The following is a 60,948-nucleotide window of genomic DNA, read 5'->3' as shown; positions in this document are numbered from 1 at the left end:
AAAAAAAAAAGACAATTTCAGATATAATATTGCAACTAAAAATTAACGACATGACATGACATTAAAATTAAACTCAAACGTTATTCCTGAATTTAGCTGATTTCTTTTTTCGGGCTATATTTTGAGATTCTAGTGCGTCCATTAAAATCAGTTTCCGAACTCTGACGTGTTGAAATCAATTTGGCTTTACTATAGCAATTCCCGATAGTTAATGAATCTTCAAAATTTTGTCAAATTTAATGCTCTATCGTTTGCGAGTCTTTAAAAGGAAAATATGTATATACATATATATTGGTTTCAAGGGCTCATCACGACCGTCTTGGAAATTGAGCCTGCGAGGTCTGATGGATCAATCAGATTTGTGGAGTTGAGCTGCTCACGTTTATACAAAGGGCCGAAATAGTTCTTTTTTAGTCTTGAATAACTGTACTTAAGCATAAACGGTTAGGCTTAACTTTCATTCGGTTAACAGTAAGGGTTACACACACACACATGTTCGGTCTGGTGAGTGCATATGTATATGTAGATATGTATGTCAGTTGCAAGTTGCAACTAATTTGTAAGTATTTGGCGCATTAACTTGCTGACCTGGCAGAAGAGAAGAGAAAGAAGAAGAATGCAAAAATGCAGCCAACTGCAGTTTCCGCATTGCAGACAGGTGAAACTTGTCTCGTCTTGATTGACACAGGTGGCAGCGGCTTTAACGGGCTACTCAAAAAACATATGTATGTATGTATTAATTTAGCACAGGGCTGCGACTGCGTGATGCAATAATATGTGGACTGAATATTACGAAAATATACGCGTGTGTGTATCTGTGTGTGGTCAATTGTCGCCCGCATTAGCAATTGAAATTGAACAATGTTTGCTTTGCCCTCATGCTGAATTATTTGAAAGGGTCCCCCCTTGAAAGGGTCGTGTCTACGCCCCTAAAGCTTTGCTCTCACTCCCGCTCACACACACTCCCGATGCCGTTGTTCTCTTAATTGGACTGTTGCTTCCTCTAGCGCTCTCTTTGGTTTTTGGGTGCGGGACATGCGTTTTTTTCGGTTTTTTTTTCTTCGTTAATTAAAACCATTTTGGGACAATGCGAAAGTATGGGGGCAATGACTAATTTTCTTCCACATCCCAGGAACCACATCCACCTTACCAAGAGATACGAGAGTCACCAACAAGTGGGCAGAAGACTTACCGCCAAATATTTTTGATAAGAGGTCCACCGGCGAAACGGGCAGGGGGCAGTTGAAGAATTTTATTTTGCTTAATTTTAAACCACGCACTTACACACTAGACATTTAATTTATTTCTATCTACATAAACGAACAGCACCGGCGTTAAATTTCCGCTACGCCCACAATCCGAACAGTCAAATCAAATGTGTCTTTTTGTGTTTCTTTTCCGTCACCTTGGTTACTCTTTCTTTTATTTTCCACCAATTATTTCTTCTCTTTTTCCTTCACTCAATTTACACAGCAACGTCCAATTTCTCCCACGCTTCATATTATTATTGTTTATTGTTGCTTCATACCAGCGATGCCAACATCGCACAAAGAGTGCCAACTCGAACCGTTGATGCCAACACAAAATAGTGCGAGCCGAAAAAAAGTGAATCGAAATAGGGGGCACATTAGCGCGTATTGGTCAATTCGCTCGACTAAATTGAATTCGCTCAGCCCATCTCAGACACATTGAAAATTTTCGCCGCATCACGGCGAAAGTTCGAGTTGCTCTTACCAGGTTCGAGTTGCACTCATTTTTATGGGTCAGCTCCCTTAAAAGTACCGTCGCTCTCTTAAAATTTAGGACCATCTCTTGAAAGCGTGAAAATAACATACCTAGTGTGACCAACGAAAACCAAAAAACTTGCTATTGTCAACGCGAAAGCGGTAATTTTAAGGAGGAGAACAGTAAGGAGCTATTACATTTTCTTTTCAATGTAACGGTAAACGACAAGAATTGAAATCCTCTCGCTTTGCAAGGGTACATATTCTGTGGTATTTTTTATTTGATGTTCAGCTTTTTAGATTTATTAAAAAAAAATAGAGCTGAAGGTGGATGACATATTGCAGTTTGCTAAATGTAACACTTAGAATAGATAATATTCTAACTATAAGTAGCTTAAAGTTAATAGATTTACACCATATTTCAAATATCAAGTATTGAAATTGATGGAAGTACAGTTTTCAAATTCCAAAAAGTAAAAAAACGAAAATCTCTTCCTATTATTGTCACAATCCAGTGAAGGCATTTGTAAAAAAACAATCGGAGGTTGAACAAGAAATGGATATTAGATAAATGCAATTTAAATATTAGGCAACTCAACTTCAGATCTTCGAGATCAGCGGGCGGACGATTGTTGATGAAGAATATAAATACTTAGCGGAGTCGGAATGCCTGTTATGTACATCTTGGCGATTTTAAAATCTCAAACCAATAAAAAGAATACATATATTTCCCATTACTACTCCTTGCAATCAACTCTTACTATAAATTAGAGACGAATCCTGGCCTGTTTTTTGACGTCCAGCTACTTCTCGATGTTATGTAAATGGAAAACCAGTTGCATTGTCAACTGCTACTGCCTTAATTTTATCAACATGCCTTTTTTTCTCAAGCAATCAAATCACTGACCGTTAAATTTGTTCAAATATCGATTTCACAATATAGTAGTAGCTATTAGCTACCGCATTTGCACAGTGGCTCCGCTAGATAGATGGCGCGATATTTAAAATCAAAATTCCTTAATTTTATATGTAATTTGTATGGCAGAAAGTGATCTAAATATCCATTAATTTTCGTCGATAAAGTGAACATGCCAATGTCAATTTCTTAGTGGCAATAAAAACTATTTTAAAGTTTGCCTTTTAAATCTTTGCTCGAAGAAACAACCAATGTTGTCGACCAAGTCGGCAATATTTCATTGACGCCCCTTAATTCAAGTAAATGTGGGTCGATGAGTGTGAGTTCACTAGACGAAAATGCATTTGGCATGTCCGGTAAAATTGGCCAAAACGAAGGAAAGCAGCTTTGTTGCTGCAATTTTCTTTCAGTTTTTCGCATTTCTTTTTCTTCCTTCTATTTTCATTTTTTTTTTTTGTTTGCTAAAGTTGAATGAAGTTGCTGGTAAAGCTCATTTCGGACGTATGTCTTCTGGCTTGGCGTTGTCACATTCCGATTGTTGTTCCTTCACTTGCCATTTCTATTTCTATTTCAGCTTAGCCATGGCCAAATGCGTGAGTGGCATGCAATTTGCTGGACGTGGATGTGGTTATTGTTGTTGTTCCAAGAGCAATCATGACCAACAAATCCAACAAATCTCTTGACCTCGGGAGGGGCATTGAACCTCCACCTCCCAGCAGAACTTCCGTTCATATCCACGCTGATAAGAGCCGCAGCACTTGACTGACCGGGCCACTTGAAGTAACTATAAAAGTCTTTGGAGTTGCGTCTAGATAGTCATAGCTTGTCCATCGTCCAAACCATGCAACAGCAAGGTAGGTTTGCCAGTTAATTCAATGCTTGCATTACCTATTACCTGGTCATCTAGTTCTCGTTAGGCTTCTTCTCTACTGCCTATGCCTTTGGTTGCCGAATGTCCGTGGGCAATGTATAGACACCTACGAGCCGGGCTGTCAGCAAAATGTGGAATTGGGATTTCCACAGCGTCACTGCATCGATCCGACGAAGTACTGGATATGTCACAGCCTAGGCAACCAAGCAAAGGCCGATCTGAAGTCCTGCGCTCCGAATACGGGATTTGATCAAGATATAAACACTTGCATTCCATGGATTATTTGGCGCTGGCAGCCATGCGTTGAACCACCTAGTCGCCCAATAGGCTGGCACGGCTGTGATTGATAATATCTTCTGGAACTCTGCACTTAAAGCATTAAACAATAAAGACAAAAGTCACCAAAACGTTCATATGTAATCATTAAATCCTCTACTAAAACTTATATGGAGCTCAAACCTAAATATTGAGACACCAATTTGGAAAAGAAAGAGGCAGAGTTTTGAATTGATTTAAAAAGGCGTGTGCATTGTCTTAAGGGGTTACGCCACCCCTGAGGTCCAAAAAACAGGTGAAAAAAAGAATTATTGCTGTGCGGCCAGTATACAATTTAGAAAAAAACTGTTATTATATACAGATACACAGTACCCTTACTCTAAAGAATATTTTTTGAAAAAAAAAATAAATTTTTAAAACAAAATGGCGGAGATATGGGCCGTCAAGTGCCACCATGATTTCTAAATCCTTGCAGGTGGGGTGTCAAATTTCTCGGCTAGACATCACCCGAAAAATTAAAAAAAAAATCTTGTTATTCAGGAAGGCTATGGCTATCCGCCCACGTAGGATTTTTTTTAAAAAATTTTTTTTGGCAAAATGGCGGCTGTTTGAAAAAAAAACGCCCTTTTTTGAAAAACATTTTTGGCTAAAAAAATTCATAACTTCCAAACAGGACCTTAAATACGTGGGCGGATACCCAACACTGTAAAGAATAGGCGGTAAAAATTTGAGCCAAATCGGTTCAGTAGATTCGGAGATATTTGACACCTCGGTTCAAAAAAAGTAGTTTCGAGAAAAACGCAAAAGAAAAAAATGTAACGCGTCGGGGCCGACTCGGCCGCGCTCACTTCTAAACTCTATAACTTCGGAACTAATTCGAATACCGATATGATGTAAAGCGTAAAAGATTCTTAAAACTATAGAGGATTTTTAGAGCCAAAAAAAAAAAAAATTGTACCCTTGCAGAGGGTATTATGAAATTGGTCATAAAGGATATATATTCTTGATCAGCATGAGAAGCTGAGTCGATATAGCCATGTCCGTCTGACCGTCTGTTGGTGTGTATGCGTTTTACTCAGCCTCAACTTGGTATTTGAGCTACTTACAGGCCGGTTAGAATAAAGTATGAAAATCATCACGATCGTACCAATATATCATGTAGTTCTAGCAGAGACATAGTTGAAAAAATTGGAGTATCCCAATGAAATTTACTAATATGATAGTATTGGATATAAAACCTCAGATCCCAAAGTTTTAATTTGATACTAACAGAACACAAGTTACAGTCAATATAAATCGTTTCAACCGATGCCGGCATCGCTGCTTGCTGCCTACTACGTCATCATGAAATCAACAGAGCACATGCATACACACACAGACGCAACTCTACATGAACTGTATGTATAAAGAAGAAGACAAAATTGTAGTAAAAAGAGTAATAATGTTTTGTTTGTGTATTGATGAATTGAGTTGCAGGGAAAGAAATTTCAAAATGTAAAGTTATTATTGCCAAGGACTGCAAGGGTTATTAACTTCGGCATAGCCGAAGTTAGCTTCTTTGATATTTTAACTTTTAACTTTACAAAGTTTGTATACCCTTTCAAGCTGATTGTTACTCTTTTCTTACCTATAGCCGTCAAAGTAGAAAAACGTTTTATCTAAAAAGTCTAATGTTTGCGAAAGAACGGCCTACAATCTTAGCATAGCAAATAACGAAATTATTGATGAAAGTCACTGTTTACCACCGATTGTTCCTATGGGAGCTATATAATTTAGTCACCCGATCATGATCAAATTTGGCACAGTCAAACAGATAACAGTCAAACAGATATATAAAACTAACGTTTAATTTGAAAGCAATCGCTTCAAAAGTAACGAAGTTATTCATTAAAGTCACTGTTTTTGACCGACCGTTGCTATGGAAGCTTTATATACGGACGGATATGTCTCGTCATGCTGATCTGCAATATACATATATACTTTATATGGTCGGAGATGCTTCCTTCTATGCGTTGCACACTTCTGACCAAAATTAAAATACCTCTTTTGCAAGGGTATGAAAAATAGTGTTTTCGTTCACTTATTTATTTGTAGAAAGCAGGGAAAGGTAAGAAAGCCAGATGTACCTATTTTAAATATTATTGCTCTAGAATCTGAGTCATTTATTTTTCAAACATATTTCTTTTCTAAGCAAACATATTATTTAGCTCCGAATGAAAAGCAATCGCACTTACGAAAGGACATACCACAATACTTTTACCAACTCATCATCGGCCAACTCTGTTCTTTTGGTTTTACCTTATTGCCCTATACAAGACTTAGATAGGATGCGTTAGTGGAATAAATTGGATTGGAAAATTCTTTAAACATTGATTACACTTGATCTGCACGTATTAAATGCAAGACAAGATACTAAATAGCGTACAGTTTTAAATTCATTTTGCAAATTTGTATTTCTCCACTAAAAATTGTCTCAATGTTCATAAGGACGGTTGGGATTTTTCTTACACTTTACTAGTAAGAAGCAATAAATTTGAATTCAATCAAGATTGGGCGAAGCAAACATATAGATTTTTTTTAAAGCGACTCGAAATTAATTAATTAGAGAAACTCGTAAACGGGATGCTGAAAGTTTTGCCGGTTTTGTAAGTTTACTTTGAGTTGTGTTCGACATTTTCAAAATCTTCTTTTTGTGGGTAATAGTTAGTTGGAGGAAATTCGTTCGATCTGGAAGGGAAAGTTAACTTTCCGTGTAGCTTATACCAGAATTGTTTATATTGTCTTATCAGCAGTTTACATCAGCTTATCTGTTATGTCTTAACTAAACAAAGTCAAGAGAAAAATATAGACAGATGTATATAGGGAGTATTTAGTAGCTAAAGATAAGTTATGTGTATCTGTTGTTAAGTGGAAACAGATAAGTGCGGATGTGAATCATGCTAATGACTTGAAACAATTCGCACTTCACACCTGCCTTTACACAGTGTCAAGGTAATGAAACAATTATCAAAAGGTCTAATTTGTTTTTTTTTCTGGCTTTTATTTGAACTTTAGATGCTCTTCATTTACGATTGCCGATTTGAGCTGCCAGCGGCAATTATGATTTCAATTGGTGATTCAGACACGTGCCACGCCCTTCACGCCCCCACGCACCGTCTAGAGCGAGAGAGAGAGAGAGGCAGAGAGAAAGTGTTGGTGGAGTATTTCAAAAGAGTTTAACAAGTTTTTTTAAGGCCATTTTTGTTTTTTGCCAAAGTATTTGCAATAAATCAATATGGCACGATTGGCCCACTGTCAGTAGCATATTGTATATATGCACCCTGTTAACACCCCCATTCCATACATAAGTACAGTGGTATGCAATAGGTTGCACCACTTTCATTTTGATTCATTCTCTCAAACACATTTGCAGGAAGCATTTTATTTCATTTTACAGTTGTCAGTCAAACGCTTTGTCAGTCCAACGAGCACATCAATAAACCGACCCAGAGCCAGAAACATAAAGAGAAGCAGACCCAGACCCATCCTCATCGAGTGGCATCAACAACGAGAACAAGAAAAAAAACATTTCAATCGAAATTTTATTTGCCACTGCCGTTGCGTGTGTGAGCGGTTCGCAAAACGAAAAAATTTGCATGTAAAAGAATTTTTCATTCTGACTGCTAGACAAAATATTAACAACCAGGAACAAAAACAACGGCAAAAAAAACCAAATAAACCAACCCTAAAGAAGTGAGCATAAAAAAATAAGTGTTCGAAATTTCGAAATGAAATTTTACCATACGTGACGTATACGCAATATATTTAATTACATTGAGAAATCGGTGTCATATATTTTTTTCGGTTCTTTTTTCTCAATGTTTTGCATTATTCTGTTTTCTTTTTTTTAAAGTTAAAGTTATCAAAGTCAGGAGATGGCATGAATCAAGAGTAAACAATTTGCCTTAAAAATACAAATGGAAAAAAACGAGTGAAAAAAGACGAAAATTGTAAAAGTTATTCGTTTTTTCTATAATTATATATACATATATGTACATATGTATGTATGTATTTTTGATTAACATAAATTTGATATTTATATGGTTTTGTTTGGTTCTCATCCAAGTTCAATTGCTTCAAGATCAAGTTTACGATACCTTTAGCCAAATCATTCTCAAACTTTTAGAGGGTATCTTGAATTATAAAGACAAAATATATATATATTTCAGATCAGAATTAGTACAAAAGTCTACATGTTCCTATCAGTTTGTATCTATATAAAATTGGATTAAAATCAGGGTCTTGTGTCTAATTTTAAAGACATTTAGGCCCATATTCATGACTAAAATCCGTACCAAAGTCATTCATCTGTCTGTGTCTATATAGAATTTGATTAAAATCAAGGCCTTGAGTTCATCAAATAGTACTTTTAAAAGTTTTCATGATCTTTAAGAACTTCTGTTAATATCACCTTATGTCATTTTTGAAGGGTATCTGTGAATGGAATTCGGTTGTCTTTGCAAAGTAATATAAAGCATTTTTTCTTTTATGTGGTAATGAATGGGTTTATAAATATATTTCTGTGAAAAATCTTGATTGTGATGTTCAATGTCGCATGGTCGCTCACATATTTTCATATAATATTTATAGATATACATACATGTCTCTCGATATATTTCTCTCACGCTATATTTCTCTTCCTCTCTGCCTCAAGTTTTTTAGCTGGGCCAAAAGAGAAAGCAAACGGAAGAGACAAAATGCATACAACAAATTTTGCTGTAGTCATCTGAAAATCTGAAAATACTTAGGAAATGCTACAAATGCCGCATGAATTAACATAAATCACTCGAACAGAGTGCCAGCGAGTGAGTAGACCAAGGAGAAGGATGTTGAATAGAACTGGGGATTTGACTGCCATTGTGTTGCCTGTAGCTTCATTTAATGGCAGACATTAATAACCTGATTTAATTTATGGCCCAAAAACTAACAAAAGCCCACTCTCAGTTTTGCTCCCCATTCTTGGTCTCGTACTCGGTCTCGGTCTCAGTCTCAGCAAAGTGTGCAACAAAAGGCAATGCAGCGCCAATGCAAGGGCAATTACTCAAGTGTGCCAGGACCTAATATGGCTTAAAGCAGTCCAAAAGTCAGCCACGCCCCCACAACGCAATTGAGAACCGTCCCCGGTCTTAAGTCGAGTCCGAGTCAGGTAAAATTTGTTGGCGCAGTCCCAAAAATGCCTTTGAGGCAGTGTTTTGAATTAATTAGCAACGTTGGGCTCGGTTTGTTTGCGGCTTGCCCGGGCTATCTCTGAAAATAATTTACAGCTGCCGTTGTTGATGTCATGAATATGCAAGCAAAACAGCTGATGTGTGTGTGTGTGTGTATGTGTGGGGGCAGCTAACTGTTCCAACGAAGCGTTGGCATAGCCAAACAAACAGGGCCATAAAATGTTTTGCCAAATGGCAAGTACTACAAATGAGACCCGTAAAGCTATACGGAACTTATCTATCTTCATGTTGCCCGAACATCTCAGCTAAGTTCCGCTTGATAAGATTAAGTCGAGTTACTCTCCTCGGACCCCCAGATTTCGCTATAAAAAGAGGAGCACTCGAACCAAAGGTATCAAATCGCAAATTGGAACAACATGAGACATCTGCAACTCTTCGTGCTCGCTCTTCTCCTGGCCCTGTTCAGCCAATCTAGTGCTGCCTCCACAGGAGTGAGCAAACCCACTGGACAGCCAGGTTGTCAGACAGAGGACGAAATCTCCGTGGCCTTCTACCGCCACTTTTACCTCAAGAACTATTATTGGGTATGCGAGACTCAGGGAGTTCCCGCCACACTGGCCGTCTGTCCTGTCCCAAGTGCTTGGTTGGATGATTTGAAGGCCTGTGTGCCGTGGGCTCAATGGTACTGGTCACCCACCGAGCTGCCCCCAAGTGAACCAAACCCTGCGGTAGCCTAAGGGCCTCAAAATAACCTGTTGCTGTAACAATAAAACGACCAAATCGCATAAACTTAATTGGTAACGATAACCCGAAAAGTGAAACATTTTGTGAAGTTCCATTCTGAAATATATGATGGAAATAAGTATATGTATGTGTACGACAATTTTTGGAAAATAAATATATTTCAAATGAGAAAAAAATAACTTTTTTGTAGCTTTTAAATCTAATTAAAAGAAACCAAAAAACAATAACACAAATTCATTCATAAAAATATGGAAAGAAAAAAAATTCTTTATAAGAACAAATATATGTGCGTATTTCATTTTTGGCGAAATTCTAGCCGATATCAATGATTTCAACTAATCTATTTTTGTTTAGTAATTAATATATTGGTGTTTTACTTGAATAACCTTGTTTAGGCGACGGTGTATTGAGTCTACCAATTTCTCCAGAGTGGATTTGCTAATTTTTTCCCACTCAGCGACCCCAGCTTCTTTGAGGTACACTATAGACTCAAATTGACGTCCATTTTGTAAACCTTGGCCAAATGTCTTCAATTAAATTAAGGTCTAGGCTTAAAAACAGCCAATCAAAAAAATGCAATACTATGTGAGGAAAGAAACTCTTTTGTAAATTTTGCCGTGTATGTTGGAGAATACTCCTGTTGAAAAATTTGCAATTTCCGCATTTGTTTTTGTTGGAATAAAGCATATTCGGTACTTTCCGTCATATCCAAAGGGACCCGTCTCCAAAATTGCGTCTGTGACGTGTCTTGACCGTCTAAATTAAATTTTTTCTCATCTGAAAAAGTTACATTTTGGAATTCGTGAGTCCAAACGTCAAACGGGCCTTAAGGTGGCGTGGTAGCAGCTTTGGTACAGGCTCTCGCAAAGCATATGAAATTTCTTTTCAGAAATTATTTGGTTGACCCGTCTCCTAGACACGTTGAGATTCAGATGACTGCAAATTTCGCTGCAGGACATCTCCTTTTTGGCAGCACGACTCCGAAATTCCCGTTTACAGTGTTCTTGCATTTCCGTCGGTTGGCCGGTTTGCTTGATTTTACCATAATTGGTAAAATTTTTGATATGGTGTTGATATGACGATTCAATCAGGAAGCAATTTCTGCAATTGTTTTCCCACTTTCTTTCATGCCAAGAATCAAGCCACGCTTGCCCACGTGTTTTTTGATTACTTACGTTTTTAATTTTAAAATATCAAAGAAGCTAACTTCGGCATAGCCAAATATATATACCCTTGCAGTCCTTGGCAAAAATATTTTTACTTTTTGGAATTTCTTTTCCTGCAACTCAATTCATCAATACACAAACAAAACATTATTACTCTTTTGATGACTGGTAGGCAGCAAGCAGCGCTGCCGTTTCAACCGATTTATATTGACTGTAACTTGTGTTGGAAATTTTGAAATTTTGGGATCTGAGCTTTTATATCCATATTGGTAAATTTCATGGCGATACTCCAATTTCTGCAAAAATTTTTTTTCTAGAACTATATGATATAGTAGTCCGATCCTGATGATTTTCATACCGGGTACTAAAAAGCCCCAAAAAATATTTCATCACGATAGCTCTTAAGATGGCTGAGTAAAACGCATACGCACAGACTGACAGGCGGTCAGACGGACATGGCTATATCGACTTAGCTTCTCATGCTGATCAAGAATATATATACTTTATGGGGTCGGAAACGTCTCGTTCTGTGCGTTACAAACATCTGATTAATTTTATAATACCCTCTGCAAGGGTATAAAAAAAGGTCTGCCAAAGCTTATTTATGTGACCGCAATCGCTGCCAAATACCCACTTATGTCATATGGCACATATGTATGTATATGTATGTACTTCTTTCCTAAGAAAAGTGGTATGATGTCATACAAAACGGTGGTAACGGTACCGCGAATGGTGACGAAAGAAAAATTTGGCAAGAACATTCTTGCAGTAGGCCCAAATACAAAAATTGTATGTACCAAAAAGAATTGTTTGATTAGTTTTAATAGAGATAGAGACAAAAAACTTTGTGCATATACATATGTACATACATATGCCTTTTTCCATGACGTATGTTAAAATTTGTATATAGCCACCGCAGTATGTCTGTCTCTTTCTTATTATTCTCCAATGATCCGATCTGTGAATTGTAACGGACATTCTTTCATTTCTGCTTTACATTCATTTTCTTGCCGCCTGCGCTGCAGCGAATATTCTTATGCATAAGTTTAGTATCTAATAAACCTCTACTTGAATAAGGAATTTACATTCAAGATTACACTTTCGCGGCTATAGGTAAAGCTTCGGCGTGGTGGAGGTCAGCCCCGCCCCTCTGGTTTTTAATCGTCTATATATCCTGATTGAGATTCAGAGTGTTTATTTCAAAAATCGCTGGGCAATGGTGAGCACTTAGGGTTTTAACTGCTTTTAGTACAATCAAGAAAGTTATGTTAGCAAAATCAAATAGAAAACAAAGTTTTTTTTATTTATTTATTTTTGCTTTTTGTTGGATTTGGATTCTTTTTGTCAACTAAAAAAAGCGCAGTTCATAGAAATAACTAAAAATAAAAAATTCGAAAATTTTATCAACGGCTGAATTACGCACGATGAGTTAATTTATATCGAAGCCTATTTCAATTAACTTCGATCAAAATTGCAAATCGGAACAATGGTTTTGACACCTTTTCTTCACGAGTAAAATCTAACAAATAAAAGGAGAATGGTTCGAGTCTGAAGCTAGCTAGCATTGACCAAAGCCCGTATATATTAAGTCTTCTCTACATACATATGTAAATTTATATACATAAATATATCGAATAACGTTCTTTGTCCACTTTATGTCATTTAAGCACTCCACCCATGTCGAGGCCACAACAATTGCGGGACTATAATGGTGAACCTGGCTGCCGCTCGGCCAGCGAACTCAATCAGAGCTATCGCCATTTTTGGGATCCCACAGCTTACTGGCAATGCGGCGCTGACCAAGATCAGCGGGCACAACTCAAACGTTGTCCAGCCAATGAACTGTATTACGATAAGGCCCAACGTTGTGTGAAATGGAAGGATTGGCAATGGACTGAACCACAGGAGCCGCCCACAAAACCGGATAAATAATACGAATTGTCGAAAATTTAATTAAAATGGAATTTCCACTTAGTGTGAGAGTCGCCTAATTTATGCACAGTTCGGGAGCAGCTTGGGGTAGGGGTAGGGGATTGAGGGGGCACATCGCTCGAAACACCAACAAAAATGACATAAGCCGCTTTGAACGAAGCCCTTCAGGGTGGTCTGAGTGTAGGTAGGCAGACAACTGGATGCACTCCATGTTGATGGTGGCAAGGATTTGCCTTTGTTGTTTAATGTCCAGCCAACAGCCGCGACCAGCATATGTGCGACAATTACGGAAAGTGCGTGGGCCGTCATGCCAGTTCCCTCTCATCCCAGCCATTGGTTGGGCAACTTCAGCTCGCTTTTCTGTTTGTTTGGGCAATTTGGAATATTGTGATTATGCAAAAATTTCCCTGCGCTTATAAGATTTAACTTTGTTGTCTGTATTCATAATTTTTAATTACCTCATGCTTTGTGTATAAATTAACAAAAAAGCAAGAATACTATGTACCCTGAATTCGCTTGCTAATATCGAGGCTTACTTTTTTGGTAAGAATTCATAATAAGGTGCTAATAGCCCTAAAATCAATGCCAAATTTAAGCCAGAGCTCTCGTTTTTAGTAACGGACGACTGGTGAAACCACAAACCGCGATTATAAGAATTAACTCGATTTTGGTATGTGTCAAGAAAATTCAAACTTAATAACAAAAACATATTTTCTTGACAAGCACGACATGACGAGTTCATATAGCCATGTCCGTCTGTTCCAATCACTCTCACAACCTCAATTTTGGACTTGCTTGAAAAAAATTTGATTTTTAGGCTATTTACTGCCATCGAATGATAAAGTATGAAAATTATTGGGTTCGGACCAAAAGTCTCAAGGAGAAAGACACAGACAAGTCTTAATGATACAACGACACCAAAAACATATTGGAAGAAAATGTTTTTTTTTTTTTGTTTGTTCGACTATCTCTACCAAAAGCGATTTAGATAGTATAGCATGTTATGCACCAATCCCATGATTAAATCTGATCGGCTGCACACAAGCTGCAAAAAATATTCATATGTGCAGGCCGATCATTGTTTTTCAAGTTGATAGAGAGAGGGTCAGAGACTTGAAGAGAAGTTTTTACGTAGCAAAGTTCGAAGCTGAAACAAAGGTTATGACTTTTCACCAAAATTTCATTAAAACCAGAGGGCCGGGGCTAACTTCGACCGCGTCAAAGTTTGTATACCCTTGCAACTTTTTTGGTAACTTTACCCTTACTTATAGCCATCAAAGTGGAAAAACGTTTTATCTAAAAAGGCTAAAGTTTGCGAAAGAACGGCCAACAATCTTTGCATAGGAAATAACGAAGATATTGATCAAAGTCACTGTTTTCCACCGATCGATCCTATGGGAGCTATATGATATAGTAACCCGATATTTATCAAATTCGGCACAGTCATTAACAGATATACTAAACTAACAAATATTTAATTTAAAAGCAATCGCGTCAAAAGTAACGAAGTTATTGAAGAAAGTCACTGTTTTCGACAGATCGTTCCTATGGGAGCTATATGATATAGTCACCTGATCTTGATCAAATTCGGCAAAGTCGTTTATATGTATAACAAACTCACCAATATTAAATTTCACGACAATAGCTCAGAAAATAAGGAAGTTATTGAGAAAAGTCACTGTTCGTGACTTTGTCGTTTGTATGGGAGCTATATGATATAGTGATCCGATCCGGCTGAATCCGAGATAAGCAACGCCTGCAGTATATACAAGCCTACATGCAATTTCAGCTCTGTAGCTCCAACGGTCTAGGAGGAGTTTGCGTTGATCCAGACGGACGGACCGACATGGCTATTTGAACTCGTCTCGTCGTGCTGATCAAAAATATATATACTTTATATGGTCGGAAATGCTTCCTTCTATGCGTTGCACACTTCTGACCAAAATTAATATACCCTTTTTGCAAGGGTATAAAAACAAAATTTATTTTTTAGTCTTACAAACCTGCGAGCGTAATTTCAATACGCCAACATTAAAATTGTAGTATATGCCAACATTTTCGACATCTGGACCAGTGTGCATCGGCTCTGTAAGCATGGGTGAAAGTCCCCCTTCAGTATAAGGTTGTACAAGTGTTAAGCAAAGTGTCCCTTCTCTACCGTCCGTTTCCTTAGAACAGATAAAAATCCTCCAGCTTTTTCGACAGTTTTGTAACAACTGATGAAAATATAACTGACTTACCGTCAACATAGTAACGCATAGGCGGATTGTAAGGAAACATATTTCATCTACCAGAAGTCTTGAGTTAAGTCTGGTTTTCAATCGGGTAATTTTGAAGCCCATGCTTGCAAGAAATTACTATTTTGCTTTTGAGCAGTAGTAATTAGGTTAGTTAGTGGCAAAATTTTTGTCTGATTACTGTTTTAGCAGTAATTGTTTACATTATAGCTTACTTTTCCAACTTGTAAACGATTGCTTTGTGGCTTCCTACTTCAGATACAATACTCACGGTGTGTAATTACACTTTTATCTACTGTAATCTAAGATTTAAGTAAACTCTCTGTGAAAAGCATTCACGAGCGGACAAAAGTAAAATATGTAAGTTTTAATCAACAAATGTTTGGGACTGGAAACGACAATGTGTACCAAGTAAGTAACTTCATCACGAAATTGCGGCTGGGGTTTATGAGTAATTTATTTGAAGAAATGTGTGATTCGTCCTTCCTGCTAAATGGAGGAAATGGAGCTGGAAATGTATTTTCCCATTGTAAACTACATTTGCTTGAGCCTCAATTACCCCATTGACAATATTATCGAATAATGCTTTTCCACACTGTCATTCACGGATTAAATTGTAAGTGTGTTCTGTGTACGGAAAACTGTTTTTCTAGGCCAATTTTCTAAGGTGATTCCTTGAAGCAGCTGCACCAAAGTATCGAAATATTTAGTTTCTCTTTTATATATATTTTTTTTTGGGTGGGTTCGAGTCCCACAATTTGATATACACAAATCGATTTACTTGCGCATGCAAATAACTTTATTTGTTTAGTGGGTGGCACACAAAAGACATGGCCAAAGTAGACTGAGAGATGCGGAAGGAGACGCCGAAGACGCCAAAGCAAAAGCAAGAGGAGCACAAAAAAGGGAAGAATAAAAAAATGTTAACAAAAAGTCGACAGACGGAGAGAGAGAGGCGGACGTTTGGTTGGGTGTTGGCTTGACTGAGCAGCTCAGCAGCAAACAAATTTGCATAAATCGCAGTTGGTAGCACACAACACAGTCTCGCACACACATACATGTCCTTATTCACACCCATGCATCGACAACGCCATCGACACGAAGTGAAAGGCGCAAAGACTAAGTGCATGCTTAAGTGTTTTCTTTTCTATTTACGTGCGACGTTGGACTGAGCAGCCAAGTGTCGTTTGTTTGCTCTGTTGCGGCTTGTTCTCAACCTTCTCATCAGACCCACTACTACACCCACTACTAGCAATACTCCCTCTGGCAACACCATTCGCCCTCTTTCTCTCGTGCATATGTATGGAAATCAAGGTAAACAGAAATCTGTTACAGCATGATACCATTACAATGACATGCGATGGGCGACTGACGACTGGCGGAGACGGCGAGGACACGCCCACAAGAAAACAGAACTAGATACTTATACACGTGTCCCATATTGACTGCTATATGTTATACAAATGAGATATAGATATTGGATGCCACACCATTGCAACAACAACATCAGCCACAACAACAACAAGAACAATGTCCTGGAGTGATGGCGGCTAAACGAAGCAAACGAGTTGAGTAGAAAAGCAGAAAGGACGCATCTAACGAGGGCTGTCGCACAAACTTTTAGAAAAGATTTGTCCCCAAATATAAGTTCTACTGTCACCTGATTTCGTTTTATAAAGCTAAAGGACATTCCCCAATCCAGAATTTCACTGTCAGTAATTAAAAAGGTTATAATTGTATTTAGATTTAAAATCTAAAGAATTCACATAAAAGATATTTGGAACTAACTTTTCATTTAACTACTTCAAAATAAAATTGGAATATGTCGAAATTCCGAGTATAATTCTGGTTGAGTTTTTTTCTTTTTAACAAGAATTTTTATTTTTCGGATCCGTTATTAGACCTTCTTACTTCAGGCAGACAACTCCTTGAAAAACTAATTCCATGAAAATTTAAATTTTCGTTTGTTGTTGTTTTTCAACCGAATTGAAGACGTGTCTAGAATAATCGGAAGGCGGGAAATTTACCTTTTTCTTTTTTACTCACCGTTTTCCATATGTTCGCGGAGGGCTGGTTTTAAGCACTTGGTTTAAATATACCTAAAATCGTATTATCCAGACAAAGTCGAAAAAATTGGTGTGTCCGTTTCAGTGAATTCAGTGAAATAAATGTCCATAATCAGTCTGAAGCATTGTTACAAAATATAAATATTGTTACAAAAATTGTAGCACAGATCATCAATATCGAATGTTATGAAATGAAATGATGTCTAAAATGAAAAAATTAAAACATTAAAAAGAAGTTTGCATATGTTGTCAGTTTTCACTACCATATCTTAAATTAATTGATTTTGTATTTTTTTACATTTTAATGGTTTTTTATCGTAGTTTCAGAGCACATCGTAATAGGACAGAGCTGTTTAGGAACATAAATTGACCATATAAGCGGATCGACACAATTTACCTAAATTCGATATGGCATTCGGTACTTCTCCAGGCTAGAAACCCAAAATAATTGTCTGGCCGTCAAACTGCTGGACAACAGGACGCAAATTAGACATCTGAACAGACGTCACCCACTAGACCTGCCATTTAGACCAAAAACGCACTGACGATTCCACCCCCATTTCATGACTACTTTTCACAATATTAGCTTATTGACCATTTAATATGGAAAGCAAATAAAAACCAGAGGGCCGGGGCTAACGTTGACCGCGTCATATTTTCCATACCCTTGCAAGTATTTTGTGTAAAAAAATTTTGCGAAAAAACGGCTTAGGAAATAAGGAAGATATTGATCAAAGTCACTGTTTACCACTGATTGTTCCTATGGGAGCTATTTGATATAGTCGCCCGATCTTAATCAAATTTGGCACAGTTGGTTGTTAGTTAATTCATAAGTATTTAATTTCACGACAATAGCTCAGAACACAACGAAGTTATTGAGAAAAGTCAATGTTCGTGACTTTGACGTTTGTATGGGAGCTATATGATATAGTGATCCGATCCGGCTGAATCCAAGATATACAAACTGTGCAGTATATACAAGCATACATGCAAAACTTCAGCTCTTTCGCTCTTACGGTCTAGGAGGAGATCGCGTCGATCCAGACGGACGGACGGACGGACGGATTTGCAAAAAAGGATTCACTCTACAATTGGCAGATAAGATAGAAACATAATTATGATCTGGCATTACGACTCAACTTTTAATGCCAAATTTTCTTAAAAACCTTTTCAAGTCATATTCAAAAATTCATCTTTTAAGTGTATATCCCGTTTCATTAGATTTTATCCGATGCACTGTCAAAAGTTTCGGACATTTTGGATACAAACTCGTGCCCAAGTCAACAATTCAGCTAACTGCCAACATTATTTTTTTAACAACTTAGTCAACAGGTTGGCTGTGAGGATAACTGGAGTTTATTGAATATGCCTTCTCTTTGCTGGTTCTACGCTTTGAGTAAAACTTTAGTGCCAGCCCTTCTATGAACAGATGCATAGATATGTATGTATCAATAGTAACTGGCATCTATAGGCATGGTCATGGACATGGGCACGGATACGGATTGTTTGACATGCGGCAAGCATTGGCAAGATGGAGTGAGGTTGGACTGGATAGGTCTGCCTTTTACGTAACTAAATGCCAATGGCCCAAAGGGGTAAACTGTGAAAGGTAGAGGCGGCAAAAGAGACATATATGTGAGTGTCCATTCTGAAGCCTATCGAATGACCTGGATGGAGTAACAGAATGTGAGTGATGACTAACAACGAATTCAAACAATACAAAAGAGAAAATAAACTGAAGAAAATCTAAAATAGAAGAGCACGACTCAATGAAAAGACAAAGATAGACTATTAAATGATGAAAACAATTTTCAAAAAAGTATTCTTTAAGAATGTTCCGCAAAAAGAAGAAACACTTTGTCGATGCTTGAAACTGAAAAGTCATTGGCCATACTGAATACACCTTCAAAACAGCCTTAACCGCAGCAGAAATAGCAACAATTAAGGGGCGAAGGCAACAACAACAACAACAACCACAAACAACAACAAAATAACAACAACAACGAAATGCAATAACTGAACTCAAATTCTCGAAATGTGGCGGAAATTGAAATCGAAGGCGTTGAAGTGATTTCGTCTCGCAAAAATTCAATTGAAATGGCAAGACCCACAGTAAATTGTCAGACGATTGGAGAAAGGGCGCGTTTTGCTCACGTTACCCCGCATCGCCCGCTAACTCAGAATTGAATTCGCTTTGCTTTTCCCTTGAACTCCTTATTGTGGTAAGGCTTTGGGTTATGTGGCTTGGCTAGATGATGGTTGCACAATTTTTCCGCTGCATGCAATTTTAATGCGATTTTGGATTTGATTTGTAACCAAAAAATAATCCAAACAAACTTTTTCCCAGCACAAAGTGGTGCTGCTGTTGTTGTACTTGTTGTTGTCGCTTGTTAAGTGCAAATATAAATTCAACGGCGCCATAAACTACAACTGGGAAGCCGTGATGGTGGCAGCAGTAGCTGCCTGATGGGGGTATGGGTTTAGAGAAAGGGGAGCAAATATTTATTTGTTGGAGCACAGAAATTTTATGCTGCATGCTTTCATGCCCCGTTGCAACACAATGTAGCGCCAACCCAATGGAGTGGCGGGGGACTGTGGCGCATAAAACCTTCCGTTGCCATTCGAGTGGAAAAGTTTAAGCCAACTTTGTGCCACCCCAGACACCCCAGCACCCACCAGTCGCTTTGCCATCATTCGAGTCGTTGCTTCACAAACAATTCAAGCGAAAAAATGCGCGCTCTGAAAAATCATTTAACAGCAAACAAAATCCTGCGAATGGGTAAGTGTGGGCGATGGGAAAGGCGCCCGGGTCTGGTCACCGTTTGTGTAGCAGTTGTCACCACTCGAGCGGTGGCAGTTTCCTTGGCATTTGATGTCTAAGAATGCCAATTATGGCCGCTCGAGCGGTAGCAGTAATAATAAAAGAACCAAATATTGTTGCATACTTTTATGCGCATTGCGTATGCGCCCTAATGTACAAGGCAGAAGCACACGAAACTTAATTAAAGTAACAACCGGATGTCAACGACTTGGCCAAAAAAAAGGAAACTGCAATGGTTCAAAGTTCACAGCACTTGAAATAACTTTGGGCGAAACTTGAAGAGCAGACCAGAAGCCAAAGTCAGTCGAGGCAGGCCGCAAAGCAATTGTAAACTCAATTAAATCTAAGCACCGCTGTGACAGCGCTCTGTCCCTGTTTTGCTCTTCTTTGGTGTACTATTTCTTTCTCGCTCTCTCTCTCTTTCTCTTGTTATTTTTGGCTTCTTCTTTTTTGTCGGGTTTTGCTGTGTTGATAACATACGAGACAATTGTGACTTTAAAAATCCCTTTTCCGCAATTTTTGCACACAGAAACTTGTGCAGGATTAATGGTCCGAAAGGCTCAGCTAGCCAAGCAATTAAAATGCAACAACAACTGGGAACAGAAGCACCATCAGACGCAGCAGCTGCATGGCTCCATCGCACCGAGGTGGCCTGAAGTGGGCGGAAATGGAGCAGAAAGATTGCCATGACTTTGGAGCGTTTGAAAATTCGCATGTGTGACGGAACCGAGCCAGATATAGCCACGCCACTATTAAAGAGGCTGCCACAGCAGGAGGCAACAGCATCAGCATCAGTTAGTCGCCTCATGGGAGGTCAGACCTAGTACACAACCACAGTCTCCCTATCTCTCTCTCGCACCTATACACACACACACACACACACACACATACATACATTCGCTCCTTGTTGTATTGTACAGTTTTTGTCCGCAATAGCCAAAGACAAATAATGCAATTTCCTGACTAACTCATTTGGCTGGACTCGCTGGAGATCGAGTTGCAGTTTGAGGCAGGGCCCTCCTGCCGTCTCGTGTCACTGACACTTTGCCCCGCCATGCATGTGTGTATTTGGGTGTGTTTTGTGAGTGTGTGTGTGTGTCTGTGATGTGATTTTCTACTCGGACATTTATTACCTTGGCCAAAAGGGAAAAGCAGGATGCTTGCAAACCGGTCGTGACTATAGTTAGTATTGCTAAAAAGAAAGAAAGTACAAAATACACATGCCAAATCTAATGGAGTGGAAAAAATGGAGGAACGAATTAACTGTGATAATCGAGGCAGAAAAAAAAACTGATAACTGTGGCGATTCGCAAAAGAAGAGAAGTTAGGAAAGAAGAAGCATACCAAAGCTGCTAACTAATTGTTTTTATTACCCATATATACTTATATACCTATATACTTATAAACATACATACATATGTGTAGCTTATCAATGTCTCAATGCGGATCGTATATTTAAAGAATAAGTTGGTAATGAAAAAGAGGAATATATTTGTATCAGAAATGGTAATTTGCAGAGAATAAACCTTTTAATGATGGTAGCTTCAATAGCCTAGGACACAATTACAAATCAAGCTCTTGAATCACATACAATTGTTTGCTTTATTTAAAAGAATTCCCTTTCTCCACCAACCTTTCTATTGAAAGAGTCAACTGACTTCATGACCTAAATATGCACATAGAAGCTACATGGAAAGCTAATGCGGTTTTAGTATCAAACTTTAAACTCATTTTTCACTCGGATAGAGCTCAAAGCAGGTAGTTGTTGACAGTCACGCAGTCACAATACAGTCGAAAACAGGGCAGGAAGTAAGTAAGGCACTCAATACCCTTTCAAATGGTGTCCATGTTCGGTTGCTGAGAGTCAGATGGCTCGCATCTTGCCTTTCACCTCGGTGCCTGGCCCTGTAATTTGTCCAATTCGTGTTGCTTGCAGTTTGCTTTGCGCAAAACTTTGTGGTGACAATTGTTTTGCGGTGTTGTTGTGCAAACTCACATACCCATATGATAAAATACATATACGTAACATTCATTGTGCTATGTGCTATATCCTGTGCTCTGCAATGTATTCTTGAAAAATATCTTGCTGCAATGTAGTTTTGGTTTTTGTCCACATGAAAGGGACCTAAAAAAGATTTATGTACATTTTATTGGGATCTTGTTTTCAGTTATAGTTTATGAAAATGGTCGGACAATCGGTGCTCCTTATCTTATCAGCATGGATCAATTATTTTTCAATCAATCAATTTGAATCTTGATAAGGTGTAACTGGTGGAAAAAATGATTATAATTAAAACGCACAGTTGGGCTATGGACATAATTATTTAAAAGATAACGGCCACTTTACTGGGGACAATCACGCACTTTGCGCCATTCGGCCCATGTGAAACATCCGAGATAACCGTCCTGGTTGGCGAATGCCTTGTCTTCAGTGCAGGTTAACTCCGTGGCACTGGCACCCTCCTTGGGGCATAGGTAGAAATTGGTCAGGGTTTCGCAGACTTGCGGTTGCTTCAGGTTTTCACCCTCGCATTCTGGAGCAGTTGCATCCAAGTTCACACAATTTGGGTTCATATCGGCACCGGGAATGCATCCGGAAACAGTTGCATTATTCACATAGTAGTAGCCCTTGTCGCATTCATCTTCAAGTACTTCATTGTCCTCACAAAAATAGAAATAGCGTATATCTTCATCGCCCCACATTTCGGAATCAGATAGACAGACAGCCTTGCTAGTGGTAGTGCTGACCGTCGATGCCTCAGTGGATGCTTTAGTGGATGCTTCGGTGGATGCTTCAGAGGATGCTTCGGAGGATGCTAAGGTTGATGCTTCAGAGGATGCAGCTGAAGATGATTCAGTGGGTGCGTCCGTAGATGAGGAATCTTCTGTGGAGCCGACACTTACAGAGCTCGTCGATTCATCGGAATTGGTTGAACCACTGCCTTCGGTGGTTGCTTCACTCTCCGCTTTGGTTGTTCCACTACTGGCGGTACTTGTCACATCGGCCAAAGTAGAAGACGATTCTTCACTACTTGCAAGGGTACTAGCCACGGTGCTGGACGACACTGCTTCGGAGGTTTCATCTTGGGCATATACATTGGGAGCATTACCCAAAACCAACAGGCCAAGACATAACAGCAATGCTACAAAATCAAAAACATATTACAAATGTTATTCTTGGTAAAAGTTTCCAATTTAAATTTTACAATTATTTCAGTTCATGACGGAAGATAAGCAATAAAAAGATTGGTCTACTAACTTACACTTAAACACTTAAACCGAGTTTCTAAGAAAACCAAGGGAAGAACTTTGATAGGTTAAGTGCTTAAACGTCAAGGATTTGGAAAATTTTTGTTTGCTTTATATAACTATATATGTAGTTCTTCACGTCTGATAAGTTAGTTTTCTAAATTTCCACTTTTCACAATCTAAAATTATTCCTTATGAAAGGATTGATTATCCTTATAAAATCCAGAAGGTATTGCCATTTTATTTATTGTATTTATACCTATTTTCATGATGAATTCTTCAACTTTTATTATTGAATTTCACTCTTTTTACAATCGAAAAATCGACAATTGACTAAATTGTCTTGCGTCAAGCGCCATGGTTTTTATTACATTTTTTCCCCATACTATAATCTTGAGCACTTATCATTGCCGATTAATTGTCATTGGCTTGTTGACTAGCGACTCATGGTTTATGATGAGCCGCAAATGATGTATACGCAGAGTTGGTCAGTTATCGGTTAAATTCCTGACTCAATTTCCCCATTGATTCGTTGTCTGTCCCTCTGTTATCTGTCCCTCTCAAGTGGCCAGAATAATTGTATTTAATGAGCATTTTCCAAGAATCAAGACTGAAATCTATCGACGAAAAACATTAAAGAGTGCTATCTATGTATGCAGGAGAGATTGTGCTTGTATAATATTTCAGTTATTTCAGTTAGAGCATTTGTCTTGGCTGCAAAAAGTTTTAATTGAATTCCAATGCCAACCGCATGCATTGATGGCAAGCCTATTGGAATTTATGTCGATTATGTTGTCAACTTTTGCTGCGCTTCTCACGAAGTTTGCCTATTTAAACTTGGCGCTCGCGTAAATAGACTGCGAATATTGCGTGGCAGCCATCTTGCACCAAAGTAAGAAAGTTCAATTGACAACGTGACTTAACAACAAAGAGCCATCCAGCCAGCCAGCCATCTGCTGACGAAGTTTTTTCAGCTTACCGGGCAGGGGTCGCGGACCCAAAAGTGACTACTGCTTCTTTCTGTTAGACACAGCAGATGAGGTCTCTCTCCCCTTTAAGCCATATCAATTAGAAGTTTTGAGAGCTGTTGTGCCTGTACCTTATTGCACAGGTGTAGAGTGTGGAGTTCGGAGTTTCCGTGTGCTTTATGTAATTAAATTTTGTCTGATTAGAATATCAACGAATATCAATCAGCCACCGTTTCAAAAGTCAATTAATTTTGATACTCTTGCTCAGATAGGACAAAGCTGCACAAATAGTTATTCCAAGTTCGTCTGAATCATCAACGTTTACTAGTCTTACAATAAAGCTAGAAAAGCTTTTTTCGATAAACATCTTTCATTGATTTTTAGCCAACAGCCAATAGCTTTTGTACTTAGTAACTTTTATACCGTTACCGTTATTTTAAATGTTTTTTGTTTTTTGGGTATTGGTACATATGTACATACATATTGCAAATTTTACACCTGCAAAAAGCAATAGATTCTTAGATGAGCATCAATACATGACTTGTTTTCCTTTTTGTCAAATTAAAATAACTGATTAACTTAAAAAAGTTACTACAATGCCAAAAGCGGAGAATGAGGGGAAGAAGTATATATAGTCTAGTGAAAAAGAAAAATTTATGGTAAGGCATTCAGTCTCCTTAACAAATGTTCCTCGAATACGACTGCCTGAAGAAGTACATACTACCCACACGAAGAAGGAGAGTAAGAATATGGTGGCAATACATTTGTGAAACATTGTTAAACTAAATTGGTTATTTAATATTCGTTTAATTTGAAATATTTAAAAGCTTGCCTTAATGGGCAGTACAAACGGGTAATCAGGCTGTTTCTAAAACTTTTTCATGGACTACCAAATTCCAACTTCAGTGGACTTGAAAAGTAAAAGTTTATATTCTTCACATAGTCAATTCGGCATCCTATACGTTCATGAAAATGTCACGATTGCTATTATGATAAGTTGGAGATTCAGACTATAAATACGAATTGAAGTCGTTGGGAGAATTCGAATAAACTGTTCAGAACAATATAGACTTTCATTTAAATCAAAATTTACTACTTTTAATGAATACGTCGAATTTCAGGAAGATCGGATGATTAAATCATATACATAGGTGTCATAATTTTGGACACACAAATCTTTTGTCTCTAACACGATTATCACTGAAAAACAAGACAAGGCTATTCGAACTTTAACATTGCCGAAGGTAGCCAGGAATTCTTGTTAGAAATAAACATTATCACATTACAGGAGATTGTTACAAAAGATCAGTATGACTTGGTCCAGTACTCGACTAAAATATAATTTTTGAAGGCGACTAAAAATGGCTTTCGTTTGGCAAACCTCAAAATGCAGAATACTCCCAAATTTAATTGAGGAAATAATAAGGTCTGAGTTTAAAGAAAATATTAATAGCGGACGTTGACGATACTATGCGCAGTACGTTCAAGTGGCCCCTACCACACCAGGACAAAGCCTGTTACGCGCGAGCCCAAGCAGATAACTGCCCACCTCCCACCCGACCGACTGAGGGGTGCAGCCGTATAACGCACGGCACGAATCGCGTGGACAAAATACACAGTAGAAAAGACAGACAAACAAATAATACTATAGCTATCTATTAACTAAATGGGATAGGATAGATGTTTTAAGCATATTAATAGAAAACTCTGAGCCGATTACAGGGGATAGAAGATTGTAATCAGAGCAGAGGACCCTAAAAGGTTCATGCATAGCATAGTTAGAAGAACAACGACTAAGGGTTAAAGGTATTAAAGGATGTCTACTCCGTCTACATGGTACCGACAGATTCACCTGAGCTAATAACCCAGGCGAGTTGATATCACCAATTAGGAGCTTGTGAATAAAAATGACACCAAGCATAATTCTACGGTTAGCTAGGGACGGAAGGTTAATCAAGAGAAGTCTACTAGAATACGAAGGCAAATTGACATTGCGATCCCAGCTTAAGCCACGAAGAGCAAATAGCAAGAACTGCTTTTGAACGGATTCTAGTCTAATCTGGTGCGACTCATATTGAGGTGACCAAATGCAAGATCCATACTCTAAAATAGGACGGACAAGCGAAGTAAAAAGAACTTTAGTTGTATAGGGGTCATCAAATTCTTTTGACCATCTTTTAATGAAACCCAGGACACTCATGGCCTTTGCGACCGTGGTGGAAATATGGGTGTTAAAATTTAATTTATGGTCCAAAGGTACGCCCAAATCATTCATATTATTTAGACGTTCTAAAGGGCTGTTGTTTAGAAAATAAGTGACCAGTTGAGGAGAGTTACGAAAAAAAGTCATTACCTTACATTTGGTAGTGTTAAGATTTAGTAGATTAAAGTGGCACCAGGATTGAAAGTTTTTAAGATCAGCTTGTAGCCGACTAAATGAATCTGTATCTTTATAAGTAAGAAAAAATATATGAGGTATTACAGGTGATTGGCGATTAAACTTTTAGTACCTTATACCAGCCTAGTAAACATTTCAACAGAAATTCGAATCTAAATATACATATGCCATTATTGTTATCATTTAAAAATCTTCATTTTAAAACTAAGGTTTAAAATTGTCTTAAATTTTGTAATTCTGAAAAAGTAGAACTTGTAGAACTTGATTTTGTGTTGTATTTTTTTTAAATTCCAATTTGATTTCCTTTCGGAAAAGAGACTTGCTCAGCTATTTTGAATAAACATTGATACACACATGTCACGTACCTTGGACGTATACACAGATAGAATAAAAGTGTAAAAGTCGTTGCGTATCTAATCAACTGGTGCACTATGTATTGTATGGGTGAGGGACTACGTCATGAGTTTATTTCAAGCCCAAAATTGCCCAATCCCCCAATGAAAAATGACAGTAAAAATAGCATTGATAACGCTGTTCAGACAACATCGGGCAACATCGACAACATGGAAATGGACTAGTCATTACAAACGAACATGGGTATAAAAACGGAAGACAACGCCACCGACATCAATCAGTTGATTTTTGGTGTTGGTTGATGCACAAACAAATAAACTCAAAGACAGAGACAAAGAGCATATAAATTTATTAACGTTCGCAGCTTTTGGCCAAATGATGAAAACATTGCAAAAGGCATAAAAATAATAACAATAACCTGAATGTGTTGTGCGTTGTGTGTGTAAACGAGACAGAAATAAAGAAAGAGAGACAAAGAGAGAGAGAGAGAGAGAGACAGTTTCGTGATGAAATTATTTATGAAAAATAAATGCAATATATTGCTGTTGATGTGGCTGTGGGAGGTCCAAGTTCCGTTGCTGGTCCTGGGCCAAGCATCCGTTATGGACACGGCCACGAATGCAACATGCAAACATGCCACGGACATGTGGGGAGATCCAAATCCCAACATATTCTACGTCTGTGCTGTGGTAGACGAAAAGCAAACGCCACTGCAGCTGCACTGCCCGCAGGGACGTGGATTTTTCAATGGCCTCGGCTATTTGGGTTGCCTGCCCTATGACCACTGGCCAGCCTGTCGTCCAACTGTGGAACAGACAAACGTTCAGCTGGCGGCTGGCTGTGATAACCAGTCCCAGGCCGAGACCCAGCCGTGGCCCACACAGGATCCCAATCAATTCTACATGTGCCCGGGCATTGCGGCCGTACCGTTGTTACTCAGCTGTGCGCCAGGAAAGGGTTTTGTGGCCACAATGGCAACTGTGGGCTGTGCGGATTGGTCAGTTTGGCGACGTCAGATGCAATGCGAGGAGTTCTACTGAGAGGCATTAACTCAAAATGTTGAATAATAATAACCATGGCGACATTGGCATTCACCCACAGTGTGTGTACATGGGCATTTTCATTGGATTTTTTCATCTTGTTTCATTTAATTAGAATTAATCTATGTCAGACAATAAGATGGGTGATATAATCTCATTGATTAGTAAGTGTCGTATTAAACTAATTTTAGTAAACAGAACTAACAAATTTACAATTATATCTACAAACAAAAATTTTTCAATTTAAAAGTTAATTAATTTGTTCCCAACTGATTAGAGTGTGTTTACGAATAAACAGTTGAGTCATTGATTATCAGAATTGAAATACTAATTGTCTTAGGATCGATAACTCATACAATGATCGTATTCAAGCATCGAGGATAGGTTGTTAAATAATACGAAGAAAATTGAAAACAGTCTGACTATTTCATATTTTCTATTTTGCTAAACATATAAATTGGACCATACAATTTGAGAATGCAATTTTTGGCTATTTGGCTAATAACCATCCATAGGGATCTACTTTGTGTAATCTTAGGGTTTTGTTTGTTGACTTTTTATGTGTGTGAGAATTTAAGTCTCTTTGACTGAACTGTCTGTTATTTACCTTTTTAATACTTTGTCCCTTCATATGATGAACCATAAAAGTTGATAGCAGGTACGAGTGTGAAGATGTCTGTGCATCCACCTGCAGATGGCATAAAAAAGTAGAGGAAAAAGAACAAACAAAAGCACAAATACGGCGAATTTGATCGGAAATTACATTTTGCTTTGACCGTGTCCAGCAGCAGGAAATTACTGTCATTGGTCCCCGTTGAAGCTTTAATAAATCTTCAATTTGCGCATTTCGCAGTTTTTCGTTCTCTTCTTTCCTTACTTTTTTTGCCAGGCCATTAATCAATGGCCCAAAGGCAAAGGTAAGGCAACAACATCACGTATACGTTCTCGTATAATTTTAATTGCAACTGAAATACTCGTGAACTGTTTAGGATTTGTTTCAAGAGCAGGGGATGGGAGCGAGAGTTTTAATTAAATGTTTTTCCGCTGCTCTCAGCAGAAATCAATGGAGCCAACTTCTTATTTATTACGTATCGTATGACCCGTATCCTCGCCAGAAGTTTTATCAATGTTTGCAATCAGCGTAAAATTAATTAACATTAACCAATTGGTAACTGAGCAGCAAAAGCTGAAAATGAAAACGCTGGTGGCACAAGCTTGAGTAGAGTTCAGTCAAGTTGACGCATTGCTCCTTGGCAATTAGATTTTTTTTTCAACCTGAGCCTCTACCCAATGACTATTTTTGGAACTTTTCTCGCACATTCATAGACTCTATGGAGTGTTAAAGGACATGAGCCAATGTTTTTGACCCATCTGTAATAACTATTAGACTGCTTTATTTGTAGAATTGATTTTCATACATCAGGCATTAAAATATCGATCGACTTTGTATATTAAATGGTGTACAGTTGGCCTTCAATCGAACCGCAGCGAGTTATTTGCGATTTCGCGTATTGACAGTTCAGGGTTGGTAAGAACTATATTTTCACCCGTCAGGCCCAAAGCAAACATCGCAGGTTTAAATTCAATTGAAATTGCAGGCAACATTTTTAAGGGTCATTGAAAAATATGGTAGAGGTAGAGAGGTACAAGTTATTGTAATAGGTCGATAGCAGTTCGGGGTTTCATTTCGTTTTCACCTTACCTACGTCGGATCTTTTCAGTTAAAACATTTAGTAGCACCAAAACTATCCTTTATTATTTATTCAATACTGAGTTTAGAATCAGTAGCAGGAATAGTGGCACTGGTTAATCTGTTGTCAGTGTCACGAGCAAAAGGTTAAACTGTTCCGGAATTCTCGAAGTATCATTGGACCTTCTATGGCATTTGTCTGTAAGAGATCTTATGGTAGGCCGATAATTGAAATTCAATTCAGTAGGTGAAACGTCTCTTAGGCTTGCAAGGCTTTCCAAATGTATCTCAGATCGCCATGAGGCGCTTATTTAATCAATTAATCGAGTTACTGGTTAGGATAAGACTTATATGAAATTTATGTCAAACCGAGGTCAATCTTTAAAAGATTCTTTCAACTGCAACACAAAAAGGGGAGCAAGTTGTGTGTATAGGCATTTCAAGATCCAGTAAGTTCTATAATCAACAGACTTGCTAAAGATCTTCAGAAGTGCAATGGTCATCATGCCTTTAATGCTAAAACTAGTTGGGATCGATTAACGGTTCAATTAATCGAAAGACATTTTCGACACAACTCAATTGTAAGCTTGAGTATGTGTCTAATCGTTCCAATCACATTCTATATGTAGACTTCTTTAAAAATGTACGACGCCTACATTTATATTCATTAAAAAGTAAATAAATTTACTTGACACAATTAGTCGCTCGAAATTAATTCAGTGACATTTCTGAATAACTTCGTTGTTTTCTGAGCTATAGTCGTGAAATTTATTTAATATTTAGCTATTGTTTGCGAACACCTATTACAATAATTTTGTTATTTCCTATGCTAAGATTTTAGGCTGTTGTTCTTCCACCTTCTCGGCTATAGGTTAGGAAAGAGTAACAAAAAACTTGCAAGGGTATACAAACTGTGGCGCGGTAGAAGTTAGCCGGCGCTCTGGATTTTTATAAAAATGAAGTAAGTCGTCTCGCCGACTTGGGTATACCATACACCAGGTGAAACAAATATTTAAAATTTCGAGAACCAAATGTATGTATGTATATTAAATTGTTTTAACATACCTCATACTATATGCTATCTCGCTCACTCTACAAACACACGAGCACTCTAGCGCCGCCACTAGCCAACGGCCAATTCTGCCCTTATGGATCGCGTAGCAAAATACGTTCATACGTATATTTTGTATGTTTCTAGTCCGATTTCAATCAAATTTGGTAGTTTGATAGAAATTGATAAGATTTATTAGTAAATTTGATCGCGATGGTCAAAAAATTGCAGGAGCCAATCGGTTTTTTTTAAATTATGGAGGCGGAAGTGGGCGTGGCAACATATTAAAATATATGTATTCTGCGCGCATACTAAGCCTATATAGCTGTCATAGTTTTTAAGAAAATCAAATACCACACGAGACTGCATACCAAATTTGGTGGCTCTAGCTCTTATAGTCTCCGAGATCTAGGTGTTCATACGGACGGATGGACGGACGGACGGACAGACGGACATGGCCAGATCGACTCGGTTGTTCACCCTGATCAAGAATATATATACTTTGTGGGGTTGGAGATGCTTCCTTCTGCCTGTTACATACATTTTGGCGACTTTAATATACCATTTCACCCTATGGGTGTATGGTATAATTACTAATCCAATAAATACAAAAGAAGATTTTTGGTTTCGTGTTGTCCACAAAATAGTTTAGACTTCGAGACAATTTACGGTGTTGCTTAAATAATTTGTTATTAAATTTTGAAATTGTCTTAAATATTTATTTTTGATTCCACTCCTGTCTTGCCGGGCAGTCGTGGTTTCAATGCGTCCGGTCTACAGGTGCTTGTCCACCGTCAATACAAGTGCAGTCAATCGTAAAACATTTGTCACATTTACATTAAATGCAGCAGGGCAGCAGTGGCTGCATTCTGCATCACACGAGTAACCTGTATCGTGTGCCTAGTGTAGGTTTACTGGGCCCCCGCCCCCACTCTTTGGCTATGCAATTTATTTGCACACTGCACTTGCCAATTAATTCTTATCTCAGCAGCCATGCGGGTCCCATTCCCGGCGACTGAATAAATCAATTTTGCCTGAATTGATAACTCATACACGAAGGAACACAAATCGTACTCCGGATGGAAGGAGGCTTCCTGCTGCCAGTTACTTCGATTGAAAATGCAGACGGAGGGCCTAAAGACGGGCCGTTAAGGGGATGGTATCAACTAGGTGGCTTGTATGTATGTATGTATGTGCAGTGCCGCTCACTCAATTTCATGGTGTCAAATGTGCTGGAAAGATTCTTGCACACACACACACTCCCACACGCATATGGTACATAGAGGCAAGGCAGGCTGTTGCAGTTCATCTTCAACTTGCCACTCCCCTTTTAGATATCGGACCCCAGCGGCATCTAATTGAATTGCACTGCGATAATGGTTCGCTTCGATTTGGTGGCACCACATGAGGAGGATGGTGGTCACGGGAAAGGGGAGTCGCCGGTGAGTGTGCTACTAATTGAAAAGTGCTGTTAGTACAATGCCAAACTATATTGTGGTGTCAACTTTAAGATAAAACTGCAATCAGTTGAATTTGCTCTGCCTTTTGGTTTATTTTCGAAATTGCCCATTATATTGATTTTAAGGCATTTTCTTGATATATCCAATATATGTAGAGCAAGTTTTTCATAGCTTTTTATTTGTGTTAAAATATTAAAAATATTAAAAAAAAAATATTAAATATTAAAAATGAAGAACGACTATGAACAAAAATATGACAAGCTATTTAATAATTTTATATCCTTGCAAAAAGGGTATATTAATTTTGGTCGAAAGTGTGGAACGCATTGAAGGAAGCATCTCCAACCATATAAAGTACAGTAGAATCCGGCTATAACGACGATCAAGGAACCGACGAGTTTCGTCGTTATAACGGGAAGACGTACAGCAAAAAAAAATTTTTTTTTATTGTTGCGATGTTTTTAATAGATTTCTAAATAACACAAGTTAATTTTTAATTTAAACAAATACTTCATAAATTTGCACTTTATGAAAATTCCCACGACGTCGGCATTGTACTTTGGCTCTCTTTTCTCAGCAGTATTGCTGCGTTGCCAAGGCGACAGCTAAAAAGCGGAAACACCTCTGTGCAGGTCCTAGGCACAAAAGACAGATACATACGCTGACAGATACATACACCCATTTTAATAAAGACGTTTGCTGCTTAATTTTTTTAATTTTTGATTATTTGGATATATTTTTATACCATACACCCATAGGGTGAAATGGTATATTAAAGTCGCCAAAATGTAACAGTCAGAAGGAAGCATCTCCGACCCCACAAAGTATATATATTCTTGATCAGGATCAACAACCGAGTCGATCTAGCCATGTCCGTCTGTCCGTCCGTCCGTATGAACACCTAGATCAAGGAGACTATAAGAGCTAGAGCCACCAAATTTGGTATGCAGTCTCGTGTAGTATGTACAGTTATCGAGTTTGTTTCAAATTTTTGCCACGCCCCCTTCCGCCCCCGGAATTTACAAAAAACAGATTCTCTTAAAAACTATGTAAGCTACCGGCATTAAATTTGGTAGCTTAATAGACGCGCAGATATTGACTATTCAAAAATTTTGCCACGCCCATTTCCGCCCCCGACTGACTTTCTCAATAATTTCGTTATTTCGTATGCTAAGATTGCACGCTGTTCTTTCGAAAACATTCGCCTTCTTAGATAAAACATTTTTCCATTTTGACTAAAGTCACCAAATTTAGTATGTTTATTGGCTTAGTATGTGCACAGAATATATATATATTTTAATATGTTGCCACGCCCACATCCGCCTCCATTATTTAGAAAAAACCGATTGGCTCTTGCAATTTTTTGACCACTGCAATCAAACTTTGCAGACTAAATAATCTTATCTATTTCTACCAAACTACAAATTTTTATTGAAATCGGACTAGAAAAATGCTAAATATGCGTATGAACGTATTTTGCTACGCGATCCATAAGGGCAGAATTCGCCGTTGGCTAGTGGCGGCGCTAGAGTGCTCGTGTGTTTGTAGAGTGAGCGAGATAGCATATGGTATGAGGTATGTTAAAACAATTTAATATATGTACATACATACATTTGGTTCTCGAAATTTTAAATATTTGTTTCACCTGGTGTATGGTATACCCAAGTCGGCGAGACGAATTACTTACTTAATTTTTTTTTCGAAACGTCGCTATAACCGGTTAAACTGTGAAAAATATCGTCGCTATAAGCGGTTCGTCGTTATGAGCGGAGACGTACTCTTTCATATAAGTTTGTTTAAGGACCAACCAAGTCTTCGAACTTTAGTCGCTATGACCGGTATTGTATTATGAATAAACACAGTCCCGGTTATAGTTTTATATTAGTTTTATTTAATGTTAAGATAAGTATTGATTTTAAGTTAATAGTAGATATAATTATAATTAATTTTTTAATGTCTTTCGCGTTTTCGTCGTGTGTACGTCTTACACTTTCGGCTTTTCGTCTTAAAACCCCGTCTTTTCGTCTTTAACTTCGTCTTCTTAATGCGGCTCTGTCTGACCGGCTTGCCAGATTGTCTTCCGCTTTTTCGAGTCAGCTGACTCAACTAGGGCTGGCTGAATAGGATTGCCAGACCATTCTCACAAATCGGCCATCCTACACTTCATTCGCCCCGAATCATTTAGAACTAATCGCATTTGAATATTTGTTGACTTTTCGCTTACCGGATGATAAATCTGTACCAAATTTTGAACTGCTTGTTTAGCCCTTTTACTTGCTGCTGGATCTATGTCGGCCTGCTGTTGACTGGAGTCATTGATTTTCAAAAAGGAACTTACTTCGGATTCTAAAAATTGGGTTTTTGTCACCTTTAGACCTTTGTAGCTGATTGTAACCTCCGCTTGCTTACAGAAATCCTCGCCAAGAACAATTTCCACATCCATAAATTGTTGCTCCACTGAGAGAAATGTCAAACAGTATTTCTCACCGTTAATATCGACTGTATATTTAAATGAACCCGATGCTTTGATCTTGTCTGTGTCTTTTTTTCTTTCCGAAACCGATTAAATAAACGTTAGAATCACTCAACATTGGATTATTCATGTTTTTCAGCATTGCTTCAGATATTAAAATGTACTTGCTACAGGTGTCTAAGAAAGCGTTATAATTAATATTATCGATTTTAACTGGAATAGACATAAAATTTTGAGTTGACGTAATTTTGCATGTATTGGCTTTATCATTTTTTGCACTGCTTGTTGGGCAATCTTTGGCAATATGTCCGAAATTATTACACTGAAAACATTTTCTGCCCTTATTTTTATAATCGCAATTAACTGATGTATGGCCCTTGGCGCCGCAATTAAAATATTTGAGTTCTTTGTTTGCACTTTTCTTTTGCACTGCTTGAAACTTATCGTCGTTTTTCGGATACTGCTTGCCAACACCATTGTTATATTTGTTGTCATTTTTCGATATCTCGCGCATAACTTCAAAAATTTTAAGCTTCTGCTTGAATTCATTTATATTATTAGACCCGTATAAAATTGATTTGTTATTCGCCGTATCGTCTATGCCATCGATCACATATTGTATGAGCGAAGAGTCTTCAATATTCCCGCGAGATGACATTTCTTTCATGCACAAAAAATACTCCTGCAGACTTTCGTTTTTCTTTATTTTTCTATCAGACATTGACTTATTTAACTGTGCGCTATTTGTTGTTGATTTAAATTCAGCAAGAAGTGCGACATTTAGCCTCAACCAGGTCGTTACATTTCGCTCACTATTAGCAAACATTTTTGCTAGGCCTTTTAACGATCGTTTGGCAAAAATAAATTTTTGTAACTCGTTCCAACACATAACAGTTGCCATATCTTCAAAATCTTGGACCCATACTTCGATAGATAGATTATCTTCGCCACTAAACAAACGGATAGAGTCTTCTATATCGCGAAAGTTTAAAGCGAACCTCGGAACTCGGAAAAACTGCTTGGATTCCGACCACTGCTTGTATTTTGCACACTGCTTAGAATTCTCGCTTCGCACGCTTACATTTTCACACACTTCGTCGTTTTGCGAGTCTTCGTCTTGGCTTTCGTCGTTATTTTCCGTTTGAAAATCGGCATCTTTGAGCAAAGAATTCTTTTTTAAATTGCAAAATATGTGTTTCGTTAAATCGTTTTTATTGTGAGGCAATCGAAGCAAATTACAAATTACAGCCAGATCCATATCTGACAGATTTTCAGCAATATAATTAACTTTATCATTATACAAATTGTCCGACTCAGCAAACTCATAGCCCTCGAACTCATCACCCGTTTTCTATTATTTCTATCTCCTTTTCTATCTTCCTTTTTCAAAACTAAACTTGTGCAACAGAACGATATTCTCTCTCTTTTCCTGCCGAAGCATCTCACTAATACACTGAAAGTCATTTAACTGTGCCATTTTTCGTTTCCGACGCGGTAAAAACGCGGTAAAATGTGGCGTCTCTTTTTGGCTGATCCAATTTCCAAGAAATTGTGAAATAAAAATGTTTTCTTTTATACCGATTCGACTTTTATTGAACTTTTAGTATTATTCACCATTTTCATTAAACTTTTAGAGAGACTCGTATTATTTAATTTTGCACCTTTTTACACTTTATTTTAATTTTCCGTTATACTTTGTTTTTAGGTTGAGTTCACTTATAGTTTTTTCACGTCAAGCCTCAATATGTCCGGGCTACTTCTTTACACTTTTAAATCTTTTTCACTTTTACTTCTTTTGTGTGTGTCACCTCTCTTTCACTTTTTATTCTTTTAAAGTTGAGCCCAAATGTGTGGGTCACTTTTCTTTCACGTTTAATTCTTTTTAGGTTGAGCCCCCAAAATGTGTGGGACTGGGGTATTGTATTATGAATAAACACAGTCCCGGTTATAGTTTTATATTAGTTTTATTTAATGTTAAGATAAGTATTGATTTTTAGTTAATAGTAGATATAATTATAATTAATTGTTTAATGTCTTTCGAGTTTTCGTCGTGTGTACGTCTTACACTTTCGGCTTTTCGTCTTAAAACCCTGTCTTTTCGTCTTGAACTTCGTCTTCTTAATGCGTCTCTGTCTGACCGGCTTGCCAGATTGTCTTCCGCTTTTTCGAGTCAGCTGACTCAACTAGGGCTGACTGAATAGGATTGCCAGACCATTCCCACATAAGTGGAGTCGTTATAAACGGATTTTACTGTATAGGTATATATTCTTGATCAGCTCGACGAGACGAGTTCATTTAGCCATATCCGTCCGTCCCTACGTCTGTCCGCCCCTCTGGATCACCGCAAACTCCTCCTAGACCGTAAAAGCTACAGAGTTGATTTTGCATATATTTTGCATTATGTATACTGCACAGGTTGTATATCTCGAAATCAGCGGAATCGGACCACTATATCATATAGCTTCTATACAAACATCAAAGTCACGAACAGTGACTTTTCTGAATAACAAAAACATCGTGTTCATCTGAAATGGCTATACCAAATCAGATGCACCAAAGAAATATACAAAACGAAACAAAAACATAAAACAAAATAAGTCGTAAAGATTTATATATCAAGTATTGTTTACTTTCCACACTCTGTGGAAAACACTTAGGATTATAACAACGGCTCTGCGAAATTTGATCAAGATCGGGTGACTTACCAAAGGAACGACCGGTGGAAAACAGTGACTTTGATCAATAATTTCGTTATTTCGTATGCTAAGATTGCACGCTGTTCTTTCGAAAACATTCGCCTTCTTAGATAAAACATTTTTCCATTTTGACTAAAGTCACCAAATTTAGTATGTTTATTGGCTTAGTATGTGCACAGAATATATATATATTTTAATATGTTGCCACGCCCACATCCGCCTCCATTATTTAGAAAAAACCGATTGGCTCTTGCAATTTTTTGACCACTGCAATCAAACTTTGCAGACTAAATAATCTTATCTATTTCTACCAAACTACAAATTTTTATTGAAATCGGACTAGAAAAATGCTAAATATGCGTATGAACGTATTTTGCTACGCGATCCATAAGGGCAGAATTCGCCGTTGGCTAGTGGCGGCGCTAGAGTGCTCGTGTGTTTGTAGAGTGAGCGAGATAGCATATGGTATGAGGTATGTTAAAACAATTTAATATACATACATACATTTGGTTCTCGAAATTTTAAATATTTGTTTCACCTGGTGTATGGTATACCCAAGTCGGCGAGACGAATTACTTACTTAATTTTTTTTTCGAAACGTCGCTATAACCGGTTAAACTGTGAAAAATATCGTCGCTATAAGCGGTTCGTCGTTATGAGCGGAGACGTACTCTTTCATATAAGTTTGTTTAAGGACCAACCAAGTCTTCGAACTTTAGTCGCTATGACCGGTATTGTATTATGAATAAACACAGTCCCGGTTATAGTTTTATATTAGTTTTATTTAATGTTAAGATAAGTATTGATTTTAAGTTAATAGTAGATATAATTATAATTAATTTTTTAATGTCTTTCGCGTTTTCGTCGTGTGTACGTCTTACACTTTCGGCTTTTCGTCTTAAAACCCCGTCTTTTCGTCTTTAACTTCGTCTTCTTAATGCGGCTCTGTCTGACCGGCTTGCCAGATTGTCTTCCGCTTTTTCGAGTCAGCTGACTCAACTAGGGCTGGCTGAATAGGATTGCCAGACCATTCCCACAAATCGGCCATCCTACACTTCATTCGCCCCGAATCATTTAGAACTAATCGCATTTGAATATTTGTTGACTTTTCGCTTACCGTATGATAAATCTGCACCAAATTTTGAACTGCTTGTTTAGCCCTTTTACTTGCTGCTGGATCTATGTCGGCCTGCTGTTGACTGGAGTCATTGATTTTCAAAAAGGAACTTACTTCGGATTCTAAAAATTGGGTTTTTGTCACCTTTAGACCTTTGTAGCTGATTGTAACCTCCGCTTGCTTACAGAAATCCTCGCCAAGAACAATTTCCACATCCATAAATTGTTGCTCCACTGAGAGAAATGTCAAACAGTATTTCTCACCGTTAATATCGACTGTATATTTAAATGAACCCGATGCTTTGATCTTGTCTGTGTCTTTTTTTCTTTCCGAAACCGATTAAATAAACGTTAGAATCACTCAACATTGGATTATTCATGTTTTTCAGCATTGCTTCAGATATTAAAATGTACTTGCTACAGGTGTCTAAGAAAGCGTTATAATTAATATTATCGATTTTAACTGGAATAGACATAACATTTTGAGTTGACGTAATTTTGCATGTATTGGCTTTATCATTTTTTGCACTGCTTGTTGGGCAATCTTTGGCAATATGTCCGAAATTATTACACTGAAAACATTTTCTGCCCTTATTTTTATAATCGCAATTAACTGATGTATGGCCCTTGGCGCCGCAATTAAAATATTTGAGTTCTTTGTTTGCACTTTTCTTTTGCACTGCTTGAAACTTATCGTCGTTTTTCGGATACTGCTTGCCAACACCATTGTTATATTTGTTGTCATTTTTCGATATCTCGCGCATAACTTCAAAAATTTTAAGCTTCTGCTTGAATTCATTTATATTATTAGACCCGTATAAAATTGATTTGTTATTCGCCGTATCGTCTATGCCATCGATCACATATTGTATGAGCGAAGAGTCTTCAATATTCCCGCGAGATGACATTTCTTTCATGCACAAAAAATACTCCTGCAGACTTTCGTTTTTCTTTATTTTTCTATCAGACATTGACTTATGTAACTGTGCTCTATTTGTTGTTGATTTAAATTCAGCAAGAAGTGCGACATTTAGCCTCAACCAGGTCGTTACATTTCGCTCACTATTAGCAAACATTTTTGCTAGGCCTTTTAACGATCGTTTGGCAAAAATAAATTTTTGTAACTCGTTCCAACACATAACAGTTGCCATATCTTCAAAATCTTGGACCCATACTTCGATAGATAGATTATCTTCGCCACTAAACAAACGGATAGAGTCTTCTATATCGCGAAAGTTTAAAGCGAACCTCGGAACTTCGGAAAAACTGCTTGGATTCCGACCACTGCTTGTATTTTGCACACTGCATGAATTCTCGCTTCGCACGCTTACATTTTCACACACTTCGTCGTTTTGCGAGTCTTCGTCTTGGCTTTCGTCGTTATTTTCCGTTTGAAAATCGGCATCTTTGAGCAAAGAATTCTTTTTTAAATTGCAAAATATGTGTTTCGTTAAATCGTTTTTATTGTGAGGCAATCGAAGCAAATTACAAATTACAGCCAGATCCATATCTGACAGATTTTCAGCAATATAATTAACTTTATCATTATACAAATTGTCCGACTCAGCAAACTCATAGCCCTCGAACTCATCACCCGTTTTCTATTATTTCTATCTCCTTTTCTATCTTCCTTTTTCAAAACTAAACTTGTGCAACAGAACGATATTCTCTCTCTTTTCCTGCCGAAGCATCTCACTAATACACTGAAAGTCATTTAACTGTGCCATTTTTCGTTTCCGACGCGGTAAAAACGCGGTAAAATGTGGCGTCTCTTTTTGGCTGATCCAATTTCCAAGAAATTGTGAAATAAAAATGTTTTCTTTTATACCGATTCGACTTTTATTGAACTTTTAGTATTATTCACCATTTTCATTAAACTTTTAGAGAGACTCGTATTATTTAATTTTGCACCTTTTTACACTTTATTTTAATTTTCCGTTATACTTTGTTTTTAGGTTGAGTTCACTTATAGTTTTTTCACGTCAAGCCTCAATATGTCCGGGCTACTTCTTTACACTTTTAAATCTTTTTCACTTTTACTTCTTTTGTGTGTGTCACCTCTCTTTCACTTTTTATTCTTTTAAAGTTGAGCCCAAATGTGTGGGTCACTTTTCTTTCACGTTTAATTCTTTTAGGTTGAGCCCCCAAAATGTGTGGGACTGGGGTATTGTATTATGAATAAACACAGTCCCGGTTATAGTTTTATATTAGTTTTATTTAATGTTAAGATAAGTATTGATTTTTAGTTAATAGTAGATATAATTATAATTAATTGTTTAATGTCTTTCGAGTTTTCGTCGTGTGTACGTCTTACACTTTCGGCTTTTCGTCTTAAAACCCTGTCTTTTCGTCTTGAACTTCGTCTTCTTAATGCGGCTCTGTCTGACCGGCTTGCCAGATTGTCTTCCGCTTTTTCGAGTCAGCTGACTCAACTAGGGCTGGCTGAATAGGATTGCCAGACCATTCCCACAAATCGGCCATCCTACACTTCATTCGCCCCGAATGCATCGTCGTCATCGTCGGTATATCGGTTTATCATCATTTAGAACTAATCGCATTTGAATATTTGTTGACTTTTCGCTTACCGGATGATAAATCTGTACCAAATTTTGAACTGCTTGTTTAGCCCTTTTACTTGCTGCTGGATCTATGTCGGCCTGCTGTTGACTGGAGTCATCCACATTGATTTTCAAAAAGGAACTTACTTCGGATTCTAAAAATTGGGTTTTTGTCACCTTTAGACCTTTGTAGCTGATTGTAACCTCCGCTTGCTTACAGAAATCCTCGCCAAGAACAATTTCCACATCCATAAATTGTTGCTCCACTGAGAGAAATGTCAAACAGTATTTCTCACCGTTAATATCGACTGTATATTTAAATGAACCCGATGCTTTGATCTTGTCTGTGTCTTTTTTTCTTTCCGAAACCGATTAAATAAACGTTAGAATCACTCAACATTGGATTATTCATGTTTTTCAGCATTGCTTCAGATATTAAATTGTACTTGCTACAGGTGTCTAAGAAAGCGTTATAATTAATATTATCGATTTTAACTGGAATAGACATAAAATTTTGAGTTGACGTAATTTTGCATGTATTGGCTTTATCATTTTTTGCACTGCTTGTTGGGCAATCTTTGGCAATATGTCCGAAATTATTACACTGAAAACATTTTCTGCCCTTATTTTTATAATCGCAATTAACTGATGTATGGCCCTTGGCGCCGCAATTAAAATATTTGAGTTCTTTGTTTGCACTTTTCTTTTGCACTGCTTGAAACTTATCGTCGTTTTTCGGATACTGCTTGCCAACACCATTGTTATATTTGTTGTCATTTTTCGATATCTCGCGCATAACTTCAAAAATTTTTAGCTTCTGCTTGAATTCATTTATATTATTAGACCCGTATAAAATTGATTTGTTATTCGCCGTATCGTCTATGCCATCGATCACATATTGTATGAGCGAAGAGTCTTCAATATTCCCGCGAGATGACATTTCTTTCATGCACAAAAAATACTCCTGCAGACTTTCGTTTTTCTTTATTTTTCTATCAGACATTGACTTATGTAACTGTGCGCTATTTGTTGTTGATTTAAATTCAGCAAGAAGTGCGACATTTAGCCTCAACCAGGTCGTTACATTTCGCTCACTATTAGCAAACATTTTTGCTAGGCCTTTTAACGATCGTTTGGCAAAAATAAATTTTTGTAACTCGTTCCAACACATAACAGTTGCCATATCTTCAAAATCTTGGACCCATACTTCGATAGATAGATTATCTTCGCCACTAAACAAACGGATAGAGTCTTCTATATCGCGAAAGTTTAAAGCGAACCTCGGAACTTCGGAAAAACTGCTTGGATTCCGACCACTGCTTGTATTTTGCACACTGCATGAATTCTCGCTTCGCACGCTTACATTTTCACACACTTCGTCGTTTTGCGAGTCTTCGTCTTGGCTTTCGTCGTTATTTTCCGTTTGAAAATCGGCATCTTTGAGCAAAGAATTCTTTTTTAAATTGCAAAATATGTGTTTCGTTAAATCGTTTTTATTGTGAGGCAATCGAAGCAAATTACAAATTACAGCCAGATCCATATCTGACAGATTTTCAGCAATATAATTAACTTTATCATTATACAAATTGTCCGACTCAGCAAACTCATAGCCCTCGAACTCATCACCCGTTTTCTATTATTTCTATCTCCTTCTTTTTCAAAACTAAACTTGTGCAACAGAACGATATTCTCTCTCTTTTCCTGCCGAAGCATCTCACTAATACACTGAAAGTCATTTAACTGTGCCATTTTTCGTTTCCGACGCGGTAAAAACGCGGTAAAATGTGGCGTCTCTTTTTGGCTGATCCAATTTCCAAGAAATTGTGAAATAAAAATGTTTTCTTTTATACCGATTCGACTTTTATTGAACTTTTAGTATTATTCACCATTTTCATTAAACTTTTAGAGAGACTCGTATTATTTAATTTTGCACTTTTTTACACTTTATTTTAATTTTCCGTTATACTTTGTTTTTAGGTTGAGTTCACTTATAGTTTTTTCACGTCAAGCCTCAATATGTCCGGGCTACTTCTTTACACTTTTAAATCTTTTTCACTTTTACTTCTTTTGTGTGTGTCACCTCTCTTTCACTTTTTATTCTTTTAAAGTTGAGCCCAAATGTGTGGGTCACTTTTCTTTCACGTTTAATTCTTTTTAGGTTGAGCCCCCAAAATGTGTGGGACTGGGGTATTGTATTATGAATAAACACAGTCCCGGTTATAGTTTTATATTAGTTTTATTTAATGTTAAGATAAGTATTGATTTTTAGTTAATAGTAGATATAATTATAATTAATTGTTTAATGTCTTTCGAGTTTTCGTCGTGTGTACGTCTTACACTTTCGGCTTTTCGTCTTAAAACCCTGTCTTTTCGTCTTGAACTTCGTCTTCTTAATGCGTCTCTGTCTGACCGGCTTGCCAGATTGTCTTCCGCTTTTTCGAGTCAGCTGACTCAACTAGGGCTGGCTGAATAGGATTGCCAGACCATTCCCACATAAGTGGAGTCGTTATAAACGGATTTTACTGTATAGGTATATATTCTTGATCAGCTCGACGAGACGAGTTCATATAGCCATATCCGTCCGTCCCTACGTCTGTCCGCCCCTCTGGATCACCGTAAACTCCTCCTAGACCGTAAAAGCTACAGAGTTGATTTTGCATATATTTTGCATTATGTATACTGCACAGGTTGTATATCTCGAAATCAGCGGAATCGGACCACTATATCATATAGCTTCTATACAAACATCAAAGTCACGAACAGTGACTTTTCTGAATAACAAAAGCATCGTGTTCATCTGAAATGGCTATACCAAATCAGATGCACCAAAGAAATATACAAAACGAAACAAAAACATAAAACAAAATAAGTCGTAAAGATTTATATATCAAGTATTGTTTACTTTCCACACTCTGTGGAAAACACTTAGGATTATAACAACGGCTCTGCGAAATTTGATCAAGATCGGGTGACTTACCAAAGGAACGACCGGTGGAAAACAGTGACTTTGATCAATAATTTCGTTATTTCGTATGCTAAGATTGCACGCTGTTCTTTCGAAAACATTCGCCTTCTTAGATAAAACATTTTTCCATTTTGACGGCTATAGATAAGGAAAGAGCAACAAAAAACTTGCAAGGATATACAAACATTCACTCGGTCGAAGTTAGCCCCGTCCCTCTGGTTTTAATATGTTTATCAAACATTAATTTAGTCGTTTGAAGCAAAACAAGAACAACAAAGTGTAAGTATTCTTGTAATGTAAGTCGTTTTAAAATCGTTAATTCAAATTTGATCAAGATCGGGTGACTATATCATATAGCTCCCATAGGAACGATCTTTCGAAAACAGTGACTTTTGTCAATAACTTCGTTACTTTTGACGCGATTGCCTTCAAATTAAACATTTGTTAGTTCAATATCTGTAAATGACTGTGCCGAATTTGATAGAGATCGGGTAGCTATATCATAAAGCTCCCATAGGAACGATCGGTGGAAAACAGTGACTTTGATCAATATCTTCGTTTTTTCCTATGCTAAGATTGTAGGCCGTTCTTTCGGAAACATTAGCCTTTTTAGCTTAAACGTTTTCCACTTTTGATGGCTATAGGTAAGGAAAGAGTTACCAAAAATGTTGCAAGGGTATACAAACTTTGACGCGGTCGAAGTTAGTCCCGGCCCTCTGGTTTTTTCCGAAATATAATAACGACAGGATGTTAAGTGGCCGACGACGTGCCTAAAATAATAATTTTTCAATCCCGAAAACGTGGTTTTGAGTCTCACCAAAATTTTTCGAATTGTGGTTTTGAAGTTAACGGACAAACGGTCCCGTTAAGTAGTTGACGGACAAGGCTAAATCAAATCAGCTTCTCACATTGATGAATAATGTATATGTATACTTCATGGGGTCAAAAGAGTCTTCTTCTTTGTGTTGCCATTATCTGACCAATTTTATAATACCCTCTGCAAATAACAATGAAAACATAATAAAGCGTACTATTTTGGACAGAAAAACATAATAAAAATACCTTCATTTTAATCAAATAATGTATGTATGTATGTATGTATGTATTAAAGTATAGGATATAGTTGTAAACTATCAACCTAACTATATTTTACAAGCACTGGCAACTAAGGCCTTCGGCTTAGACGAAAACTACATCCATACACTAGCCTGGGATTCGAACCCGGATCCTCGTTGTTCAGTTGACTGAATGACTAGGCCACTTAGACAACTCATCTACCAAGGACTGCGTCAAATAATGTATAACATAACTTATTAGTCAAATACCTTAAAATGTTCACATTCTGTATTACACATTCTGTCCAACAAGATGAAACAGAATATCATCTAACAGAAAAGGGATAGTCTCTTTTTCAAAAGCACTTGAAGGAATAAGTTTGAATTCAACGTAAAAAGTTTATTATCTGTTAAAATATAATATTTTATATTGTCATTTTTGCCAACGCTTTTTTGATCTCTTACCTTATGAATTTACATTTCTGGTTGCTTCTTTTAGCATTCAATATCTTCGAGGACTCTGAAAACTGAGTATAGTCCATTTTTGATATAAAAAGTAAATCCTCGATGTGCACCCACTGGATTGGACTCCAACAATCGCTAAGTTGCCTTGTCATTTTGCCAGACTCATAAATTTATATAATTAAAGCAGCCAGCCAATTATCCTGCATTTTGTACGTTTTGTTGGTTGGTTTCTTGTTGCTTGCCGTTGCTTTCTTCTTCTTTGCCAGCTGTCAACGGTTTCAACAGTAAATAGCGCCACGAGACCGGCGCTACCTTTTCCGTTTTCTATTGGGGTGTTGATTGTCAAGTGCGGCGACTTTGCCAACGTTCGCGGTACGCCTCAGGTGGGGCACACGCAGCCGCCGCTGACGTTGGCTCTGGGACGACATGCTCGCGCTCTGGTAATTAATTATGTTAGCTGAAATGACGGCGCTAAAAATATCCTGCAACTCGCAAGTGTTGCCAAGTTGGAGAAAAATAAAAATGGGCCCAGGCCCATTCTGTCGCACAAGCGGAAACGGAAATAAGCACAAACAGTTGGCGACGACGACGACGACGGCGACGACAGAAGAACCCAAACAAACAGCAACAACGAACTTGCTGCTGAATTTACAGAAATGATTTATTAGCAACGACATTTCAATTTTTCATTGCCAAGACACAACAAAAAGGAACAAAAATAAAAAGAAAAAATCCCCTGTTGACAAACAAACGTGGCAATTTCACATGCAACTAAATGCGTATTTCCGGTAATAGAAAGCACGGGTGCGTAAACGGATGTTCTGACAGCACTTCCGCTTTGCCGCCATTTGGCTGGTTGATTGACGCTGTCCTTGTTGAAAGACAAATGCCTTCTGTAGGTGCAATGCCCATGAAGTTCAAGCAGCGCATAAAAGTGTTCTCCAGACCGAGACAGAAAAGCTTATAACAAGAAGTCCAGAGTGGCTATACAATCAAACCGTGCAAGGAATGGTATAAAAAGAAAGAGTTTGTGGGTGGACTAGGATGAAGGTGGAGGAGAAGGTGCGCCTAAGGAGATCTTAAGTACTTAGAACTAAGAGCTGAACCACCCACTACACACGAAAAACCGCAAGGAAACAATAAATTTCTAGCAATGCGAAACGGAAATGTTTGTAACGGAAATAGAGGAAACGCAGCAAGCCAAGTGCAGCAGCATCCTGCCGTTGTCCTTGGCAATTGTCGCACGGCACTCGGCATACAAACAAAGTAATTGGCGTACAAATTGCCCCGAGAAACGAAGTGGCCAAAGAGCCTGGGTGAAGATGGAACAAAAACGCCAAGGCAAAACCTAGCATAGCCAACTGAATGGTTAGTAAATTTTATTATGACCATCATGTTGCTATTTTCCATTTTTCCTTTCTTCCTCTAGCATCCAGTCATCTAGTCACCGGCACATAAATTATGCATATTTAGCAGAGTGAAATTGAAAACTAATTAATTACACTTGCAGCCGGAAGCCGGAGGGTGAATGAGGGGGAAAGTAAATGAAAGGAGGTGAGGGGCGGTGAACGTAGCAAACAGCAAAAGAAAAATGTTGTTCAACTTTTTAATTGCCAGCATCAAGTGTTTTTCAAATTGCTCTTGGCTGTAATTATGGTCGAAAAGTGGCTGAAACGTGAGACATTTTATGCTGGGCAAGGGTCGCCAGAATCGCTGACGCACGGAAGGGTGTGGCGTGGAGTGTTGGAGCCATTCAGTTAAAACTCAAAGCAAAAGTTCAGGACACTTGTTGGTTACCGTTAGCGCTGCCGCTACCATTGCCGTTGCCGTTGCTTCTTGACAAACGATGCTGCTGGGAGGCGGAGTATTACACATTTTTCATTGCCTACATTGCGGCGTTGTTACTAAAGGTAGCTAAGTTGGTAGGTAGCTTGAGGTAGGGTCTAAGCGTTTTCACGGATGCTTAAGTGCCAGACATTGGGTTTGAGTTGAAGTTTAATTAATTAAAATGAGACTACTGCTGGATAAGAGATGAAAGTTGAATAAGTTCAAGTTAAAATAATGTACATTTTGAAACTCATCCAACAACCATATGCTGTTTTTCAAAATTAGACTGTGAATTAGGGAAAACGTTCTACAGTGTCATTTATACAATTGAATTATAGAACATTTGTAACAAGGGTCGCGATCTCGAGCTCGCAACTTGTTGGCAGAGGGACGGCCAAAAACCGAACTTCGAGGGGAGGGAGAAAGAGGAACGCGATCTGTATATTTTGTATATTTGTATATTTCCTCAATTCCTCAATCTTTTCCCTTTGACCTTTGAGATCGCCCATTTCCAATAATCTTTTTCAAAGTTCGACATTTCAAACTCTAATTGTTTTTCTTACAATATATCCGAGAGAAAGCTTCTGTGTCCCTCTTGTTGCTACAGTTGAGGTCGCATAGGAGGAACACAGATGCTTCTCGACATCGGAAAATACGTTATCCTATAAAAAGATTTTAGAAAGCAAATTACCTTTCTATATTCACTTTTGCACTCACTTCTTGCTAATTCAATATTGTAGTAGATGTTGAGATTACTGTTTCGAATCCAAAAAGGAATAAAACCAGAGGGCCGGGGCTAACTTCGACCGCGTCAAAGTTTGTATACCCTTGCAACTTTTTTGGTAACTCTTTCCTTTTCAAAGTGGAAAAACGTTTTATCTAAAAAGGCTAATGTTTGCGAAAGAACGGCCTACAATCTTAGCATAGGAAAAAACGAAGATATTGATCAAAGTCACTGTTTTCCACCGATCGTTCCTATGGGAGCTATATGATATAGCTACCCGATATTTATCAAATTCGGCACAGTCACTAACAGATATACTAAACTAACAAATATTTAATTTGAAACCAATCGCGTCAAAAGTAACGAAGTTATTGAAGAGAGTCACTGTTTTCGACCGATCGTTCCTATGGGAGCTATATGTTATAGTCACCCGATCTTGATCGAATTTGGCATAGTCGTTTATATGTATAATAAACTCACCAATATTAAATTTCAAGACAATAGCTCAGAAAATAACGAAGTTATTGAGAAAAGTCACTGTTCGTGACTTTGCGGTTTGTATGGGAGCTATATGATATAGTGGTCCGATCCGGGTGAATCCGAGATATACAACCCCTGCAGTATATACAAGCCTATATGCAAAATTTTATTTCTGTAGCTCTTAGGGTCTAGGAGGAGTTTGCGTTGATCCAGACGGACAGAAGGACAGACGGGCGGACGGACGGATGGACGGACATGGCTATATGAACTCGTCATATCGTGCTGATCAAGAATATATATACTTTATATGGTCGGAGATGCATAGAAATGCGTTGCACACTTCTGACCAAAATTAATATACCCTTTTTGCAAGGGTATAATGACAGGAAGTAGATTGAAGTAAGTAATTCATCTCGGCGACTTTGGTATACCATGCACTATGTAAAACAAATATTTTAGCACATGCTATCTCGCTTACTCTTACAGACACATGTGTACTATAGCGCCGCCACTAGCCACCGGCCAACTCCGACCTTTTGGACCATAATAAAAAAAGATGGAGAGAAACGTTATTCATTATGCATGTTCAAAGGAAGAACTAAATGTGAAGTAAATGTATAAAGCAAAGAAAATCTTCATTTCAGATCTGTCAAGTTTGTGTACCCTGTCAAATGGGGTGGTTCTTGTGCTCTCCCAAAACATGCGCTACATAAGTAAAACGAAGACAGAGAAAAGGAATAAAGAACTACACCTTAATAGGGATCTTTGTGCAGAAGTAATGGGTGTTATTCGAAGGACCTAGATGTCATTGCCTTCTCTTTACGCACCCAACCTTGTAAAACCTTAGGAATCTCGGGGTGCCCAAATAAACTAATTTATTAGTTCATCATTTCATACATATATACATACATGCATATATATATTAAATTCAAAAGACATCGGATTTCGTATTCTACTTATATTATAACAGTATTTACAATCATTTCATATATATATAATTCCTAGCTAATTCGGTGATGAGTAAACGTACAAAAATGTGTGGGTAGTTTTATAAGTAAAAATTTGATCTACACTAAATTTTACATTAGGCATTCATTTCAGTTTCAAAAGTAAGAAAAAACCAACTAACTCTGCGGTCACGGCAAGCAGTTATATTTCGCCAATATATTTTATGCGGCCATGCCGTACTTACAGTTTGTAGGGTCCAATCCAAGGTCCTAAGGAGAAACAGCCCCTCCATCGAATTAGCACTCCAACATTTTATCCTCTGGTCGGTTCATGGACCCTGTTGACATTTAATTGGTCGTAGTCCCAAAAGTCCGACATGAAACCATCGATGGAGTCGTCGTCTGGCAATGGTCGCTCTGTCCTTATAGTGGCTAACACTATGGGTACGCACTTGCATTTAACGGAGGCAAGACAGCGCTGCCAGTGGCGTTATTTTCGTTGGAACTTGAGAAAAGAGGCGTGGACTTAGGTAATGTCCACGAGGGTACCGGAGTGTGACGTCACTCCACACGTATTGCTTGAACTCGGGTTTTTTCCGCTTTCGTACTCCTCTTATTCGCACGACTGCACTATAGCTCAGACCATTCTAGACTCTCCGCACACTATTCGAGATCAATTCGCCGTAGAAATAGTGTATGTCAAATAAATTCGTCTAGCTATCATTTGCAACTTATGTGGAGTCTTGAGACACAACGAAAGATGTTTAAACATATTAAATATATACAAGGTACAGCCTAGGTCAGCTTCTATCTTATTTTAGATTTTATGGGAGCAAATTGATTTGTCTAGCTGACTAGACAGAGAGGCAGACAGACATGGCTTTATTAACTCGTCTCGTGGTGCTGAACAAGAACATATAACGTCATTGTCGATGTTAGCTGGTTTCTTGTACTTTGCCGAGCATTGTTTCTTTCTATAATTTGGACAACATCTGGCAACTCTCATGGCTCATTCTACATCCTAGGCTAATTTCACGCTTTAAATTCAAAGTGTCAATCAAAGGGTATAGGGATATTGATTTGCTTCTGCCAACTACAGGGCGAAACAGCAGCAGGGCAAAAGTCACGTACATGGCACACCAAAGTGCCAAAGGGCAACCCTACTCTCCGAAATACTCGTACCTTGCCATTTTATATCTCCTGTCTGCCGGTTTGTCGGTCTGCCAGTCTGTCTCAGGTTATTTTTTAGTCGTTGCTATAGGCATACAACAACTTGGTTTCGGCCAGTGCTAAGCCTTTAGTAGCCTTAGAATCGGTTTAGGGTCTGGTGGGTTACCTATGTGTATACATATCTGAATGCTGTAATACCTTTTCGTATAGATGTCTAAGGGCTTTGCTGCAATGTTTCGTGTGTTCTTTCGTTTTATTAGTTTACCAAGTCGCAACCCTTTTCAAAAAATGATACTAATAAAAATCCATGTTAATGTTGCATGAATACCAAATAAATTGAGGCAGCCAGCCAACACGTAGCATTTATTGATTGAACATAAAATTGGGCAATTTCATTGACGTAACAATTTTTTATGCTTAAACAGCCGACCGGGGAGCAGTTGTTTCAACTTGGCTCCGTCTAAGGCTAAAACATTGTCTTGTGTAAATAATTTATACTCCGACAAGTGACAAATGAATGCCTGGGCTAAGTCTTGCTTAAGTAGCCTGTCACCGCCGGGAAAGTTAGTATATATAAGTATATCGATTTCTTTTCTCCTTACAACAACGAGTGCCAGTGACAGACAGACAGACAGAGAAAAAGACGAAAGCGAAAAGGGGAAAGATGAGAGGCAGATGCATTTGAAAATCAATGCAAGTGGCAGCTGCGGTTGAAACATACTTACAACATCCCTTCACATTCGCCTACCATTCGCCTGTCTGCCTGTCTGTCCGTGGGTAAACAGCGCGACATTCGCGCAAAATGCAGCCAACATTGCGGATGACGATGGGACATTCTCTTGCAGCTCTTGCTACTGCACCACTACTAGTTCCTCATTTGCAGTAGCTTTATTAATGTATCTGTGTGTGTTTGAGTGCGCTTTTGTGCGGGGCTGTCGCTTGTTTGAGTACGGATTTTTAGCGTGAATCAATCAAATCACATGACTGCTTGACTAACAGCCACTGATTTGATTGATGAACTGCGTCAACGTCAATGTGGCACGGCTAAGAGGACGCCTACCAATCGTCTCCTTCAAGTGGGTGGAAACCAAGTGCCACTATGACACGCACATGGCAAACAACAAGGAGAAGGCAAAAGAGACAGCAAAGTCTCGTCGCTTTTGCCTCATAAAATTAGCTTGATGACGCGGCAGCAGCCCAAAGAGCGCATTATTCATTAGTGGATTAGATCCCAATAAAGGAGAATGCGATATTAGATGCTTAATCAAAACGCGTGACAGCACGATGAAAGCATTCTTGGCCTAATGCCTTAATCAGTGATTTCAACTGATTTTGGGTAGCTGTGACAGATACTCTCAGAAATTGAACGGGGCTATTGTGTGCTTATTCCATAAGCATGCTGGTCAGCAATATGTGTCCATTTGATGGCATATAATAATCTTCTGTTAATTATAAGGTTTATAACAAAATATATCACGAGAAAAGATATAGTAGTTTCTTAACATTTTTAATATTAATCATTTGGATCATCTTGTTTCAACCTTTTTTGTAGTTTGAAGCATTTGAGGCCTTTCGAAACTTATAATACAAATAATTTTACTGTTCACATGGTTTGAAATTTAAAACAAGATTTGATTTTTATTTATTTTTTCACTCAAGGATATACATACATAGATGCATTCAATCAATATAATTGCTCGTGTCATGTTTCTACACATTGTTAACTCTTACGGAATACATTTTGTGTATTCCTTTTTGTTTATCTTCACGTTCAAAGTATCAAATGGTCAAGGTCTTGATAAATATGACATGTATGGTATGTACTTTATTGTAATTGACACCAAATCACCTTACAACTAAGAGAAAGAACGTTTTTTTGCCTTACATATTTTGTATGTGATTCCTATTTCCAAGTAAAAGGCGCTGTTATGACTAAGCGTCTTCACAAAAGAAAAGATCTGCAGCATTAAGTTTCTTGATATGGAACATTGACTCTATTGACATGTAACTGCATTTGCCAGAAGTGTGTGAGATATAATCAATACTAAACACCGTCAAGGGCTACATATGTTGTCTCTAAAGTGTTCACTTGCGAATGTGTTAACTTTATAACGGATATAAAATATAATGTCAAAACAATTTATTGTGCCGTTTCTGTAATAAAATATTTTTGTTTTTTACTTAAAGCACGTGAAAACTGGATAGAAGAAAGCATTTCCGGCATTACACAATGACAAGTTGGATAATATTCTGTCAATATATATCAGAAAATGCTAACATTATATGGTTATTGGAATTCAAGAAGAAGGTTAAGAATGCCAGGGGCTTGATTTCTGGGATGTGCACTTCTTTTCTGACCAATTTACATTCCCAATCACATTTCAAACACGGACTTTCAATGTCCATGGTTCAAAAATGCAAAATAAGAAAATGTTATTTAGACTTATGCTAGTCAGTTCTAAACTAATATTTTAGAACTACAAAAAAGTGATGAAGTAATGAACATAATTATTGTCCTTGTTGTTCTTTGATCTCTGCTCTAATATAACAATACATGATGCACGGATTTCTTTAGTTTGGTATTAAGAAAGAAGGGAAAGTTATGAAATTGCGCAAATTATGAATGATAGTGTTAATCATCGCTATTGCAGGGTATATAAATAGGCGTATCGATAAGACCCTACAGAGTGTCTGTGTATATTTGCAACTGGAATTTGCAAGTATTTTTACTTGGCTTTCTTTTCACATTTCCATTTTGTGGAATGTGCCAGGCAATGTCAGAAGTGAGTGGATGACTTGGCGTCCTTCATCTGAATTTGGCATGCAAATTCAGAGTCTACTGGAGTCAAATGCGTTGACTTTGATATGCGGATCTTGGCTTTCCCAAATACCCTGCTTAAGGTGGCCACGAATGATCCAAGTTCTCGAAAATGAGTAGTTCCATATATACTTTAGTTGTAGCAAATTTGCTATGATAGTGCATTTAATATTTTAAAATTATCTTATGTATCTATATATGTAGACCAATAATTTGTACCCTATTCATCTATAGCATTTTCGAGAAATGTAAGGGCACAAGTTTCGTCTTCTATATGCTTCCTTTGCCCACATACTCAACGTCTTTTTTATGTAAATGTGCAAAAATTTTGTCATATATACACACACAAAAATGTGCACACACACTTACACATACTCACACACGTAGACATAAAATGAAATTGTATTTTGCGGCAGGCAAAGTACAAAAAAACCAAAAACAAAAAAAAGATGGGAGAAAAATGTCTTATTTCTCCCGGTGGCATCTGGCGTCCCATGTCCATGGCAGGACTTGGTTTCTGCTCCTGCTGCTGAGGCTCATCATCATCAGCAGCTACGTCGTTCCCATTTCGTCATTGTCATAACTTTGTGTCACATTTTCTTCATTCCCCCACCACACCAGCATCCTACCGTATCCTTTCCATTCAGTTTCAGCTCATATATGTATGAATATGAGCTTTACAATGCAACTTTCAGTCCTCCCTTTACTTATTCTCAATGCTCAAAAAGTAGTCAGTTGTTTATGCGAATTTTTCACTGTCGATTATTGTTTTGAATTTAAGGCAAAAAAAGCAGCAACTATGTTTTTTTGTGTAATATGTAAAGCTTTATTTACTTGATACCAATTGGGGCAAGCTGCATTTGGAGAGCAACTGGAACTGACAGCGCCAAAAGCACAAGCAGCAGCAACAACTGTGGCAGATGGTGCAAAGCACTTTGGGGCATATTTACACTTCACTCTGCCAGCCAGGCAAAATATTTTACAAATCTAACGAAAAAACAATTTCAACATTGGGGCGGAGGAAAAGTGCTCATTCCCGGCACGGGTCTTTGTTTTCGTGTCGACATTTGTAGCAATTTATTATGTCATCAACTATATGCTTAGAAATGGCCATATGCCGGGTTCTGGATATGGATATGGAATGCAGAGGGGCTTTTTTGATGGAGATGAAACTCGAGATGGGTGGCCTCCGATTTGTTAACGCAAATGCAAATGTGTGGCAAACATCTGCAAGTTAAGTGCTCGGCATTGAGACTAACTGACAAACTGCTTAAAGTGGCCAGAACTTCAACTCTGGTTAAACAAAAAGAAAGAAAATGAAGGCAAAGTTGAAGTAGTGGCAACTTTTTCAAAAGCAACTCAACCAAAGAGTGTACTAGAAAATAAATGTTAACAAGATGACTGCGAGAACTAAAAAATGAAGCAAAAAGGAGGAGAAACTAGCGGGTGGTAGGGGCTGCTCTGTTGGTCCGAGCAGGAGGCAACTGCTCCAGACTCCATTTCATTGTTTTCATTGGTAATAAAGCAACGGGAATGAACTGAGCTAAGCTGAACTGAACTCGAGGATCTCACACTAGATTTAACCCTGATTTCGTCCATGTGTAAGGAACATGAATTGCAAACTTTAATTTGCATTTGCCGGCCAATGAAACAAAGTTGCCTTTTTCTCATATTATGCGCATTCCCATTGAGTGCCCGCTTACCGCCCCCTCGGCCACTCCCCTGTGCAGCCTGCTCATGCCAGTGCCCCTTAAGCCATTGTCATTTGGCCAACTTTTGGGCCGCATAAACTTTTGCTGCAACATTTGCCAACACATTCTTTCGCTTCTTTGTCGGCCAGTGTGCCTTAGGGGGGAACGCTTGCGAGGTTGTGTGCGGGTGGGCGTGGGAGTGAGGATGAATCGGTGAAATTAAAGTGCATTGTATACTGAAACTTTTGCAGCCAGCCAGCAAACCGGAACAATGAAAAGTTCATGAAAATTTTTGCTCGAACGCATAAACAATAAACATAAAACTTTTGACCATTAAAATCGCGCCACGGCTAAATTTGCTCTATAGGCAGAGGGAGGAGGAGGGGGAGATGTGGGTTGGAATCGGTGTGAGGAACTAGAGTAACTTCTTCTTGCCAAGGGTCAGAGACTTGAATCTCTTCAAGCTTCTGTGTCACGCTAATGACAAAAATCAGCGTGAATTTTATGTTTGGCCCCACGTTACTGTAACGTCCTAAACAAGTGCCAAGTGAAATTTAGAGCAAGAAAATTGCTGCGTATTGTCTTTTGGGGCAGGAGAACTTTTGCTAAAGCTGTTTTTTACTTTAGGGAAAAATGTGAAAACAAAACTCAAAATAAAACTTATTTCGTACACTGAAATATATTTAAGAGTGGTTATTGCTTTTTATACCCATATGTATTGGCTAGACATATTTCATTTGTTTTAACCAATTGTCTAAATTTTCAAACTTGCAACTGACTTAAAAATTACATAAGGAGAATATGATGTTCTTCATACATGAGTCTTAAAAGGAAGGAAGCATCTCCGTCCGTCCGTCCGTCTGTCCGTCCGTCTGGATCAACGCAAACTCCTCCTAGACCTAGACAGAGTTGAAATTTTGCATGTAGGCTTGTATATACTGCAGGGGTTGTATATCTCGGATTCACCCGGATCGGACCACCATATCATATAGCTCCCATACAAACGCCAAAGTCACGAACAGTGACTTTTCTCAATAACTTCGTTATTTTCTGAGCTATTGTACTGAAATTGGTGAGTTTATTACACATATAAACGACTGAGCCAAATTTAATCAAGATCGGGTAACTATATCATATAGCTCCCATAGGACCGGTCTTTCGAAAACAGTGACTTTTGTGAATAACTTCGTTACTTTTAACGCGATTGCTTTCGAATTAAACATTTGTTAGTTTAATATATCTGTTAATGACTGTGCCGAATTTGATAAATATCGGGTGACTATATCATATAGCTCCCATAGGAACGATCGGTGGAAAACAGTGACTTTGATCAATATCTTCGTTATTTCCTATGCTAAGATTGTAGGCCGTTCTTTCGCAAACTTTAGCCTTTTTAGAAAAAAGGTTTTTCCATTTTGATGGCTATAGGTAAGGAAAGAGTTACCAAAAAAGTTGCAAGGGTATACAGACTTTGACGCGGTCGAAGTTAGCCCCGGCCCTCTCGTTTTTATATATTATTTGCTTTAATCGATAAATTTGGGTCAAATTAGTTCACAATCTTATTAGTTGGTATATAAAAATTTATTTTAGCAATCTTTATTTTGTAGAGAACCGTCCCTGATCTCAAAAAGGTTAAGTTGTACTTAATGAAACTTCCACCAAACTTCTGATTACACGATAAGAGATTTTGATAAGTCCGAAAATATATGAACTTTTATTTAAGACTATCTGGAATCGCTCTTAATATATATTACTTTACTTGAAATAGCATTTTATGACCAACATTTAAATATCCTTAAATTAAAACGACTGAGTTGGTAATATCCATTTAAGCAGTGGCAACTTTTAAGTCAGTCAAATAATCCTTGCAAGTGATCTGTTTAGGGCCATTGCTATCCATAAGACTTATTCAGTTAGAAACGCCACATCAAGTTTTGTTATTTGTCTAGATCACTTCCAGAAGTTTAATCAAATAAAGACCCCTTGAGGTAAATCTTTAGAAAACAGATAATATAATGAAAGATATTTGTTTTTCTATCCCTGCGTTACAAATTACGTAAAAAACAAGAAATATAGTATATAGGGGCTATTTAGTTTTGTTGACAAAGTGTTTCAAATATTTGTATTTTGGACTAGTTACTTTTAAGTTCATTAATCATCAAAAGTATCTACATACATATAAATTTTAAACTTTGGTCAATAGCTAAATTCACACTGGATATTTAATGAAGTAAGTAAGTCGTCTGGCCGACTTAGGTATACCATACACCAGTAAAGCAAATATTTCAACTTTATTAAACAAATGCATTTTCACATGCTTCTTACAAGCATATCTTAGTATCTCGCTCACTCAATCATACGAGCACCCTAGCGCCCCCATCAGCCAACGGCCAACTCCGGCCTTATGGGAAAACGTTTATATGCATAACTCGACTGTTTTTTGTCCGATTTTGATCAAATTTGTTAGTTTGCTAGATATTAGTATTACATTTAAGTGTGCCAAATTTGATTGCATAAGGTAAAAAAATACGGGAGATAATCAATTCCCCAAATTCAAACTACTCTGGGTGCCCGGGCATGTAGGAATAGCAGGGAACGAGCTAGCAGATAATTCTGCAAAAAATGCAACGAAACAGCCTCTAATAACAAAGGAAAACCTTAACGTACAAGACATACAAAAATACTTAAGAAACATGCACCTCACAAAACTACAATCCAACATAACCGAAACATCAACCTGGTATCAAGCTAATAACCCACACAAACTTAACAACTATCACATTTTTCAAAGAAATTCATTATCCCTCTCGAGAAGAGACCAAATAATAATAACCAGACTTAGACTCGGACACTCCAAAATAACACACATACACTACATCGATCAATCTCCCTGTATATGCCCCTTTTGCAACGACATCATATCAATCGAGCACATCCTCACCAACTGCAATACCCTAAAACCCCAAAGACAAGCAATATTTAAAAACACCAACCCTCTCCAATGCCTAGCACAACCCACATCCTCAAACATATCAAACATTCTAAAATACTTAAGAACAACAAATTTATATCACCACATCTAAGAACATACAAATTAACTTAAATTAAGAAACTCTAAATATGTAAATACATACAACACACAGTTAAGAGAACTCATACATAAACTCATACAACTCTAGAGCTGAAGGCCTCTGCTGCCATAGCCACGTAATAAGCTAGCCTATAATTTCACTATTAATAAGTTAGCTCTTAAATAAATAAATAAATAAATACGGGAGATAATCAAGTTTGTCAAATACGGGGGCGGAAAAGGGCGTGGCAAAATTTTTATGCATACAAAATGTGTGCATTTACTAAGCGAATATACATACCAAATATGTTGTCTCTAGCTGAAATAGTGTTTGAGATAAACGCTTTTTTTTAAATTGCGGGGGCGGGAAGGGGCGTGGCAAAAATTTGAAATAAACTTGATCACTCTACATACTACACGAGTCTACATACCAAATTTGGTGGCTCTAGCTCTTACAGTCTCCGAGATCTAGGTGTTCATACGGACAGACGGACGGACGGACGGACGGACGGACGGACAGACGGACATGGCTAGATCGACTCGGTTGTTGATCCTGATCAAGAATATATATACTTTGTGGGGTCGGAGATGCTTCCTTCTGCCTGTTACATACATTTTGGCGACTTTAATATACCATTTCACCCTATGGGTGTATGGTATAAAAATCGAGCTCACATAGCCATTGCAAAAGTTTTGTTTTGCTTGAATTTTTATAATCTATCACTAAAAATAATCTATGTATTATTTTATTTAATCACTGCACTTCATTTGTGATGTGAAACATTTGCCATGCTAAATGACAAATGGACCAAAAAACTTCAAATTACTTAGTTAGGTACTCATTTCTTTGTTCTTGTTTTACAATTATTTGAACCCGCAGTAATTGATGGATTTCTTCGGTGTTGTTTTGTTGGTGCATGTTAATCATAAATCAATTTGCTTATAATGAATTGAAGGAATAATAACAATAAGCTTAACAAACAAAACATTCTTTCAGCAATCGTTTCAGTTACCCTCTCTGAATTCTTGCGCATGCGGCGCTGTTAGAAAGGGAATCTCTTATATTAAACCAGAGAATATGAGAGATAAAAAAGGGAAATAGAGAGCGAGAGAGAGAAAGGGAGAGAGAGTTTTCTGTTGACGGGCTATAACCAGTATTATTTAGTTGTTCAGCCCATTTATTGGTTCTGGCTCTCAAAACTGAAATGCAACAGAAGAAGGCCATCAGCTGAAACAGAAGAAAACAGTCGAAAGAGTGGTAAGTTGTTGCTTGTTGTTAGTGGGATGATGATGTAGAGGTAGAGGTGAGGTATGCGGGGTAGTGTTGCCTACAAAGTTGCAACGTCATATGAATTTTATGGTTGGCAGCGATAAAATTGTCGGAGAAATTCCTCAGGCATGCCATGCTATTTAAAATTTAAATAACAACTTGAAAAAAAACGCTGCATAATTCAGTGGAAAGACGATGATGATGAGGAAACTTCCAAACTTACAATGGCCATTGCAGGAGATGGTCTACTCTACCTTAAATTGTGACACACACACACACATACACACACACACACACACACACACACTGTGACACACAAACAAAAGGAAGCAAACTTTACAACTGATTCGAAACATTTGTAAAATGCCAAGAGAAAATATTTATTTCAGCTCGTATGTCACGTGAATGAGTCCTGGAGCACTGGAGGGAAGTGTACAAGGAAGCGGCCATAAAACTTTGAGCCATTTTTCAAATTTGTCGCGGTGGCATCCACGCAGTGGGCGTGGCATCAACTTGATAATATCACAGTTACAGTTACGGTTACGGTTACAATCCTCATCCTTGTCCACATACAGAGCTAAAGCTGGAGCCACATGCGAATTTCTACAAGTGCTCAGGCAAGCTAATACCTTGTGAACCGCCGACGACAATGCCAAGAATACGGATAAGGACGGAGAAGGGAAAGACGACGAAAGTCGAGTTAAGGGGCCAGGGACGACCTGGCGTAGAAACTTTTTGGCGGCCACGTTAAAAAATGATTAATGATTATTTTGGCCAACTGTGTGCGTCTGCGGTTGTGACCTGGTCATGAAGAAAAATATGTGCCTGAAAATATGTTAACGCTTTTTAAATCATCTGACGTGCTTTTATGACTATACCTTGTCCTGTGTCCCGTGCTCTGACCTGTATATTGTTTTGAAAATTTAATGTGTAGAGGATGAAAGTTGGGTTTTTGAGGTTTGGGTGTGGTTTTAATGGATTTTGCATAATAAATAATGGTGTGCGAAGCTAATAAAGCATCAGCAGCAAATTCTTCTTTATGGAGGGAGGGCGGATTGAATTTATATGCAAATCGCATTACTTATCAGACCAAAGAGCAGCAAATAAAACAGAAATAAAGGACGAACTGCATTAGACTCAATCAGAGAACTAACAACAATTGAAAAAAAGAAGCTTTTTCGGCCCTTTAGGAATTCGAGAAACAGTTCTTCGTCCACCCACCGCTATCGTGTCATATCTCCACAGACACTCACACATACACACTTACAGCAAAGTAGATTACGAAAAATGAATACTGTTCTCCTAGTTCTTAGCCTCAGTTGCAGCTAAAAACAAATACATGCATATACTATATACTCAAATAACAAACCAAGACTCTCTGCCCTGGACAAAATGCGCATTAAAGTAAAGTATTTTTGCCAGGATTTTGTTGCTGATGCTACTGCTGAATCTG

The 60,948-nt window shown here is 37.9% G+C and overlaps 5 protein-coding genes across 5 annotated transcripts; 4 read left to right on the top strand and 1 right to left on the bottom strand.

The window, feature by feature from the left end:
• Positions 1–3,221: 3,221 nt before the first annotated feature.
• On the top strand, positions 3,222–3,938 carry LOC6650603. The gene is made up of 2 exons (XM_047009335.1): positions 3,222–3,233; positions 3,508–3,938. Exons 1-2 carry the CDS (start codon positions 3,222–3,224, stop codon positions 3,856–3,858), a joined length of 363 nt encoding a protein of 120 aa, XP_046865291.1. The 3' UTR covers positions 3,859–3,938.
• Positions 3,939–7,246: 3,308 nt separating this feature from the next.
• On the top strand, positions 7,247–12,878 carry LOC111519430. The gene is made up of 2 exons (XM_023180371.2): positions 7,247–7,519; positions 12,572–12,878. The coding sequence occupies exon 2, from the start codon at positions 12,582–12,584 to the stop codon at positions 12,834–12,836; it is 255 nt and encodes an 84-aa protein (XP_023036139.1). The 5' UTR covers positions 7,247–7,519; positions 12,572–12,581; the 3' UTR covers positions 12,837–12,878.
• Positions 9,396–9,914, top strand: LOC6650602. Its single transcript, XM_002072675.3, has one exon. The coding sequence runs from the start codon at positions 9,411–9,413 to the stop codon at positions 9,729–9,731; it is 321 nt and encodes a 106-aa protein (XP_002072711.1). The 5' UTR covers positions 9,396–9,410; the 3' UTR covers positions 9,732–9,914.
• Positions 12,879–22,057: 9,179 nt separating the features above from the next.
• LOC6650599 lies at positions 22,058–23,523 on the bottom strand. The gene is made up of 2 exons (XM_023180380.2): positions 23,469–23,523; positions 22,058–23,103 (listed from the first exon to the last, which is right to left on the bottom strand). Exons 1-2 carry the CDS (start codon positions 23,476–23,478, stop codon positions 22,304–22,306), a joined length of 810 nt encoding a protein of 269 aa, XP_023036148.1. The 5' UTR covers positions 23,479–23,523; the 3' UTR covers positions 22,058–22,303.
• A 3,780-nt stretch (positions 23,524–27,303) lies between these two features.
• Positions 27,304–28,246, top strand: LOC6650598. Its single transcript, XM_023180381.2, has one exon. It carries the CDS (start codon positions 27,436–27,438, stop codon positions 27,967–27,969), a length of 534 nt encoding a protein of 177 aa, XP_023036149.1. The 5' UTR covers positions 27,304–27,435; the 3' UTR covers positions 27,970–28,246.
• The last annotated feature ends 32,702 nt before the right edge of the window (positions 28,247–60,948 follow it).

Source organism: Drosophila willistoni, chromosome 3R (genome assembly GCF_018902025.1).
Source record: "Drosophila willistoni isolate 14030-0811.24 chromosome 3R, UCI_dwil_1.1, whole genome shotgun sequence".
Lineage (NCBI taxonomy): Eukaryota > Metazoa > Arthropoda > Insecta > Diptera > Drosophilidae > Drosophila > Drosophila willistoni.
The sequence above is the reverse complement of the archived record's forward strand: the minus strand, read 5'-3'. Positions and strand labels throughout refer to the sequence as shown.

Coding starts and splice junctions, on each gene's coding strand:
- LOC111519430 (XM_023180371.2), top strand. CDS start 12,582: ATGTCGAGGCCACAACAATTGCGGGACTATAATGGTGAACCTGGCTGC.
- LOC6650598 (XM_023180381.2), top strand. CDS start 27,436: ATGAAATTATTTATGAAAAATAAATGCAATATATTGCTGTTGATGTGG.
- LOC6650602 (XM_002072675.3), top strand. CDS start 9,411: ATGAGACATCTGCAACTCTTCGTGCTCGCTCTTCTCCTGGCCCTGTTC.